Source organism: Stegodyphus dumicola, chromosome 3 (assembly GCF_044657685.1).
Source record: "Stegodyphus dumicola isolate Sdum_Otavi_A_Nest chromosome 3, ASM4465768v1".
Taxonomy (NCBI): Eukaryota; Metazoa; Arthropoda; class Arachnida; order Araneae; family Eresidae; genus Stegodyphus; species Stegodyphus dumicola.
Window position 1 is genome coordinate 29,251,256 of NC_140770.1, and position 72,089 is coordinate 29,323,344.

Genomic DNA, 72,089 nt, shown 5'->3' on the forward strand with positions numbered 1-72,089 from the left:
AACATTTCTCTGTCAGCCATGTGCATATATAGAGAAGTGGACGATTAGGAACACTGTTTATTCAACTGTCCCGTAACAGAAACTTTACGTAAAAAGATCTAACGAAAATTTAGATAGTTTCCTTACGTTACGCAATGAAAAGTAGATATTTGAAAAAGAAGATACAAATAATAACAATTATAATTAAAAATATAAATAATCTGAAAGGTTTCAGATTTTAAATTACGTCCAAAGGGGCGTTTTTTTAATGTTTTGTGTGTTACGTTTATTTATTAAATATCATGTTCTTGGCACTTAAACCATAAAATTCAGTTCAATAGTAATGTCGCAAAATAATTCTAAAATGAGCCTATCTTTAGAAATTTCCGATACACAGTTCCGCGCGCTGGAAATAAAAAGTTTTTTTTTTTTTTTTTTTTCCCCGTAGAGTGTTGCCATTGCTCGCTTTGAAATCCCTGAGTTTGTTAATCAAAAATTCGTTAAAGTTTTACAAAATATGAAATCGATAATAAACCAAATTCCAAATTTCAAATTTGGTCTTCCAGATGTCCATATTCGTAGAGGGATTACGTCATTCAAATTTCGAATGTTCTATGTACCGTTGTTTTATCACAATGCGCGAAATAAGCATACATTTATGCAGAGTTTTCATTATTTAATTTCTTCAAATATAATGCAGGACTCTAACATTTGGTGGCAACAGTTTGAAAAGTGAAACGGACATTTATAGTAATTCAACGCAAAATCGCAAAACGAAAACAAGACACCTTCAGAGACAAAGCCGCTTTCCACTAATAATAGGAAGATTAGGGACAAAAGGCACAGAGCTATGTGCACCCTGATAATATAAAGCATTTAATAAACTTTAACAGCAACTTATAAACATAAAGAATATCTGTATATAATTTATATGACAATGAACTTTCAACTAAGAAGAATTATAAAATGTTTAATGCCGTACTGAATATTAAAATTATAATTATTGAAACTATAGTTAACTGAAATGTAACCATATATGACAAATATAATTAATTGCCAGGAGAAACAAATACTTTTTAATGGATTTTAATAAAATAATTATTTAATAGCCATTAGCCTTGCACCACTATAAGGACCGGAAGTGGTGGCCATTTCATTATGGATGCACCTAACAGGTGGCCACTGTTGCCTTATATGAAAAGGATGGACAGTTAATAAAACCATGCCTTTTCCGAGATTCGAACTCGGGTGCATGGCTAAGGCCGTCAGTGTCACTAAAGGTACTATACCGCCTGGGCAGCATGCGAAACAAAGAACTAGTGTTATCTATGTAAATTATGTATTTCGGTACGGCAACTTGAGCAAACGGAAGACAGCCCACCTACCACTGGCGATGGCGTGGCTCACCATGGAGGTAGGATTAATTTTTTATACTTCAATAATTCTGTTACAAGTTTTAAATACAATACCCTTTTTCATCTGTTTCAAAAATACTCATAGAAAGTTAAGTCCGTGAAAAATCAGAAATCAGCTGCAATGTTTAAGATACTTATTTCACTATTAAAATAAAAGATGCTCTAATTTGAAACGAACCGAACAAAGCATTCATTTTAGAGTAACTATGATTTTTGATTTACATAAAATATACCTCAGAAGTTGAAAATCATCTATTTGAGAAGCTCTGTAAATACAAAATAAATAATATGTTATTTTAACATTAATAATACAACAAATTTTAATTTTTGTAATTGTTAATTGAATAAAATCGTTTGAATATTCCACCCTGTTCTATGTTTCATGCAAATTTCAGGTCTGTTATGCGCTTTGTTCATGGTGTGGCAGTTTTGAAAACCAGCAGTGCAATTTAAATCTTTATTTTTTAATTACATATTTAACTGTTATAATTTAAAATACTTTTAATTTATTACCGACACAAATGATAACTATGAGCATTGCAGCATTATTGTATAATTAATCAAAGATGTTTCTAATGTGCCAACCATTGTTAGTGGTTCACTACACACTTGCAAGAAAACAGTTGTAAGTAGTATGAAACGGGGGTTCAGCGCCAGGAGGCAGAGTAGGCCAGCATGGGGAGGCTAACAGCTAAGAAAGAGTGTTTATAGATTTTTCATTTAGCTGATAAGATGACGTTATACTTTGACAAAAGATTACCTTTTATTGATTTTTCCAGAAACAATTACCTTTATTAATCATTTGTAACCTTTGTATTTTTCTAGGCGTTCCAGCTTTTTTACTACATATACGATAGTTAATTCCTAGGTACGCTTAATGACACTTATCTTCGTATTTCATGATTAATTCAAAAAGCCTTAACTTTAGATGTAAATTCTCAATGTTTAACATCTATTTTAATTCCCTATATACTCACAATGTTACCTTATTTCTTAAAGCTTTCATAATACAGTCAAAAGTCTTTAATCCGAATGTCCATAATCCGGTTCTCAAAGCTACAAAATTTCTGCGCATGCACATAATACGTTAACGCATGCGCGTTTAATGTATAATGGATGGTATACGCTAAGCTAAAATTATCTATTTCAGTCAATGTTGCAGATTGCGTTGTTCCTTAATCTTCTAATTGGATCCGACTTATTATTTCTTGCAGACTGTTAGAGCAATTTTATAAAAGTAAGCTTGAACTTTCGATTATGTCAAAAAGGATTTCCGATTCTGAGCTACCTAAGCATCTACAAAGCGAAAGCATGTTTCGATGTCCATCAAACAAAAAGTGGAATTGCTGCAAAAAAATGGATAAAGGCATAGCCTTTGATTCTCTAACCATTCCGAAATATGTTTATCAATTTCATGCTGCTCTGCGGGGGGAAACCGATGCGCCGCGCAATGAACTGGAAGTTGATCTGTCAGCACTATCCTTATCTTCAGGCCAAATGTTTTTATTTTAATTGGCTTATAATTCCTTACTAAATGTAGTATTTCACCTCGATGTACTCCGTCTTTGATATGATTTATATCAAATTCCTCGTCATTATAAACATCACGATTACACATCAAATAGTTTTCTGCTTGCAATTTTCCAATTTCGACTATGCGTAATGCAAGCTTTACGCATGCACGCGTTGAAAGAAATGTTTAATAAAGTAAACAAATAAAGTTTTTTTTTTTGGAAAATTTTGATACCCTTTAGATCCTAATTGCTCTTTATTTCATAAATTACGGTTTAATATTTTTAATTTTATAATTTCTACATGGAATCTTACCAGATTAAAACTGATGATCTATAATCCGGAATCGCCGAAGTCCTGACGAGTCCGGATTAAAACTTTTAACCGTACCAGATTTACTTTCCGTAATCATAATTACATTACTCAGTTTTATTATTTATTTCACTTTACAAAGAATTTTTCCATGCCTTTTAACTCATTTGTCGCATTTTACAAGCATAATTATTCAGATTTGCGTTTTTATTTATTATATTATTTACACTATATACAAGACTTTTATTTGATTTCTTTGATACATTTTAATCTTCATAATTTCCAATATTGTCTTAATTTTAACATAATTCCTATATTTTCAGATAATATACATAACTTAATTTAATTTTAGATGTAAATTTTAACTTCTTTTCTACTTTTTAACATTTTCAGTTTCGAACATACTCTGAATTTTAGCTAATTTGCTATATTTTCAAACTATGTTCACGACTTGTTTTAACCTTCGTAATTTCAGATATGTTTTTCATTTTAGCTTAATTCCATCTTTATTTTTAACTTGTTTCGTATGTTTTGAACTTTCATAACTTTTAAAGTACTTTAATTTTGAACTTGTTTATTACATTTTCCTACAATACACATCAACTTTAGTTAACTTAAGATGTAATTTTTATACTTTTTCTCCCTTTCTAGTTTCCAACATACTCTAAATTTTAACTCTTTTTATTATAATTTTCGATTGTAATCATGCTTTAGATTTTATTATTTCAGCTAAATTTACCAGTGGACTGCTGGACACATGGCTTTTAACAGGGAGAAATTTCCCTCATGATAATAGTCAAAGCCATGTTTAGCTGTATTTCCATCAGCTTGTGTTAAACTCTTCCTGAGCATATCACTTCCTTTGGTTCTGTCTGGTTTGAGTTTTTTCTTGCAGAGGAAGGTCAGCACAGGAAATTTGAATCTTTCTTTCTATAGCTAAATTTTAAAATTTTTATGTTTATACTTATACAAGAGCATCATATCATGTGATTTCACTGTATTGTAACTCAACAGCTATGATAATTTCTAACAAATATGTAACCTAAAAGCAAAAGAGGTGTGCTATTTGTTTTTGTTACTAAAAGTCCACATGCTTTTCTAGTAAAAGCTTTCATAAGATAGTCGACATTATTTATAGCAGGCCAGCCAGCTTTCAAACTCCTTAGAACCTTTTTACAAGTAATGTTATGCTAAGCTATGAAAACCTTCACAAGACTATGCCATCATCTTTGTGAAGATCATTTTTAAAATTAAAATCATAATAATAAAGGTTCCAGTACCTACATGTAGCCAAAGTATGTGATTTCATTTTATATATTTTCAAGCACAAGGTGTTTGTGCTTGAAGGCAGTAAATCTGCATACATATCATTTGTAAATCTGTGCTACATGTTTCTTCCCCCCCTTTCTCTCTCTCTCTCTTTTTTTGGTGCATGTAGAGTAAAATATTTTCTGAGAAAATTCAACACTTATTAATTTATATTATCATTTTCAACTGATGTTTTACAATATAGTCAAAAATAAAAATAACCCACATCTGAGCAGCAGTAAATCTAACTTTTTATTTAGTAACTTTATCCATGCAATTATAATTGTAGATGTTTCAGCACTAAATTTAAAGATGTAAGAAGTTTATTATCACATGCATTTTTAAAGAAACAATGCTATTAAGAAAGATTCTTTAACTAGAAGTACTCTTGAGTTATGCAAAAACTTCTGTACAACATAATACAAGATAATTATTTAAGCAGTGATTTAAGTTTAAAATCCTTTGTATTTACAATATACAAATATTTCTCATAGCATTAAAAAGAACAAAACGGCACATACAATTCTTGATGAAATGGAAGACAAGTTCAAATAATTCGACAAAAAAAGCATCTGAAGGAAGTGCTACTGATACAATAAAAATGAAATGCAATGTTTCACAATTCTTTATCTTTGATTTTAGAAAAACAACAGTTTACAAGAAAAAGGTTATATAGTGATGTCTGATGTAAAAACTCATTACATTTGCATATATATCCAAACTCATCATGCAACTAATAGCTCCTTCATGCTTTTCTTACACAATATAACCCTGTAATTCCAATTACAGTTGAGAAAAAAAATTCATATCTATTAAGCACAAATATAATAGATATTGGTTTTTGACTTAATTTTTCACAAGTGCTCCATAAAAATTGCATATAATGTCAATATGCCTAAAAACAGTTTATTATCATCAGATTTTGAGTATTATATGTATTAACTGCTTTCTAATAAATACCTTATCATACATTTTAAGATCAGACTTGATGATATCACAAAGATACAAAACTACATACATTTTAAAACATTTTCACACATAATTTATAGCATGTTTTATGATTTTTTGCATTTCAGAGAAAATTCCAAAAGATAAGAGCATTGTACATATCACTCTGCAGTAGCATTATACATATTTTATATTTACTCTTTCAAATATATCATTGTTATGATGCAAAAATTTAAATACAGATTTCATACTATCATTTGGTCAAAACAAGCTGTACAATATAAAATTTTCCCTTTCTTAATTTTTTTAACACAAACACTTCTCAGTATTCTAATTAATTCAATAAATGTTACAAATAATTATTTTGTAACACTGATTGAACTACCTTATAGCTAATAATATATGATATTTAAATCTATGAATAAAATTATTCAACTCTAATCAAAATTTTAATTTCACAATATCTTTTGAAGCAGTAGAGATATCAAATATTAAATTATTATTTAAACAGAAGTTTTCAAGATTTATCGCAGATTTTTAAACTTTACTACGACTTACTTCTATATACATATTTTAGATATTAAGACTAAAATATTAATTCTTATATTTCTATTTCTTAGCTCAAATGAAATGATATGCTTTACATTATTGCTATTTTTTTGCAAAATGCACGCAAATCGCTTCTTTGTAACTCACTCACATAAAACTGGAATCTGTGTAGTGTTATAAAAGTTACATTTCAAAAGCTGATGCCCACAGCTTGCTGTTAACCACCACGATTTCTTTGTATTCATAATTAAATTTTCCAAGATTTGTCTCAAACTGAAAGGACAATTTTTAAATGATCAAAAAGCCATTAAATTAGCCCAAATACGCTTAAAATGTTTTTATGAATGAAAACAAACTTCTATGTTTAACAGAGTAGGAAAATTTCTTTTTCATTGAAGAACTGAAAAAATGTAAACAAAATACAGAACGGCTGTTTCATTACATAATAGTTAATGTAACCAATAATTATGACAGCAAAACAGTGCACTCAACATCATATATCTTATTTTTTAAAATCAATATAACACCCCTAATAAGAAAGTTATACGGAAATGCAACTTGGAAAGATCAGGTATTCAGAATAAAATGCTAATTTAAGAAGAGGGGAATAATAATAGTAATTATATATCTAGTCATTTCTATGAAATATAGCTGGATATTTCTTTTAACACATTTCCTGCTAATCACACACTGGCACATGATATGGTGATATTATCTAATAATCAATTATGCACCAGTGCATTGTAAAGTACACTTTTCCACGTCAGTCAGCTTCAGGTGAAGTTTAGGATACCCATCCTAGTAATGAACATATTAAAGACTAAAATTTTAATTTTTCAAACATGAATCCTGAAAAATCTATGCCTTATACTGTTATTATTAAAGGATACATCAAAAACTGATTATGAAATAAATCAGCAGCGTGCTTTATTATTTAATTTCTATTTATTAGATATTTCAAAATTTCCTTATGCTGTGTTTACCATCATCTTTATTGCTCCTTTATTTTTGACTTAAGCACATGCTGATAAGGCACATAGTATTAGCAACTACAAAAGAAATTTGTCATAAATATTTTTTTAAACGCTATTAATTGCAGTTTCTGCAGATGGCATTTATGCTTCCATTTAAGGTACGCTTTTGATACATCAGAAAAGACGGCTGAAGTAAAAACGATATATTTGCAGTATTACTAGATATTAATAAATCAACACAATATAAGAAGTAAATTAAAAAAAAAATATTCCTTCCTTACTTAAATGATAAATGAATTATTATACAGCATGCACACATAAAACATGAATGATTTTTAAGCACAAAGCATTACAGAATTAGCATTAAATCAAATAAATGCTTAATTTTATCAAAAGAATGAAATATGAGTTTTAATTATACAGTGATCATAAATTACAGCAAAAATATGAATTAGTTAAAATGAAAGTAATTTTTAAACTTTTTCTTTGGAAAAAATAAGTATTTAAATGTAAATAATATTCAATATATTTTCTTTGGAATAAATCACAGTTAGTAAAGATACATAAGATTCTAAACAAAATTATAATTTTCACCTGCAGATACAAAATATTTTGATCTATCAACTGAATATAATAGAAAATACATTTATCAAAACAAATATAATTAATAAAAACAAAATTTAAATTCTTATATATGTTTACAACAATGTTAAGGATATGTAAATACTGGCTACACATAAAATTATATATGCTGAAAACCTAATATAAAAACTTTTCAAAAGATACATGGATATAACAACAATTTTCACAAGTAGAAATTCAAAGCAACTTTATAAATTGACCCTTAGTCTAAAAGAAATAACATACAGTTATTATTTTTTTTAAATTTATAATCGATTAGAATTGCTACAGTACCTACAGCATAATACTTCAATTCTCCATTAATTTATTACTTCCCTTACCTGTATCTATTCACAATCTCTTAAAATCTTTTTATGTATAAAGTACTCATATATAAGTACTTTGTACATTTTCTTATAAGTAGTATCAAGTAAACTTGGTACCATTTTATGTATGCTTAGCAAATATCAGTATTTCTTTACTTTTTAATCTTTGGCAGTTTTAGTTTATTAATAATCATTTTTTTTTGTTTGTTATTGTTGTTGTAAATTTGAGTATGTTTTAGTGTATGAAAGAAACATTAAATTTATTACTTTGCTCTTTATACACCTACTGAAGATACAAAAGGCAATTACAAAATTCAATTCAACGATGGCATGATCGATACTTTCTCCTTTTTGACCAGGAATTTTCAAAGATTATATATAGTTTTTATCAGTAATTACGTTTGGGTCATGTTGAATTTGATAAATTATAGAAGAAAAAAAAAAAAAAAAAAAAAAAAAAAAAAAAATTAAAAGAAATAAACTGGCTTTGAAGTATATAATTTTAACAGATTTTAAAAATATATCATTAACTACAGTCTTATTATATTCTGTAACTACAAAAGCATCTGATAAAAAAATAAAATCCACGACTAATTTCTTTTCAATTAGACTGATTATTAGTAATGTAATAAAACTTAGAATTTACAAATGCTTGTATAAAATTATTTCAAGCAAAATTCACCTAATAAGCTGATATACAGATAGAGAAATAAAAAAAGTCAAAATTTTATAATAAAATTTATTTTGTATAAAGAGGGCTATGCATAACAATATAGACTCTTCAGTAGCATGTTCTTAAAAGAACATAATGACGTATACTATTTGAAATATATAAGCAAAATGTTACATTTAATAAACAGTATTTTATTTTTCAAATGATTTAAAACTGTCTACAAATGTATCATTATTTTATACTTCAAATGCTGAGATTGCACACTCTGGACAAGAAATAGGACAGTTCTGTGTCTCCCTTTCCACTGGGCTCACTGACAAAATTTAACCTGGGTTTTTCATGCCACAAAAGTGCAACTTAGGATCCATATGAGATTTAGGTATAGCATTGTTCTAACATAGGAGTTTACACAGAAAATCGGGCCTTTTCTGATTTGACATACCGATTTTTTTCCCCATATTTTGATTCTACGATTCAAATGATACGTAAATATTAAATTGTATGAAACTTGCTGAAAAATTTACCGAGAAATTTATCTTGGCTCACTTTTTTTACTTTGTACCAAGATTAATTCACTGGATGATATTCTTAATTTATGGCAACCTACTTTCCTTTCACTTTCAATTACATTTACAAAACTTGGCCACTTTGGCATTATTTGAGTTATAGAATCAAAACATGGAAAAATTACATATGTCATTTCAGAAAAAGTACCATTTTGTGTCAAAATATCTATGTTAGAACATTATATATAAATCTAATATATGTCCTAAGTGACACTATTGAGACATGAAAAACACTCAAGTTAAATTTCGTCAATCGGCCCAGTAGAACGGGAGATATAGAACTGACAGCTCCCCGTTTTTTTGCAAAGTGTACATCAGTCTTTTAGATTCTGCATTTACTTGCAAAATACTTTCTTTAAAACTATTCTCTTCTAATAAGAGAGCTAATCAGGCATTTTTTGCACACACAGAACATATGAATTTCTGATTTAAATACATTTATGTACAATTTTTGAAGTTACAAAGAAAGCAATGAGAAAATACTATTAATATAATAAAATGCAGTATGAAAATTACTGCCTTTTTAACCACTGGGGGGGGGGTAACAAAAATGAATGGAAATGCAGAACTGACAATGTAAATAATAATCTATCTATATTCTCATCATATCTAAAAATATTATAAAATTGCTTTCATGTGACTAATGTTTGCTAAAACAGCTAAATGTTAAAAAATGCAAATATCAAACAATTTCATACATTACATGTTAAACAGCTAAAAAGATATTACACAAAATATAATGAAATATAATTAAAATAACACATGAAAATATATACCATAGTGTAAAATGCAGATTACAGGGCTCTCTCAGGAAACACATAACAGATGTTTATCACAAAATTATTTACAAAACTGTCATTACAAACACTATTATTTTGAGCAGTGACACTGCAACAGATAAACCAGACACATAACACAAAATGATAGTTCTATTTAATAATCTACAGAAAAACATTTTATAATGAAAAGAAGTATATATAATTAATAAAATATCATATAATATTGCAGATAAGACAATAAAACAAAGAAGCATTACAAATCCAAAAAAGATCACAATGCAATTACTTGCTGTGTTCCTATAATTTAGCCAACATAACATCAGATACACCTATTTTTCAATACTTAAAACAATAATAATAATAATAATAATAATAATAAAAAAGTTGAAGAACTGGAAACTCTACAAATAAATAAAGTTTACTACAGTAATATCAGAGGCAGCATTCACAATTAACTAAAAATCATGACTAATCTATGATTAACTGCTAAAGAACGAACAAAAGAGGCACAATCCACATTATAATTAAGACAAAAATACCATTATTTACTAGTACAGTCAAATACTGAAAATATGCCAACCTGAAATCCGCATTACCTCTGAAAATATAAACATTCAGTTTATAGGTTCTGGAAACCGCAACATTGAGTATGAAATATTGAAGAAAAAATACTTACCAAATAATGACGTCATAATTACTGAATAATAATGAGTCATAATGGAAATACTAAATTATTGACATCTTGATAAAAGTTTTTCCCCCTCTAATCTGCATCGAAGTAAGAAAGCAGACGATTCACTCAACTCTTCTTTCAAGTTCACGATTCACGTTGTTGTATTTTCTGAGCTTTGTGATTTCACGAGATTATTTAGAACTGTCTTTTTTTTTTTTTTTTATCGAGATATTTTGTGAATAAATTAAGAATATTTTAAATTTCAGCCCTTTTTAATACAATTACAGATAAGAAACGCACTCATGATTTTACTGCTTGCAACGTTGAAAAACGTAAACACGTTGCATTGATGGTAATGCAAACTCTGCAAAAGATGGAGACAGGTGCTACTCCTCGGTTTAGAGCAGAATCGTATGGAATTGCAATACAATTGTGTATGATATACGGAAAAATAAAGAAAAGCTGTTGAAATTTTACAGCAACAGTGAGTCTAACACCGGTATCTGAAACCGGAAATTTTTGCACGAGGCGAAATCGGTAAACCTCGATGCTGTGTATATATATAATACAATGAATAATAAGTTATTGCTATAATGTATATAATAATTTAATTAAATGTATCTAAATTATATTTATCCAAATATCTTATTTATTTTGCACTTTTAGTCTGAATATTATGATTTATCTTTTCTGTCTTGAAATCCGCAAAACCTCTGGTCCCGAGCTTTGCGGGTTTCTGGAATTCTACTGTATTTTCAAGTAGTTATACTGTAAATGATGAAAGAAAAAATATCATTAGTAAAAAAGAAAACAAAGTCATATACCTTTAAAGAACAATACTTACAAAAACATTTGAAAAATGTCATTGAGTTCAATCTTGGATAAAAATATTGGTTAGACCTTTTTATTTCTTATTGTACAATGTATAAATCACATACTGCTGTGGAAAAGAAAAAAAAAAAAAAAAAAAATCTTCGGAAATACTATTACATTATCTGCTATCCTGCTGTTAACCGATGTACTTTTCTTTTCCTTTTTGTATTCTCCATAGATAGTTTTATATTATGTTGAAGGCCAGTGACAGTAATTTCTCCATTATTCTGCAATAAGCAAACTACTTGCAGAGGATTTATTTTGCCAGGAGTTAAATGTACAACAAAATGCAGACAAGATATTGGCTGCAGAGAAATGCTTAACTTTAAACAGCAGAAACAAGCTAAGCATCGAAATAAATAAATTAGTTTTTTACACAGATTTTCAGCAAAGATTTAGGCTGCATTAGGCTTTAGTTTTAAGCTTTACATATTCCAGAACTACCTCCCTTCTCAGTATAAAAGTTATTTTATTATAACATTCTTCACTAAAATATTATTTACTGGGAACATTTACAATTTTTTTAAAGCTTCTTTTTAGAAATGTTTTTATAACTATTCTTTCAGAAAGAAAATTTTCAATAATTACAACAAAATATTCCAAAAATCTAGTTTCAATTTATAAGACCTGTGGAAAATCAGTTTATGAGATAAGTAAACACTATTGAAAGAATACAATATTTTAGATAATAGCTTTAAAACTATAGGTAAAAAAAGGTAAAAAAGGATAACTAAAAAAGGTACTGCACATATTTCAGGCTTCTCTATCACACTTCATTGAGCTTCAATCAAGTGAACCCCATACCACCACAAAATACGAAGTATCACACCACATAAAAAAATTCTCATATGTGCAGTAAACAAGTCTGCATTTCCTCTGAATACAAACCTAACAATAGCTTTTGAATTAGAAATCTCAGAAATGTGAAGCAGTGGAGGAGGTATTCTTGAAAACATTTTGTTTTCTGGGGGTTTAAAATACACTTTTAATATCAAATGAAACATTCACTGTACTTTTAAGTAAAGCCATATAGTGCACTCATCATAATATTTATACTATCTGCATCCACTGAAAATCATGCAGACTTTCGGCACTTGGTTTTTGGTATACCGGTAAGGGAAATTTTCCAGTAAAAAATAAAAATAAATCTCTCAAAACAAATACTTTACATTTTCTTTGCAAACAGCAAAACCACTAGAGAACTTTTAAAAATCACAATGCTATTTTGCATGTGAAATTAAATTAATATATTAAAAAAATTACTTCATCATATTAGTTATTTTATGACACAACTCAAATAAAAATCCTTTATTTCCAATAACATCAAAATAATCTTAGTTATAAACAAGTTATTTATTTATGACAACAGACTTTTAGATAGCTATACTTGAGAGGAATAATTTATGAAGGAGATTTAACAGGTTGTATTCAAGCTACATATGAGGAAAACAGTAAAATAACTATGCAGTTATTTATATTACAGAAATTTGTTTCTTGCATCATCTCCTCTAGAATGGCGGGGAGCTGAGTTTCGAGAGAGGAACCCCAGGATTCCACAATTTCGTGGGAAGCTATTTTGACCATCTCATCTTTGTACGACTTTAATTAGGTGACATATTAATTAAAAACTCTGAAAACATTAATTTTTGCACTCATTTTTCTGAGTGGCAATAGTTTTGTATGTTGGAGATAAAAATTTGCTTTATTTTGAAAAGTGTTGCCACTGCTCTTCAAATTATAGAGTTTGTTAATAAAAAATTTGTACATTTTACAAAATATGAAATAAAAATAGGATTGCCAAATATTAAACATATTATTATTATATAGGGTTATATAATGACACTGACAAAAGCATGCAATTACATGTGATGTCATTATATGTCGATGATTTTTTGTTAATGTCAGCATTTTAAATAAATAGCTGCTATTGCCGATTTTTTGTTTCAGATTAAGATAACTGACACGATATGTTATTGCAATGTTAAATCTTTTACTAATATTCAGAAACAGTTGCTATATTGCATTAAATTTAAATCATGACATCATATGTATACATATTATCCTAAAGTGTCAAAAATTTTTGTTTCCTGGTTTGGCAACAAAAAATTATTTACGAATTAGTTGTAGCTTGGAAAGACTGAATTGATCTCATTCATATTGAAATATTTTTATACATTTCCTTTTCAGGAGCACATAGAGCTTATAAATTTTGCTTTGGCCGCAGCCCGTTAGTTTATTCATAAAATGAATCCTGATGAACATTATGACATACTTAGGTGATAGCAGAAAAGCAATGTATCAAATGTTTTTCAACAAAAATAACAATCATTTCTGACACATTTTCAGACAATATCAGAATACAAATATGCATTGACTTAAATATATAGAGACATGAATTTGGAATTTCCAGGAAAGGAAGACAGACCTGGAAATATTATGATTATTATTCTCTGATTTATAGGATATAACACAGCAAATAGTATTATTCAGATCTTCATAAAAGATGAACATCACAAGCGCATTTTAATATGAACTTAAACACTATATTACAGTAACATCTTAAAGATATTGGCAAATTCTAATATTGACAAAAACCAAGCAACACATAAGTCACAAAAATAAGTAAAAATGTCAACAACACATTTTATACAACAGACTTTAAATTTGAACATTACACTATAAAATTTTATATAAAGTAATCTAGATATACATATATATATATATATATTCATTTATTTTATGCATGTATGTATGTAATGCTAAAGTATCACAGATGATACCTTTGGCTAAATTACCAAATTCTGTATTCAGAGAGCTTTGCCTACTTTTAAAATCTTCATAAAAAAGGTAGTTTTACAACAATTACATAGTGCTGAGCAAGAAATAGTGCTTTAGTTGCATATATTTTATAGTCTGCAAGAAAACAGTACACACTGCACAAAAAAAGGGGGGACAGTTTTGTATTTCCTGATCTACTGGGCCGACTGACGAAATTTAATTTGCATTTTTCACATTTGGAAAATGTTACTTAGGATATATATTAGATTTATATAAAATATACTGTTCCAACATACATATTTTGATTCAAAATTGGACTTCTGAAATGATGTACCAATTTTTTTTCAATATTTCGATTCTACGACTCAAATTATGACTAAAATTTTGTAAAATTTGTTGAGAAACTTGCTGAGAAATTAAAAAACTTAGCTTGCAGCAATCTTTTCAATTTGCACCAGGAATAATTCATTTGGCGAAATTTTTAATTTTTGGTAACCAATTTTCCTTTCCCTTTCATGGTGCACGAGTGGGGAAGGTGTATCAATCATCCTTTCAAATAATTTTAACAAAGTGTGTAAACTACATTTGGCATTATTATCGTTTATAACAAATATGTCAAATTTCAAAATGTGTCAATATATAAATTCCCATATATCTTGAGAAATTTTGAATAAAAAAAACTCTAATTTTTGCAGGCATGCTTAGAAATACTTCTACCTTAATAGTAAAAATTTTACAGGTTATATATAATTAAAAAAAATACTAAAAAATACAAATTTCAAAAACAATTCAGAAAAAAGCTTTAATTTTATTTTTTTATTATTATTTATTTAAACTTAAATTTCATATTTGAACGAAGAAATATCAAGATAAGTTTAATAAAAGAAGAGGTATTAATAAATATATGCCAAATTCAATTAACATTGAGAAGAAAAAATTTCAAGAGGTAAATTTTTTAAAAACTACTTGTGCAACTTTTAGAAAACTTGGCACTTTGGCATAATTTGATTTCTAGAATCGAAATGTAGAAAAAAATAGATATGCCATTTCAAAAAGAAGAAGGCCCCGTTTTGCATCAAAATACATATGTTAGAACAATATTATTATGTAAATCTAATGTATATCTCACACTTTCGAGACACAAAAAATGCAAGTTAAATTTCATCAATCACCCCAGTAGAATGGGAGATATAGAACTACCCCCTTTTTTTTTTTGATGCAAGGCATACATTAACAGATTCATTTTTCACAGCACAGAATGCACTTGCATAGTACAGTTTGCTACATTTAACATTAAATAAAACAGAATTTTGAAAAATTATAATCAGTTACCTTCACAAACTCTCATATTTCTATATTAAAATTATGAAACAATGAAAAAGATTGTCATGAAAATAACATGACTATTTAATATACATACAGGGTAAAATTTACAACATATTACTTTTGCTTAACTTTCTAAATTAATAATTAAGAATGACTATGATGGACTATGAATGACTCTTTCATTCTATTCCATTATTTAAATCGTATAATATAAATTTAAAAAAAGTATATTTTATTTCTTATTTTTCATCTCAAATATTCCCCAACACAGACTGCATATTAAATAGTAAAACAGGAAATTTGAGCTGATAACAGAATTCTGCCATTTCATTACAGCATTCAACAACGTCTCAAATTATGTAACAGGAAGAAAGGGATTCTATATAAAAGTTACCTATTTAACCCTTAATCAGCAATATGGCTTCTTATGGACTATACAAAATAAAATACTATATATTTCGATCCATACGCTGAGCATTCATAAGAAAAATTTTCTACTTAAGTTTGGGGATCAGCTCACACATAAGTTCAGAATTATTTCTAAATCAAATTTCTTAATATTAGTACCTAATTGGTATATATTTCAGCAACTCAGCATTTTTTACCTGAAGTAAATGGTGAATGTCACTGCCCTCCATTTAACCATTACTGCCGTTGTTATCTGCCTTACGGTTAGTAGCATCTTCAGATTAGTCCTTAGTATTTGGTAAAAATGGTAACTTTAAGTGTAAAATTAGCAGAATATGGAGTCCTTTTTTTTTTTCAGGCATTAAGTCAGTCATTTAAGTTGAACAAATGAAGGGATATATTTTACTCATAAAAGTGAGAGTGCAACTGAGGGAAAAATATCTTATAAGAGCTCAAGAATGATTGCCACAACTGAAAATCAAATTAAAATTTACTATGTTCCAATCAAGTGTAGCTTAATGTAGTTATATTTGTAAACAACTATTTTGATAGTACTAAATGATGAGCAAAAAATGCTCTTCAAAAAAGCAAGACAATTCAATTAATTTAATATAACCAGAACATACAAATAGGTACTTTCACAGCATTGTAATTATGAAAACAGAAAAATTTACTTATAAACTGTCCACATCGTCTTTAAAGCAATCGTTTATGATTTGCTCAAAATGTTTATCAGAAATTATTTGACCAAACTTGAACCCCTAATCTTAATACTTAGAATGCATCTCTAGTTGAAAGAGAACATGCCAATGTTAAACTAAAAACTGAAGGGCAAGGGAATCTTAGCAAATGTTTTCATGGATTTTTTGTTTTGTGAGCAGCAAGGAAAATGGGGAAATATTCTGCAGAAAATTAGGGATTTCTGTCTGATAATTCTCAAAACTGACAGAGTTAATCAGAATCTATACCCAATTAATGTTGCTTTTTCTGCTTAATTTTAAATGGTTAATTAAAATTGAAACCAAGCTGTTTGGTGAATCAGTCCCTCACTTGACTACATTTCTCTGAAAAACAAATTTTGATAAAATTTTGTAAATGTAGTGAAACCTTACTAAAACTATCATTCAAGGATCCAAATGATTTTAGTCTTCTGTGTAGATGGACATGACTACAATATAATGTACCAAGTAACAGACCATCAAAGCGTAATTTGTATTTGTAAGCTCTTTTTTAATATGCATAAAAATGATTTTTTGAAATTTATATTATGAAGCTGGTTTAAGAAAAACTTCAAAATGCACAATATTTGAGAATATTTAGAACATAAATTTCTGCCCCTCTCTTTAACAAAGAATTAACCAGAGTGCTATCTCATTCTGAAGTCCATGGTAAAAACGAACACTTTTTTTCGGAGAAGGTGATTTTTATATTAAGACGTAAATAATTATTTTTTAATCCCCAAAAATAATTAATTTAATTAGATGATACAAAACTATTATAACATTCTGACCTTAAATTATATATAACAGTAAAACCAATGTGATCATTAAATATATATCTCCGTAAAATACACAGTTGTTTTTTTAAACAAATCTATATTTATCAAGATGTAGGTTTATTTTAGGATTTCTTGCACTTCACAGGGACTCTCATGAGCATTTTGCCTATGAAAAACATCATAGGATTGCTGTTTTAAGAGACTTCAGGGAAAAACTACTGAGGATGTCTTTTTCATTATTAACAATTAAAAGTTACATAAAAATACTTTTTTTTTTTTTTTTATGTTTCACATTACCATACTTCTTTTCTGTCTTGATTTAATATTTATTTTAATCTTTATACAAAATAGTGAGCAGTTTTCTACAAAAAAAAAAAAAAAAAATTATACTTAAAACATCTACCATGTATATCAGATACTGTATACAATAGTAAATCAAATATACTCTTCCCATATTCAATACTAATTTAATTTCTAATAATATTTATTAATATACAAAAATGCAAATCTAGAAAATTTCTATTTTTTCTTTTTTTAAAAAAAAGAATGAATTTCTTTGTGATTATTTTGATTTTCATGCTCCTGAACAATAAAAGCAGATCTTTACTTACTCAGCACTTGAATTATCACAGTAGAGCTTCTAAAGTTTGCCAGTTTTTTTCATTAGAGCCATATTTTATTAGTTTCATTTAAACATTAGCCTCATAAGAGATTCGAATTTTCTTAATCATTTTACAAAAGATAATTACAAAAAATTCATTTAAAATTAACATCTGAAATCATGAAGCATTAGAAAATACAACCATTTACGAATACACATTTTTTATTTCAAAAGCTTTAAAGGTAAGAAAACTGCCTTACATAAATATACTGAAATAAAATTTGGGTAACTATTATTCAAATATAGTTTATCTATACACATAGATTTTTCTTTTGACTCGGATGCAGCCAAACTTTAAAAGCAATACTGAATAGTTTTTTCTTCCCCTTCTATCAAACATAGTTCTTAGAAGCTTAAAAAACACAGTTGCTACATTAATATCTAAGGAAATTTAAAAGCACTGATATTGCTTGAGTAAATGGAGTGATACCACAGTCTTATTTGCATATGGTGCATATGAAACCCAGTTTACGATGGTTCAGTTTTCATGGGCGTTGGAGAAGCAGTTCCTGTTTGGCTACTGGCATCCACACCTTCATTTGACTGCACCACTGGGAAGAAACGTTCTAAAAGATTTTTTTAAAAAAGAATAAAAACTGAAATTTAGATTTTCGATCAATATCAGATCTTGTTTTATATGTAAATGATACTATAATAAACTTTTCTCTAATTGCACTGGATTAGTTTTTTAAATGAACGAGTAAAGTTTTATATATTCATAGCTTTTCTTTTACAGTTTTCCTTCCCTTTTAATAGTATGTTAGCATTAGAATCATAATTTTATTGCATTGTGATATTTATATGACTTTTCCAAGATATCATGAATACCAAAACTTCCTATAAAGTTGAATAAATCAGCAAGTTCCTCATTTTTTTAACTTTCTAATATTTTTACTCAAGTAAATTTTCATATTTAAATTAACTCTTTCACAGTACCTTCCAGTATTCAAACAAAAAGTAACTGTATTCTAAAAATCCAAGGAAGAACTTTGAAAATTGAACTATCTCCAAACTCTGTTTTCTGTCAAAAGTCATACTGTTACCTGTCAGCATCATTAAACAGCTTTGATGCCAAATAATTCTTTTTCAAACTTAAAAAAGGCTTAATTAGTGTGATATGTCAATGAATGTAAAATATACTGTGTTGGCTTAAAAAAAAAAAAAAAAGCCCTGGAATCATCAGTGTGAATATGATAAAGAAAATGGGTCTTCTAATGTTTTGCAGACTAATAAGAATTATTGAATATATTTTAAAACTTAGATACTTTCCAAAAGATTGGAAAATTGTAATCATTTCACCGCTTCAAAAATCTGGAAAACCATCAGACCACGTGACCTATTGGTCAATAAGATTGCTACCCATTCTATGCAAAATAACAGAGAAAGTTATATTGGACAGCATGAATGAATTTATATCACTGCAAGAAAAATCATTATCCCATCTCAATATGGATTTAGAAAAAAAATCATTCTACGACTCTACAACTTTACAGAGTGGTTGAACTCCATCTCCAGTGGCCTGCAAAATAACATCCATACTCCAGCAGCATTCTTAGATATAGCCAAAGCATTTGATCGTGTTCCGCTGGAAGGACTACTTTACAAGCTAATCATTCTGGGAATCCCAGAACATATCATCTCACTCATTAAATCCTATCTTGCTGATAGAACATTTGTCGTTCGCATTAATCAAACACATTCTGCTAAAAGAAATATTAAAGCTGGCATGCCTCAGGGATGCCTTCTTTCACCAACATTATTTAATATTTATGCAAACGACATACAACACTACTCTCGCCATGTATGCTGATGATACAGCGATTCTTACTTAAAGTGCTTCACTCAGCAATACAACAGCTACAAGAACACATACATGCTATTGAGTCCTGGCTTACAGCCTGGAAAATACAAATTAATGTCAATAAATCAGAAGCTGTATTATTTTCAAAGAAGATCTATGTCCACGGATGTGTCACCATGTTCGACGAAAGAATTCCCTGGGACAAGCATACCAAATACCTAGGTGTTATTTTGGATAGGAGACTCACTTTTTTACCCCACATTAAACACATAATTTCAAAGTTTTGAGGTAGTAGAAGTACACTTCCCCATTAATCACAGTGTTTTAAATATCGATCATAAATTACTCATTTATACGGCCGTATTGCGTCCCATTATAACTTATGCATGCCCTGTCTGGGGATATTTATGTAAAACTCAGCTAGATAGACTGATTTCAATAGAAAACAATACTTTAAGAATTATAGCAAAAGCCAAATGGTATGTTAGATATGAAGCAATTCGTAGAGAACTCAACGTCATTTATATTAATGAGTTCATGAAAAATATTTCAAAAAAATTCTTTAAAAATCTGCAGAAGTCTCAAAATCCTAGCATACCAAATTTGACGTACGATGTGAATTCAGTTGCAAACAGGAGAAGACCCAAAGCCATTCTTAGGAATGTGCCGTAAGTCTTAATTTATTTACTTAAAAAAAATCTTTAAAAATAACTAACTTAATGTTAATAATATTTACATATAAATTTCTAATTTAATTCATACACTCTAAATTCACAAAAATCACAGCTTGCATGTGACACCCCTTAACCTATCAGAATTTAGCAACTCCTCAACCATGCATTGGATATTCCAGCATCACATGACCATCCACAACTTCAGCCAGTTCTGCCTTCTCTTCGCCACAGCTCGGATGTCTCCAGTGAAGGGCGCTACGCCTCTCGTCGCCGAACGGTGCCTAGTACTTTCGATGCTACGATCTGATCCTCCGGCCACTGCCTTTCAATTGCTTATGTCATCCGTTCAGTCGATTTATTGCACAAATCTTCAACTTAATTGCTTATCATGGACTTGCCTTGAAAAAAGATTACTATAGTTGCCTACTTTAAGATATGCCTTTATGCATCATAAGAAATAAAAGTTTGAAAAGTGACATAAATTCGATGGGGATAGGACACTCGAGTCCAGACGCCCGTTGCAACAAACGCCTCATTCAAGGAAAACTTCTACTACTTTCTACTATGACACTGAGAGTTACTATTTTAAGACAGTGAGTGACTGCAGTTTTGTAAATCTCAAATTTCTTAATGGGGTGTAAATCTTTCTATGATGACTATCCACAGTTTCAGAAAATTTTGGTTGCTTGTGGAAACGACCATCTTAGAAAAGAAATAATCCATAGTTGCAATTATTGATTTACATAAAGAATTTATCCTGTTGCAGCCTGTTAAAGAAATCCCTCTTAGAGTCTATTAAAAATACTGAAGTGTATTATATATTTGTATATTAATAATTATATAATAATAAAACTACAAATTAATAACGACAAAAAGCATAAATGCTTTAATTTATACTTAATTTCTTAATTTTATCTAGTGAATAATATTTAAAAAAATATATATAAAGTATATAAATATATATATATATATAAAGTTTGTTTAGTAATTTCTAAAATACTTACAATGAAATCTGCTTAGTTAATTATTTTTTTTCTCTTAAAAGTGTTCGGAAGGGCATTTTATTATACTTGCACCTTTTTGCCAGATGTATATCTTGAATGCCCTTTTATCTTATTTCTAAATTTAATATTTCTACTTTTTGTTCTGCAAGCATCTTAATATAAGGTTAATCAGCCAAGAACTACTATTGAACATAGGTCAACATTCATCAATAGTGCTGCAACTTTGAAAGAAAAACAAGGGATTACAGTAATTCCTTGCTTTCAGCTGCATGGAAGAGAAAATAGAAAAAACTAAAATTAAGACATTTAAATGATTGCCAATGATCTCACTAAGCTTACAAGGAAGTTGTAATGGATGTATATTATCCCTCTGCACTCAAAGTACTCCTCACAGGCACTGCCAAAGTTTGGCTTGTACTCAAAGTGTGCCTCTCAGGCACGCCAGCAACATACTGCACTGAAGATCAAGCGATTGTAATTTACATCTAAATTTTAGGTGCATGTGATTTAATGTTTTGTTGATTTTGAGTATTTAATAATTTGTTTAGATGGGGGGGGAAAAAATTTATCAGGACCAAAAATGTGATGGAAGAAGCGTTGTTTCAAGAAACACAGTGATGATGAATTTACTGCAGATGAATATGAATGTGAATATGATGACAGCAACATTATTCCACTAGTGAAAAAGTATTTCAATATAAGTGATTCTATTGAAAGTGATGCTAACTGCTTTAAACAGTATCATACACTTGAAAATTGCAAATAATTTATAATTAAACTTTTCATTTACAAAATATTTACATTATGGTAATAATAAAGTAACATAAAAATATCTTGCTTTTTTAATTTTATATGGAAATTTTACTTTCAAATAAATCACATATTACATAGCCAGATACAGGGGGAGGGGGAAAAGAAGTCGGGTTTGAGCTGATGAAAGCTTTAGGGGAGAAAAGTCAGAGTGCAAAGAGTTAAAATTCACGATGCTGATGTTTATGCGTGTTCTCAGAATTACTGCTTGGTCTTATAAGATACTGCTATAATAAAGCTCACTGTAATTATAAAATGATTATATTCACCTTTTTAAAACTATATGCTGATTTCAATCACAGTATAGAGCTGAAAATTTTACAAGGACTTCGGAAGTTATTTCTTTGCATTGAAGATCACAGTTAATTATTATTATTATTATTATTTTTTTTTTTGGTGCACTATGAAATTTTTATCTTGACTTCTAAATGGATTGATTCACTTCTAATTTATAGTAGTTATTTCTTATTATAACAGAAGTAGCTAGTAAAAGAAAAAAGAGAGGGCAAGGGTAGGAAATTTAGAACTCAATGGCAATACATTTACCAGTTTTTTTAGAACTTATTTCGATATAGTACTTCTGTATTATCCGATCGACTGTGAAACTGTCGCCAAGCAGTGCGATTTAATACCAATTATGAATAAACATGATGGGCTCATAACATCTCCGCTTTCGCTGTTTGATGCAAGCCGAGAGACCGACCACACAAGTTGTATTGAGGATGGGTGTCTTCAAAACAATTTATCAACATTCAACAACAACAAAAAAGTGTCTATCAAATGCTATGATATGACGATATTTAAAGGAATAACTTACCTATAATATGAGGTGGATCTGAATCTGAAGTATTACAGTGCATGAGACCAGCCATAACATTATAATCAATGTTGTCATCCAAAGAAACAAACTGTCCACTCCATCGAGGGATGGGTGTCGTTCGAGGAGTGGTACGAGGTGTTCCCACAGGGGACGTGAACATCGATAGGCTGGTTGGGCTTATTACTCCACTTAATCCACTAACAGGGCTAATATTTGGGTATGAAAACAACTGTAACATAATGAGAATTTAAAAATATTTTTAATGCTAAAAAAGAAAACATGTTCAAAAATTTCCAAACTATACTTAAATAAAATGACAAACTCAAACAGATATTATTAAAATCCTTAGTATGTTTCCCTAATTTTGTCTGCACTTGTTGGCAATGATTTTTTCACTAATGCTTACTACCAGAAGCATTGTTAACAGGCACACATTGTAAATTTGACGACTGCTGAGCACCTGGCTACACATTTTAATTACGACCAAATTTTAACCGAAAAAGAATGTCTATGATAAACATTACTAAATAAATATAAAGTGAGCTGTGATACACAAAATCAGGCAAAGCAACAATCTTGTGTTTGGTGTCGATTTTAGTGAAGACTATTGATTTCGAAGACAAACAGGTACAGGTCCTTCTTCACCAAAAACAAAGAAATCTACAATGAAGGGAAAGACACAGTTGTATTTATACCCAAAAGGAGTAAAGCAAAAGAGAAAATAGTGCAGCACAATCTGTCGGCAGAAACAGTAATGAAAACTGAAAAATTAAGTCAATAGATCATTTCTACAGACTCACAGTCAAAACTGTGATCAAATTTCCAACTATGACTAGCTATCAAAAACTTGATAACTTTGCCTTTTGAGACAAAAGATTTGTGTTCCTTAATGCAAAACATCAATGCTCTTTTAGTTTGGCCAATATATCTCAAATCACACTAACAAGATATGCTTAAATTCCCCAAGAATTAAAAGTCAAGAAACTTTAAGAATCAAACTGTGGATTTTATTGGTAGGCGAGAAAATTGCTTGAAAATAGAACTTCTGGAGAATATGTATAATTTTGTAACTGATAGAAGGATGAAATGGAGGCATAACAAGGTTATTAATGTCATTTCTAACAAGAAAATGTCTTCTTTGAGGGCAAGATGAAAATTTTTTAAAGGTTTCACCAATGCCCACCGGAGGAAATTCTGGATCCATAGCAAATGATCTAAAATAACTGAGTTCGTTAGCAAGCAAAGATTTTGAGAAATAAATTTTGAATGTGTAAAATACATAATAAAAAGAAGCCATTTTCTGCTTTAACTTAGCATGAGAGACAAACACACAGAAAAAGGTTTACAGTAAACAGTAGTGCTAAAATCAGATTCACTGTGGATCATAAGAATTTCAAGGAAGGGAAGGCTATTCTCAGATTCAGTTTCAAAAGTGAACTGGATGGCTGGATTAATCGAATTTATTACAAATAAAATCTGAGATAATTCTTCTTTATTATCATCAAAAAGCATGAAAGTGTCATCTGTGGTGAATCTAGAGAAGAAAATAATTTCTGAAATAATTTGACCTCTAAATAGTGCATATAAATGTTATGAAGTGCAGGAGTAAGGGGATTTCCCATAACCCAATCAACTTGCTTCATGGCTTAGGAAAATTTTTTGAACGCATTCTGACTGGTCAGTCACTTTGAAAAACACAATCTTCTCAATAAAGAACAATATAGATTCCACTTACGCCATAGTACAGCCAACTAGATCCTTAATGTGAAGGAATATATTATGGAGCCTTACCAAGAAAAACATAATTGCTGGCTACTTCCTTGACTTTGAGAAGACCTTTTACAAAGTATGGCATGAAGGACTTCTCTTTAAGTTACATCAATCACTGCTAGCTGTTAACTTAACCAATCTTCTAAAATCTTAACCTCTAAAACAGGACCTCTGAAGTCTGCACTGGAAATACACTTTCTACCAAGAAAATCTGTAAAAGTGGCATTTCACAAGAAGTGTTGTAATATATATATAAATGATATGCCAGAGCCCTTAAAAGTAGTCAAATATACAGATGACAATAATAACTAAGTCTGGTAAGGCAAAATTTGCAGTCGACACACTTGAAACAGCAGTTAGCATCCTATCTCACTGGTGCAGCTGTTGGAAATCAAAACTAAACCCCAACAAATGCAACATAATACTCTTTACATGTCATGGAAAATACACTCAAGTTGATATCAATATCAAAATAAATGATCTATCGCTTCCAGTTACAAATTATGTAAAACAACTGGTAATCAACTTTGATCCACAGCTTCTCTTCAAAGAACAGTCAGATTATGCCCTCAGAAAGACTAAAACAGCCAAAATTGCATTATGAAGAATTCATTGCAAGATGATCAAAACTTCACATCAGAATCAAAAGAAAAAGATAAAAATATATTTACGGGCGCCCCTTCGTGATAACTGGCGTTACATGGGCTCCAAATTCGTGCAATTCTTTGACTTGAAATTTTGGCTTTATGTAGTGGCGAAATCGCTGAAAATTGGACAAACTAGACATAGCGTCCCTTTGTCCATGTATAAATCGATTTATATTCAATTAATAAGTCAAAGGAGCAGACAATCAAAAATAAAATCTCAATAAACCATATTTTAAATCAAACAATGAAATAACATGAAAAAAAGAAATTCATCTTGGCACTAGACAAAGGAAATATCCACTTACCTTATATACAAATTTCCGTGCCTTCAGTCAAACAAAATTCCTTAACAGAAAACAAAAACTTCCTAAAATTAGCTGATCTAGAATCTGTATAGTGGCATAGCCACATAAATTCACAAAAATAAGAGTAAAAAATATCCTCTGTAGTGCCAGTATCATCCTACACTCAACCATACGCATTTCCTTCCTACAAACAGGACACTTATAATGGCTAGTAAGTAAACCTTCCATCTACAGCCCAGTCAATTAATGCTTTTTTCCTCTTTTGTTCCAAATCGTACAGAAACTTCAAATTAATCTTACTACATTCAGCCATTTTACTGTGTAAACCACAAAATAACAACATACTTCTTATCCAAAATCCAGCACACAAAACAAGCCTTTCGAAATCTTTTCCATCACTCAAATTGACCGCAATCACGCAACCAATTATGTCACAATAGGGTTTCCATAGCATTCTACTACTCAGGTTACCATAAATAAAACAACAATTTAGCGATAATCCAAGGAGCACTATTAAATCTACTCTAACCAAGAAAAATTTACCCTACTATTATTCGCCCCACATTGCTTTATGCAATACCAACTCTGGAAGACAGTCTGCAAAACCTATAGGAAAAAACTTGATGCATTCCAGAATAAACGACTCTGAGAAATTACAGATGTACTCTAGTTCATAAGAAATCAGCAAATACATAAATAATTAAATAGAATAAACTCAAGCAGTGTTTTTTATTTTCTCAAGTGTAAATATTTTGTCTTTCTTTTATTCTTAGTTATTTTTCACCTGGCAAAGAAGGATATGGACTTAGCATTTTGTGATACCCGGCAAAGCAGGATCTTTATATGTGTTAACTGTCAATATGCTTGTATACTCATATGGCAAGCAGGATATAAATTAAAATTATGAGATTATAAACTGTGGCTTATTAGAACTTTTCTCTGAAACATACATTTTCAAGCAGCAGTCGCTGGGGTCTATACTTAAGTGGGTACACACATGACAAAAGCTGGCCAATCCACAATCTACTAAATGTGCTTAATTGTATTTTCATAAATACTGCATTCAGTTCCCCATATTCTCCCTGTGGTGTGCTTACATACTTTTATTATTAACAGGATTAGATACTTTGTATTATGTGTGATAAAGCTTATAGACTTTGAATTGTTAGAACTATGTTACTTTATCTCTGAAACCTTAATCTTCAAGAAGCAGTAGCCGGGGTCTGATCTTGGGTGGGTGACCACTCACATGACAGGTCGGCGAATCCACAATCTACCTTTGTGTTTCTTTGTATAATCATGTTAACTGCATTGTTCCCCTTATTGTCAGATGTACTGCTCGAACAGCTTATGTAAAATTAATGAAACTTCCAGATATGCACATCAAGGTATATGAACTGCATTTCACCACATTGGTAAACTGTTTTTACGCTTGTATTTTAAAATTTAATGATAGCACCTCCATAAATCCAAGATACATGGTAAGAGCTCATTCTTCTAAATGCAATATGTACCAACAAGTTCCGAAGAGTGAAGGGATACCCATAGTTAATCCTTCAATCTGGTGATAATATTCACATTTTGGAAAACAAAGTGTGTCTGACTTGTAGTGACTTCAGTAAAAGAAATTAACTTTTCAATTTCAATATGTGCAAAATGGATTTTTAAAAACTTAGTTTTAAGACATTTTAGTGCTCTTTTGACAGGAAAATTAGTAAACAAAGATTTAACATCAAAATAATTTTTAGTGTGAATATTGTTAGAAAGTAAAGGAGACAAAATATATAGGTAAAACGAGAGACTTTTTTCAATTAAAATGGGAGGATACGAGAAGATTTAAAATCTGTTTTAACTTTCATGAGGTCAGAACTTGAAGCATCCTTAGGGATCGAGCAGGGTGGATCTTCATTTACCCCTGGTTTCATGACTACATCAATGTATGTGTGTTTGCCCATTACAACAGGGACAGGGAAAAAAAGGACTGAGCACCAGAACTTTGCATATGCTTACACAGGTATTGCAACAATTACCAATGGACTGGCAGGATAAAAAGGCACCTTTTCTAAAATATGTGACAGATATTATTGACCAAGAAACAGATAATAAATACGGATGAAACACCATTAGTTTTTGACTCTCCTGCAAGCAGAATTGTTGATGAAACTGGTGCAAAAACTGTATCTGTTCTTACGATGGGGCATGAAAGAACATCATTTACATGTGTGTTAGCTTGTGCCGCAAACGGTGACAAGCTAAAGCAGATGATCATTTTTAAACAAAAAACTATTCTGAAGGGAGATTTCTCTAATGACGTAATTATTTGTGCAAACAAGAATTGGATGTGTGAAACAATCATCCATGAGTGGCTACAAAAAGTTTGGCAGTGTCGTAAGGGATCTTTTTTCTACCAAAAGGGTTATTGATAATGGATTCCATGCATGCTCACTTACTTGAGTCAGTGAAAACCAGATGTCAAAAGTTGTCTACAACCGCAGCAATAATTCCTGTGGTTTGACAAAAATCTTACAACCATTAGATTTGTCAGGTAATAAATCCTTCAAAGCTGAAGTCTAAAAGTGGTGGGAATGTTGGATGAGTGAAGGATTCCATACGTATACCAAAAGCGATAAAATGCGTAGAGCATCTTATGAAGAAGTTGCAATCCTTACATAAAGAGACTGTAAACCAAGAGGATGAATGTGACAATCTGGAAGACTTAGATCAGGATTTACTAAATCTTTTTAATTCAGATAGTGAAGAATCAGATTTTGATGGCTTCATGTGATGTATAGTTTGCTGTAATTCCTTTTGTATTCCTTTCATCATCCAAATTTAATATTTCGTTGTTGGAACATTTTTTATAATATAGTCTGAGTATTACAAATATGGACTTCTTTAGTGGGTAAACATAAGTATATTCGTGAACATAAATATATTTTCAACATTTCTTACCTTTAATTTATTTTTGAGTTATGGTTTTATTTCATGCATTTTTCTTAACTGATATGTCATATATCAGGATATATCAGTTAAGAAAAGATTAACTGATATGTCATTATTATTAAAATTAGGTTGAGATTTTACATCTATACGGCCCACGACGATGTCATGTGCAATTTAATCTATTGCAGCGTTTCTGTGTAATTTTAATTTTTTCCCGCTATTTTTCTCGAGTGTGGCATTTACGCCAATGCGGCCTTTCTTCCGGAAATTATGGTAGTATAATTCATATTCAATTTTAGACAAGCATTTGCATGTATTTCTTATAATGTAAGCACAAAGTGACAATCTGAATTCATACATAATTTTCGAAATGTGAATGGAAGATTTACGATTTTCTTGAACTTGTATAAATTTGGGAATGGTATTTTGATGTTTGCAATTAAACAAAAAAATGGAGATGGTTCAAGAATTTCATGTGCTTAAGGCAGAATTTACAAACTGTTTCCTGTCTACTGACATAAAGGAAACAATTTGTAAGTAACAAATGGGGCAATAAGCACGGAAAAATGGCAAATACAATTTTCAATATATAATATAGGCAAAGTGCAAATTGGAAGAAATAATATAAAGAAAAACATCAAGGAAAAAAAAAAATTAAAGAAAGCAATACACTACTCCCACCCCTAAAAAAAAAAAACCCCACTATTGATACAACAAAAAATTAACAAAGCAATTTGCACATGAAAAATGTGACAAAATGATCAAAAAAGATATATAAACAAAAAGAGAAACTCAGCAGCTTCAGAAAATGAGAGAATTCAGTAGCCACGTGGAATGGCAAAGCAAAAAACAAAAAGTTGCAAGTGGGCAAATGATCAAAACTAGAATAACATTCTCGACAATGCCACTTGATAGTAAAAATAACGAGAAACAAACCAAAGTAAAATATAAAATTATGCAAAGCAACAATCTTGTGTTTGGTGTATATTTCAAACAAGATTATATCAATTTCGAGCACAAACAGGTACTGATGGCTCTTGATCAGGAGCAAACAAATCTGCAGGGAAAGGAAAGCCACAGTTGTATTTATATCAAAAGAAGCAAAACAAACAAGAAGTTATTACCATTCATTGGCAGAAAATCGAAAAATTAAGTTGATAGAATTTTAAAAGTGGAGCTGGATACTAATTACAGTCTTTAACTAAGCTCCATGAATGTGAAAAGCTTCAAGAAAATCCAATTCACAAATGGAAAAAGATTTTTGGATAATTTTTGCTGACCCAAAGTTAAAATTGTGATTAAATATCCAGCTATGATTAGCTATTTTAATAATTTCGCTTTTTCGGACAAAAGATTCGTGCTCCTTGAGGTGAAATTTTAACCTTTCTTTTAGTTTAGCTGATACATCTCAAATCACAACCAACAAGGTATGCTAAAAATTCGCTAATTTAAAATTTGATTAAGATTTGAAGTAATTTTGAGATTTGACGAAAATTTTTTTATTGTTGCATTTTATTTTTATGAATTGACACTTTAATACTAGGCATATATTCATATCTAAATACTATATCATGAAAGGAAAATTTATATTTATCATGGAACATCAATTTTTTAATGGAGCAGCTATGCTTTTTCCCTACGTCTTTATAAGCCTATCAGATAAGAAATCAGTTTCTGTATGATTCAATATGTATATTTCTATCACACATCAACATGGAACATATATATATATATATTACACAAAATAAAATATGAACAGATATTGCACAAAACACTTATTCCAAACTTAATGGTCTTAAAAATATTTACATGAGCATTTATTTTCATTTCACATATGGAAATTCTAGAATATGTACCTGTGCTTGTGGGTGTATATGTGCAAATGTGTGCTCTGATCTGACTAGAGTAGTAAACGGACTATTCATAATTGACCTACTCAAAGGTGGTGTATCTGCATTACTGACCGTTGGTCCTAAAATAAAAATAAAATATTAAAAAATGCTTATAATTTGTAATAATTTAACCCTTAAGTTATTATGTATATTCAGTTATTAAATAGTATTACACATACAATATTTTAAAAATATTAATATGAATGTAAAGGAAAAAATGGAATAAAACATTAAAAAATAATGAGTTTATATTGATTTGAAAAAAAAAAAAAAAATTACATTAAGTAAAAATCAATTTTCCACCTTTTCTTTTAAGAAATAACAATCTTGCTTTTTAGCCACAAAGTAAAAAATATCATACATTAAAAACAACAGTTAATACAATATAAAAGAATAATAAAATGGAGAAATATAAAATACTTGACATTAGCAATTCAGTTTTAATGGTAACAGTCACATCATTTAAATCAGCTAAAAAATAATGGCTGAATGACTAAAATACTACCTACAGAAGTTTTAATAGTTAAAAACTGCATAAAATATCATTTAAATTCAATATATTAATTACTTTTCAAAAGCAACATCTGCCACTTTAATTTCAAGAATTAGAAATTCAAGACAATTAACAGGAATTTACCATGATTAAAGTACATGAACATTCATATGCTGAGTTATGATGTACTAGTTTTGGTAGTGATGTAGAATCCAAGCAGTTTTTATTTCAGTTGCATGATACTAAAACTTTAAAAAAAGATAATGCAAATCTTAGAAAATCAATTATATTGACTAATTGGAGGGTGTATCATATCATATAATGCATATTTTATGAAGTGACTATACTGCTTTAGTGTACTCAAAAAAGGGGGAAGGCGTTCTATTTCTCTTATTTTAACTGACTATTCAAGAAAATTCAAATTGCATTTTTCATACTTCAAAATAATTTTTTGTATTTCACATAAGTCGAACTTTCTAATCATTTTCACACGATGAAATGAAGTATAACAATGATGCAGTCATCATTAATTTTATATGAAAATAAGTCCTGAGTATTTTGAAAGCCTTATAAAATGGAAGCAAGAATAATTAAATAAAAAAATGAACATAAATAAAGTATATAGCCAAGGCTGGAATAACCTATATTGAGGTCTCAGACATTTTGTTTTGTCTGGTCCCCCACAAGAAGTAGCCCCGCCCCCAAAAAAATTAGAAAATGAAATAAATAAGTGAATAAATAAATGTTACTGGGTTAATTAAAAAACTAATGCTTGCTAATTTTCATTAAAATATTTTTCAACATAAAACAGAACCTTTTAGTTTCTATTTCAAGAAAAATTAAAATACATAATCTTTTCGTCTCCTGAACATCTAATGTCATGTTGGAAGATCCACTCTGGAAGTTGATTCAAAGAACCGATTCACTTTACTGATTGAATAAACTCCGATTCCAGAAAAGAGATGTAACTGTTTCACAGTTCATGGACAGCTCTCATCGAAAGTGTGTCAGAATAGTAATGTGCTATTTGTTCATGAACTAATTCATTTTACTGAATGAACAAACGTCTAACTGGCACAGAAAGAGCGGAAGGAATTGCTCTTTCTCTGTCAATCAGAAGTGCCACAACTTCGCATTTTGAGGAAGAAAAGTATGTTTACCCTTCCATTAAAAGTGACTTTAATTTTCATCATTTCACAACTTTCTGAAAAATGTTTATTCCAAAATTTTATAGTTCTGTGTACAAAGAAGGTTTTAAGGATTTTCAAAAACTACAGTTGAAAGAAATCAGTTAAAAGTTTGATTGATTCAATTAATGCTCAAAGAGTTAGAGTTCCGCTGAGTGAATTTCTCTAATACTACAACTTGCTCAATTATTTTAGCCCACTTCGGTAACTGGTCCCGATCCCACCATTCATTCGATACTTTCTATTCTCTGCTCCACCCCCCAACCACTCATGATTCACCCAGTGCTCTGTATCTTTTTCATCAAGATTACTGTTATTGTTAGTAAGTGGTGAGTCATAAACAATAACCAGTTCATTTCAAAGAGAGAACAATTCTGATTAGAACCCATATATGAGCAGTTCTGCCCATCTCTAGTGTCATAAAGCTCAACTGAAAGAAAGGAGCAAAGGCTGGATTTCATTTTCAGAATTCATTACAACATACATTTCACATTTTTTCTAACATGAGTCGATATAAAATAGTAATTACTCCTATTTTTACAGAATTTACAACATATATTTATATAAAATAGGTCAAAATACATAATATATTAAATTAACTACTAGATTCCTAATACGTGCTACATACCAGAAGATGAGCTAGGAGGAGATAATGGCTGATCTGATACATCATCAGTAACTGGGCTGCTACAGTGGGGATCATCATCATTCTGCAAGGCATGACATCTGGGGTCATCATCATGCAGTGGATTGCAGCGTGAATCTTCATCTTGGATGGGATGACATCTAGGATCATCATCTTGCATAGAATGACATCTAGGATCCTCATCTTGAATTGAATGGCAATGTGGATCATCATCTTGCATAGCATCATTTGACTTAGGTGACTGAGGTGATGGGGGTGTAGGCACAGAATTTAAATCTGTAATAAAAATAATAAATAAAAAAATCTGATGTGGACACCACAACTTTCTTGACATCTTTTAAAATTATACATATTTTTTTATGCACTTTAAACTCATTTCCTTGAATTATTCCAACTTAATAAACCAATCCCTCGAAACAATGTTGAAAATGAAAAAAAATTCCAAATTGTGAAATTAAATTCTGGTCAATTTTTATTGTATGGGACTCGAATGTTTTCTATTTTTATTTTTTCATAACCAGCATAAAACTTTAACAAATAAAAGTATAGAAACTCAGAAACTGCATAAAAAGAAAGTGCACAACTAGTTATAACAATCTTATATACAAAAATTTAAACATTCCATAGGTAATCATTTTTGAGCTATGCAAGATACATATGTACATACAGACATCCTCCCCCCCCATTAAAAAAAACACACCTTCTGAATACATTTCACAATTCATTTTGGAACAAGCAGTCTTTTGTTCTGCCCATACATACAGACATCACACAAAAAAATTTTTCAAATGGATATTTCTGTAGAAATATGATACCTCAAATTTTTTGTGATTACAATACTTCCTTTACTTTGTACAAGGAAGTAAAAAAGATACAAAATGATAAAGAACTTCAAACACACTGAAGAAGAGAAGTACAGTTTTATTCAATTTTACCTGGAGCTGAAAAAAATGATAAAAGAACCGCATATTTTGAATTAAAATATTTTAAAAACGTATGATTCTAAATAAAAACTTAATTCAAGGTAATGCATACAGAACTGGAAGTAAATTGCATGCAACACATATTTACCTGAGGCTTTAATAATTGCAACAGGTCTAGCAACAGGTGCTGGAGGAGGAGGAGGCAGCATAGAACTTGCATAAAAATGAGCCATTTTTGTTGGACTACGAACCTCTGATTCCGTACTAGACTAAAGAAGAATTGAAATTATTATTTTATACCATAATATGGATACAGTTAAACCCAACAGGAAACCATGTTTGGTTTTTTATTTTTTTAAACCAATTTTCTATCACTTTATGTTATTTTATTTCACTACAGTGAACTTCCAACTGTATAAAAATTGGATGTAATTACTTTGCAATTTTTGACAGAAATACTTCGTATTTTTCGATTTATTTTCAAAATTTCTGGAATTTTTAAATTAAAATTACAAACCCATAAATTTATCCTGTTTAGGCTATAGCTATCTGACAAGCACTGTTTAAGGCTAATGCTTATTCATAATTATTAAATGTACATTTTAGATTAAAATGCACCAATTCCCATTTTTGTCACTATCTGAGTAACTCTAACACATCAATTTTCCTTCACAAGTTTCTAGAGTCTCACATGCAATTCTTTGATGGTAATGTGCATACTCCAGTCTTATCTTCAACTGATACCTAAATGAGCCTTGCCTGAACATGGCTTCTCACCTCTTGATAAGATCAAAAGAAAGTGCAGTATGATCAATGATTACAACAGTATGTTCATGAATATCTACCAGTGTTACACTCTTAGGCATTTTTTTAAATATTAAAGGCAAGTACCTTTCAAAGACTAAGGGGGGGGGGGAATCAGCACCTTCTGCATTTGTTTCTTTAAAAGAATGATAAATTCATTCTACTGCTTTTTTCTCTCTACAGGTATTATACCACAGCATTTCATCAATGCCCTTCAGAAATAAATAATCAATGAGCTTTATTTCTTATACCTTGAAAGAAGAACAAGTGATCTGCATAACTGATGTTTAAAAAACAACAATGAATAATTAATGGCTTTTCAAATATGAGCATGTATCTCTCAATGCAAAATATATATTCCATGAGCTACCAATTTTGCTTAAGAGTTAAATATTTATGATTTAATATTTCAGAATACAGAGATGATTTGGAACACATTTCTATATTTTTAAAAACATACACAAAATGATTAACAGTTTTATATAATAGGTTCCACTTAAAGTGACACATTTGTCCATGGCTATTTTCATAACATTAAATGATGAGAAATATATCACTCAAATTAGCAATAGAATTTAACTAATTTAATATAACTACAAGTAAACATATAAATACTTACCTTGATAGCATTTTCATACACACGAAAAAGATGTTACGTGTGGATTGTTTGCAAATGTTCATTCTAATGTATGTGGAAATTTTTTGTCTCATGCTATACCTCTAATTTTAACATTTAGAAGTATCCCTTATATCACTATTTATAAAGAATTCACTGATTTCATGTTTATGTTCTTCAGAAATTTAATTCTGTAGTGAATTCAGATTTATTTCAGAAAGCTACTGGCAGATATTTTCAGCCATCTTCTTTTATCTGAAGAAGAGAGATCTGTATCTGATCACTCGCAAAATCAATAGGGTTATTCAAGATCTGTCCAAGACTAAACAAAAGATTACTTTATTGCCTAATTTTGAACAGTTTAAAAGAAAAACCAACCAGTTTGGTGACTTAATCCCTCACTTTGTTGTGACATTTTTTGGTAACTTAACAATTTAAAAAAAATATTTTAACATTATTTGGAGAAGTTATTTCAGTTTGAAAAATTCCTCCTATAATATTTTGATAACATTAACCAATCTGTTGATCACAATATGCGATTATCTATGTTTTCGTATACAAATGGGTGAGACTACGGTAATTTGATAACGTATCTGAATGATAATATTAACCACAATTACATTAAGTGGCACCTATGGTAATATGCAATTATTTAGGTTAAAAGCATATGCAATCAGAAACAATACACATAACTAATTTCCTCTTACTTGTGAACTTGTACTAGAATTGTGAGCTTCTTGACAAACAAGGTTTACAAAGTCTGAAAGTGTATCTCCATTTTCTTGGTATTTTCCAGGTGTTACTAAATAGTAAGGGCCTGAAGTTTGCAAAGGCACAACTAAGGTGGTTGTGGGTGGACTTAAATTTGTTGCTTGGCTCAAAGCTGTAGAATATACATGTATTTATATACACAGAATCAGACAGACAGTAAAACTTTTATTAAAGTTATACATATGCAATATATAAAAGATTATTTTTAGGGAAATGTGAAATATAGAAAAGAAAAACAATCAACAAAATATAGATAAAATTTATAAAATATACAAAGATTGAAATAGTAAATTAATATATCACCCCTTCAAAACTTTTACATATAATCATCTGCATTAGTTGGAAATAGTAATATAAGAAACAAATGCAGATTGCATCCCAAAACAAAAAACTACTAGCACAACCAAATTATAAAAGAAAGGAAAAAAAAAATTTATACATGAAATTTTAAAAATAAACTATGCTTCTAATACCATTTTCCTTCTAGAAATCCTCATGCCACTACTATTTTGATACCAAAAATACTAAAAATTAATCAAGTTAACCATTTGGAGTCACTAACCACATTTTAATTTTTAATAACAACAAGAACTAATTTAATGTTTTTGGCTATTTTATCATACTAATAGAATTTGCTATAAGAATAACATGGAAGCTTAAGTAACTCCTGAATCTAGTTTTATGATTCAAACATAAAATATAAAAAGCAAATTCTTGCAAAAAGTCAACAAATTACCAATGATAAAAATAAACCTCATCACAAAAAATATGAGAAATGTTATACATAAAGAGAAAAATAAACCTCATATGCAATTCTTTAATCAAAGACTAGAATTTTGAAAAATGAACAAACCCGATGATAAAATTTAGTGAAATTCCAGTAGCACAGATTGTAAGCAATATAGTACTAACTTTACTGATACAGGATAAAAAGTAATTGATACTGTTTTAATCTCGAATATTTACAGTCAAACATTAAAAAAAAATTTACAGTCTAATCTAAATTTAATCAATGTCTAACTCTAATCCAAATTTACAGCATTCATAGTGGCACAGAATATTAAGTTGTATGGTACCATGACATAGAATAAAAAATAATAGACATTGTTTCAATAGCTATTCAAAATCAGCCTTACAAATAATTATTAGTTTCAGCACTTCCGGTTTCAGGAAGACATGGTTAAAAAATATGTGACAAGAAGTATTTTTATGGCATAGTGCTCTGAATGCTAGACTGATTCAAATAAACAAATTTTCTCTTTGGGGCTTTTTAAGAATCTCAAGGTGTTATCATTGATTCACATTTCCTCCCTGAGGTAACAATTCCATCTAAAAAATCCTCAAACAGTTGATCAAGAAAATCAACAACTTTCATTTTGGATTTCTCACCCTTTCTTAATTTGGACATGCCAACTGCTTGCACATGACTTCTGACTTTGACACCTTGTTTTTACATTATTAGAAAATCCAAGATTTATCACTTTCTTGAGAAAATATCTGCCCCTTTGGATGCATTTCAGATGATCTGAACAATTCTTTATTTTGCTCAAATTGAGTTTTTTTTTTTTTTTAAACCACAGTTGGCATCTTGTTTCCATAATATATTAGGAAACCCACAATTTATTATTATTTTTTTTTTTAGAAAATTTCTGCTATTTTGGATGCATTTCAGACGATCCAAATATGCATTTTTCAGTTCTTTCTTTTGCTCTAATCTTTCTTTGGGGGGCAGGAACTAGTATATTACACACGTGTCCAATTCTTGGGGTAAAATTTCACTCTTGGAAAAATGATTCAATTTAAAACTCGCTGCTTATCATTTTCCAAGCCTGTTAATAATCTTTCTCTCTCGAGCAAGTCGAAGGATCAAAGGAAGAGGATTCAGAGTTGCAAATGGTCAACTGTAGAGTAAAGGAAAAGGATGCAATAATGCAAATGACAATGGCATTCAAGTGCAGATCAAAAGAGGATGCAATAATTTAAATGGAACAGCACTCAACTATGGATGAAAGGAATATCATACTATAAAGGAATGAGTCACGGTATATAATCTGGCAAATATACCTGAACGTACAGAAGCTTTACAAATGATACTGTGCTATGGCAACAGCAAAATTTGGAGGAGACAAGTAATGATTTGACCATCATTTAAATCAAAGGCTGATTTCTCTGGTTTAAACTTTAATCCCTGCAGACTTTGGATCTAAACCTTTTTAAGCCTTTAACAAGATATTATAATAAATAATGTGCTGCTTGAATAATAGCAATGTTTGGAATGGGCCTCCAAATACTGACATTTTTTCATTTCAAAGCAGCACAAGTTTTGATTAAAAAAAAAAAAAGGAACATGACAGCTTACTTCCTTACGAGATGCAAAGTCAGAAACTTAATTTATGACCTTTCAAATATTATGACCTCAGACTATCTTCCAAATGAGCTGGAGAATAAGTTAGAAAGCAAACATATGTTTAATACAACATACAGAGGATAACAGGTGCAATAACAGAAAAGGTGGTTTAATCTCCTATTAAATCTGTTACTGCAGCCTTAGAAATTATGAGTGTCAAGTAGTTCGATAATTTTAGTTACATACAAAACACACAAATTTAATGGAAATTAGAAAAAATCATAAAAATATCCTGAGTAAAATGGGAAAAAAAAAAAAAGAATTCATTTTTGCTTTTTAATGTTACATCCATTTATACAGAAGTGAAGACTGACAATATGATCTGTAAAAAATTACACAGTAAACTATTCCAGTTTAAATTTGTTCTGATCACACTCATTTTAAAGGAAGTCTTTATGGAATGAATGTTGTTTGGGTGTTATGAACTTGTAAATGCCAAATGAGTGGAAGATGAATGCTATCTGAAAATTTCTAATGGTCTAAGATATTTTGATATTTTGAAGATCTTCAAAATTTGCTATCAAACTTTCAAAAACTTAACACTTAAAAATTTTAAAAAATGAAAAAACTATAAAATTTTACAAACTGCAATTAATCTTCATATGCCGATTGCAATTTAATAACTAAAACTATTTCAAGCTAAACAATTAATGACTAGTATAAGTCATCATAAGCTAAATGATGAGTTTATTAGTTCAAAAATTAGTCTCCTGGGAGTTTAAAAGATAGAACATAAAATCACAAACATATTTTAACATACTTAAACGCAGGAATGCCGAATTATATGAAAATAAAACTTGCTATGATATTATTTCATCTAAATTTATCACTATATAAAAACTCATTACTTACTTAAAAAAAAGGGGGGGTATTCATGAAATAGTCTGTATTTATTTTATTGGATCACCTGCACATAAAATATGGAACATTCTCCTCACATGGTAATACTATTTTATTGGAACATGAAATCCATGAAATAATTAATAAAAACCATCATGAGGTTTCTTGACAGGAGGGTTAAAAAAATCAACATAAACAGTCACTCAGAATGCAATAAATATCATTACCCAAATAAATGTTTTAAAAGAATTCAGAATTCTTCATAGTTAATTGCATACAATGCCAAATAATAATTACCATAAAATAACAAAAAATCTAGGCTTGTCTAATAGAAGATTTTAGTAAAATATCCCAACATTAGTATTTTCAGTTCATAAAACAAGACTGCCATAAAAGAAAAAATATGCAGATATACAAACACAAAAACACAGCACATGGAAAAAGATGTAATTACCATCCCTGCTCCTTGGAGAGACCACAGACTGTGACGAAGGAGAGATGTTTGGCGAAGTAGAGAGAATGACTTCTACTGGAGCAGGTGATAAAGGTGCAGCAGCATTAACAGGAATAAAGCTACTTGAACCTTCTGTTTTTATGACTCCAGTGCGGCCTGCTAAAGCACCTTGCAAAACAGCAGCATTCCTTACTATATTGAAAGAGACATTTTCAAGAAAGTTCAAATTTTTTTCCCAAGATTTAGAAAAGTATAAATAATTTATAACAATAAAAAAATCCAAGTGTAATATGATTTATTTTAAGGTAAAAAGTAATATATATATATATATATGTATAAATCGACTGATTAAAAAAAAGATCCTACTGAAATAATATAAAATTGAATTATTAAACAGCTAAATATGGACACTTGACAACTTTTCAAGATTAATTTAGAAATCAAACAACAAAAATCAGTGTTGTTGTTTGAGTTCTAAATTAATATTTCTTCGGCATGTTATTGCATCTTAACTTTTCAACATTTTATTAAATGTTAAAAATTTTTCTCCTAATTTCATTAAACAGTTAGTTTACTTACAAAACTATCACAACCCTTACACAATTTTTAGAAGAGGCTCAGTGTGAATAATGCAATTAATAATAATTTTGGAGAACTTAATAATAAAAGCAGTCAACAGATATTTAATTTCATATTTTCCCAGAAGAAACATATTAGCATAAGCCTGGGAACTTAGATGCATCTTAAAAATTTAGTTATCTGTAATATACATAGTTTACAAAATTTTACACTTAAAAATGTTGTAATAGGAAAGCAGAGCATTTGTTTTTTGATAGAACAATCTTTTCCTCACAATAGATTACTTTTACATGGCAAAAATTCCATTTATAGGAATAACAGAGATCAAGGAATTTGTATAAATTTTCAATTCTCTTTATTCCTTCACCAATAAAAGTTGAAATTTTATAACAATCTAAAATAATTTCAAGTAACAGAAGAAAGTTGAATCATTCCACATAAACTGAGTAGTAGTTCTTGAAAATTATCAATTTAAAAATGCAAATATAATAGACATGTATTAAAACACTGCTTTTAAATAAACATACCGTGTTCTACATCACCACTCCAGGATGCAGGACTATTATTAAGACTTGAAGGGCTATGCACATAATAAGAGCCATCGGCAGCACTTTTCTCAAGCTCATCTTCATTTGATGACAATCGACGAACCCTTTTATTAAGAGGCTCACAAGGGGGACTAGATGGATTTTCATGATTTGGCGATGACGCATGATTATTTTCAGCAGGTATAGTGCCAACAACTCTAGGAATACCAATAAGTTCAGTCTGATTCCCATCAGTGGTATAATAAAAAGGAGAACAAACACGAATTACATGTTGTTGAATATTCTGTTTCCCATTAGTAGTTTCTACTTGTGCATCTTGTTGTTGCTGAATACCATTAGGAGATTGGAGAATAGAACCTAAAGAACAACAGAGTACTGAAAACAACTTAATAAGCATATCCTCATAATTAAAAATATAATTATACACACAAGCAATAAAAAGAACATGAATATTTTTAATCCCTTTAAATACTTAAAAATTTATTTACAGTCACTGAGAAACATTACCCATTACAACTGCCCTGTTTTATAACTAAGAATATTTGAAACTTATTTCAGTTTTAAAATGTTTAATCAAGAGTTGAAAATATTTAATACCAAATCAAGATTGCAGATTCTTATACATTATTATTTTTATCTGTTTTTCAAAAATACTTGTATTACACAAAATACAAACCTTACACGTGTAACATTATTTTTATATTAAAAAAATAAATAAATAAATAAATAAAACAATTTATAAACACAGTTTAGTAACTAAGTCAGAAATTTTACATTACAAAAGCACTAAAAGAAGGCAGTGAATTAAGCAAATACTTAAATTCACCTTTTGAAAGTTTGTAAAGTTCTGTTGAAGTGAAAACACCAGTAGTGATGATGGTTGTGCTTTCTAAAAAATATGTAAATATAAAATGTACAAGATAAACTTAAAAACTAACATGACAGTAAAAATTAACAATAAAATACATTATACAAATATTTACCTTGATCTTCAAGTTTCTGATCACATAATTCTTCTCTTAATCCACTTAAAGCTTCTGCAACAAAAATATTCATATTTTCACAATTTGAAGAGCTTAATTTAAATATATCTCTAAAGTTAGAAGTGCAAAATTAGGCAAATAAATAAACAAATTAAATTAAAATAAAATTAAAAAAACTTAATACTAAGCATATGATTCATACACACTTGGTTGATGAATAATAAAAAATGTCAAATTACACATCACTATTTTTAATTACATGTGTTAATTTAGTGACCTCAAACTTTAACTGCATGCATGCCGTATGCAGGACTTAAAAGCAGCTGGGGGAGGCAGATTTTCCTTCTTCTTTTTCTTTTAATAAAATTTCAAATAACTAGCTAAATTTTAACTTAATTTCCAATTTCATTTACTAAATATTTAATAAAATTTACAATAATAATAATGCAAAGGAAAAAAATTCAAAGTTACTGTGCTTATTTTTTTACCTGTAACAAATTTCTGTTGGACACATTTCATAAATTCAAAAGTTAAATATTAAATTATTAAAATTTTTGGACTGACATTTATAATATTAATCATTAAATAACTTACTTTTAACATAAAATAACCAAATTTTCAGAGAAATATTTCCCAGTGGAACAAAACTTGAGAATAAATAACTATAACCACTTCTCTTTCCTTTATGTAGTGAATTTTTTATCGACATATGCAGGAAAGATACATATAACTGCATATAATCATACATTTCTCTATTTTTTACTACAGTCTGACACTTGATGGCATTTTGGGTTTGATAAATTTTGTAGCTTTAAAAAAAATTACTAATCTTCATCAAAGACTGTAGATACTCATCGGCCAATTAAGCACTTTTATTAGACTTGTTTTTCAACTGCCAAGGAAACTGTTCATGTATATAGATGTACTCCTATTGAACTTCACTACTGATATTCACTATTAAATATTTATCTTTTAGTTACCAGATCAGTATGAATAAAAGTTAATCAGATCTGTATCCTTAAATATTTGAATAAGATTTATATCAGACTGTAAATTTATTTATTTCCTTTCAGAGATTTTCTGGCACATTATTCATGTCTGCTTTTATTGGTAATGAAAGTAATTTAAATCAGACTCTAAATTATTAAATTCCTTAAATCTGCCTTCAAATTTTTGTTGTAATAATGCTTATTTTTCTAGCACATTCTTGAAATTTTTCATTTGGAATAGGGCAGGATTTAAAAACACAGAAAATGTGCAGATTTTTTTTAAAGTTGTGTTTCCTAATACTTGCAATTTACTTTTAAAAGCTTTAATGAAAGCCTACGAGTCAGTGATAAGTTTATCTTTTCTTTGCAGCTGTTCAATGACAATATTTAAACGGCCGATTACATCAACAAGAAATGCTAAATCCATGTATCATTATGTAGCTCTTTGATCTTTTTTTTTTTTTTTTTTTTTTTTCAAATTAACAAGAAATGCTAAATCTATTATCATAGCATAATTATATATAGCTCAACAGTGGTTTTATGTTTTGTGCCCTGAAAATTTTGATTGTTTTAAAATAGCTCCTAATTAACCTCCTGAACTAACCTCATCTTGTAATAAAAAAATCATTCCACAGTTACACAGTCACTTTCAGTTTCTTTAAGCAATACAACAAATTCTCGATTTAGAGCTTGTTCAAGGACACAGTTTACTCCTTTAATTATGTTTCCTCAGTCCAACATCTAAAATTTTTCTTTATGATTCGATCCATAAAGTCAATGTAAGGTGAATTCTTTTGGAATGAATACTCTCTTATTGCATATAAAATATATAATTTTACTGTACACAACATCACAGAAGTACATAATTTCCCATTTATCTTTAAAAAAAAAAAAAAAAAAAAAAAAAAAAGAAAAACCCTCTTTTTTTGTCTCTTTTCCTTTACTTTTTTATTAAAGATGTGGCTTGCAGTTTAATCTCTTCATTAAAATGCCATTTTTACGAGGTAACCAAAAAGTCCTTGCCATTTCTGATATAACATTGGAAGAGTGAACCCCAACATAAAAATAGTTGCCAAACCTGGCGATGAAGTGGTTAGGATGGTAGTCCGAACACTGACCAAGAGTATAAAAGTGCGTTGCATCGGTACTTCACACGTAATTCACACAACGACTGATTGAAATGGACTCATCAAAGGTACTCACAAGGAGTTGTTTGCTGTATGATTTTTAAGTGGGCCTGTTAGCAACAGAATCAAGTCTGTGAATTTGCCAGGCCTTTGGGGATGATGCTGTTAATGAACGAACTGCTAGGCAATGGTTCAAGAAGTTAGAGTCAGGGGATACATCTTTTAGTGATGCACCACGCAGCGGTCAGCCACAAATGCTGGACAATGAGGCTCTTAGAGCAGCCATAGAAAGTGACAGTTGCCAAACATGTGATTAGCTTGCTGCACATTTCCAGGTATCTGATGAAACAATCAGATTCCATTTACACTGCATAAGAAAGGCATACAAGCTGAGCAAGTGGGTACCCCACTCACTGTCCGATGCAAACAAAAAACACCATGTTGCTGCCTGTTCGTCATAGCTTACTCGGCACCGCAATGCATCCATACCAGCGATGAGAGGTGGGTCCAGTATGACATACTCAGGCGTTCCAGACATTGGTTGTTACCACATGACCATGTGCCTCACACTGTGAGACATTCTCTCCACCCATGCAAGACTATGCTTTGTATCTAGTGGACTAGTCACCAAGTAGTGCACTATGAGCTCCTGCCAGTGAGCCAAATCATCACGGTAGGCCTGTACTCGCAGCAGTGGAACATGTGAATCAAGCACTGATGCATAAAGAGGCAGCATTAGTCCATCGTATGAGTGTATTCCTCCATTACAATGTGAGGGCGCATGTGGCTCGGGAGGCCAGGGACACCATCCAGTGACCGAGCTGGGAAACACTACCCCATCCACCATATTCCCCAGACCTCGTGCTAACAAATACCACCTTTTCCATTCCCTGGACAACCATCTTCGTGGAATCCTTCAACTACCAGCCAGACGTCGAAAAGGTCCTCATGGACATCTTTGCGTCCAAGATTCCTGAGTTTTACCGCAATGACATTGCACAGCTGGTCACTCATTGGCAAAAGGCATTGGATGCCGATGGTGATTACTTTGACGATTAGTGGTAATTATTATTTGTTTTATGACTTTTTCCTTCTGACTGTCCAAAACGGCAAGAACTTCTTGGGTTACCTTCTTCATCTTGTAGAATTAAAGTTGTAAGACAATTACTACTTGTAATGGTTTACAACTTTAATTTAACAATTTTCATATGAAAGCTACACTCAAACATTTAGCTAAATTTCAAATAACTGGTATTGATGTAACGTAGATTTAACGACAAATACAAATTTCACAAGCCATACATTAGTTTGTCTGCATGTATTTAGCAATATGAATAGCATATATGTACACACCATTAGCTTACCAGCTAGTGAGTAAGTCAAGGAAAGTAGAAGTACTAACTCACTTGGGGGAAGGGAGAAGTACACACCAGAATATATAAAATTTTTGCCAACTGCTGGCTGGCAAAAAAATTCATATACTGTACTGAAGGCCCACCTCAGCTTAGTTATATGGCTCGCATACAAGAATACAGTCAACATGGGTTTTGCTCAAGTCATTTCACCATTACTAATTTACCTATTCCAACTCTTTACCAAAATTCAAAAAATAAATACATACATTTAACTAGATTTAGATGATTTTTTAATGTGTTTTATAAATTAAACAAAAAGTGTAGAAAATGTTAATAAATGCCAAAACTCAAATAAAAATAGTTTATATTCATAAATTAAAACTACACTCTATAACAAAAAAAATTGATGCACCAAGAAGGAATCATCCGATTGCTTTGGAATTTCGCATGCATAAATGTTCTGACCAAATATGCAAATGATTAAAATTTGGTATCCAATGAATGAATAGTGCGATCTCCAGTGCATCGGAACTACACATCCAGCAGATTTATATAAGGAGCTATTCTTGAACTGTTGTTAAAAATTTCTGTTGCATTGTGATTTAGGATACCTTTCAAGGACTGAAAAAAATGCCTGGCAGCAGGATTTGAGCTCATTATGAGAACTGTCAGAGCTTGAAAGAAGTCGTATCATTGGATTGAAAGAGGTAGGTTGGGCGAATCGGAGAATCACTCGTCATATGAGTCGAAGTGATGTGGCAATTAGAAGATACTAACAAGAATGGGTGGCTAATGGCAGATTTCAGCATCATAATGGTAGTGGTCGACCTACGGCCACAACAGATCAGGAGGATAAGAGTGATTGTCAGATCAGCTGTCCCACTGCCTGATTCATTGTTATCAACTATCAGATGTGCGACCCACACACGAGTGTTCACCATGACCATTCGCAGACGGCTGATTCAGCGAAATCTACGCTTGTAATGACCGTTACGCCACTCTCACCTGCACACTGTTGAGCTAGATTACAGTGGTCGTTGGCTCGATCAAGTCGAAATGATGCTGACTGGGGACACATAGTCTTTAATAACGAATCCCGCTTCCAACTGTGTCATGACGATTATCAAAGACATGTCTGGAGACGCCTGGAGCAGCATGCTGATCCTGCTTTCACTATTGCACGCCACACAGACCCTCAACCAGGAGTTATGGTCTGGGATGCCACTTCGCTTGACCCCTTTTGTCGTCATTAGAGGCACACACTTACAGCAGAGCGGCACTTCGATGACATTCTGAGACCTGTTTTGCTACCGCTCCGATGCATTGGACAGTGCTGTGTTACTACCGTTCCTTCCTTTGTTACCCTGGCCTATTTTTCAGCAAGATAATGCCCGAACACATACAGCACGTGCTGCTTGTCAAACACTCCTTGCTCAGCCAGATTGCCAGATCTCTCTCCATCATGCATGTCTGGAATATGATAGGAGGGCGACTGCATCTACCAGGGAATATTGATGACCTAGCCTAACAATTGGAAGAAATTTGGCAAGAAATACCGCAGGAGACTATCTGGGAGCTTTATCAGTCTATGCCATGGCAGCTGGCAGCTTGCATCCAGGCTAGAGGTGGGTTAACACCTTATTGAGCTTGTTATTTTGTAACTATGTAACTCTGAAATAAATCATTCAATTGTTCTGAAATTTTAATTATTTTCTATTCTGTACGTAATCTTCCTATCCACCAATTTTTGTCTCCATCGGACAATTCCTTCTTGGTGCATCGATTTTTTTATTTTATTTTTTTTTTTTATTATAGAGTGCAAATACCTTAACACCTAAATAAAAGGCTGACTGCATCCCCCTGAAACTATGAAATCCCCTCCCCAGTGGGGAATTCTCTCCTCGTCTACAATTTTTTTCATTTAACTGAGATTGCAAATCTATTCACTCTATTTCTTTTCATTCAACAGCAACCTTTCAGATAAAAACAATCTATATGTTTCTAATGTTATTTATATTTTAAATTGTCATTTCTTGAGATGCAATGATTAATGCACTTTTTCTCTTAGCTTCTTCTGTGGGTCTGTCAGAGTGCTGTTATATATGCATTACATATGAACTTCTGGCTATGTGACAGCACTAGCATCAAACTTAGCTGAAATGTAATAACTGCTGAAATGTTTGCTAGTGCTTTTACATTATCTTAAAAAAATGATATTGCACTCTACTGCCAAATTAATTTATGCTATATGAAAATATGTATTAAAACAAATATATAACTAAAATGTATTGGCAAGCCACATAAAATTACTAAGGCCACATGCCATCACTTTAACTGAGCCACACTGTCAATGAACAAAATTTATAATGACTTAAATTTATAATGACAGCAAAATAAGAAGAAATAAATCTTACCTTGTGATAGGATGAAGTTGGCCAGATAAAGATCCAGCTCACGGACGGAGACATTGATGTGGTATGGGTTGACACATAATGCAGGGTGGAGGCACTCATGAGATTTCTCTAAACGCTCTCCGTCAGTGCTTTCTAATGGAATTGCTTTGAACAAAATTACCATTACTAAATCCAGGCGCCATACCTATTAAATAAAAAGTTGGAAAGATTTATTTCATGAAGCCTTTCAAGAATTATGCTACAACCCCATCCCCCCCCAAAAAAAAAGAAAAGAGAGAAGCCTTAGGTTTTAACACTGCATCAGAAGATTTGTCAAGGCTTTTTATGCTTAATGAGCATTTCAGGTTATTGAACTGCTTTTGCACTTCTGTTATACACTTTTTTTTTTTTTTTTTTTTTTTTGCCTTTTTAGCTTTATCATTAAGCATCTTTTCCTTCATACTTAGAGAAAATCTGAGAGCAAAATTACAAATATTTAAAAATAGCATATCTTTAATAATTTCAGATAGAATGTTAGAGTCTGCCATATATACATTTTTTTAAATATTTGCTATATTATTTCTTTGCCAACTACCCACTCAAATGGTCAGCTGCCTAAAATAGTAATAAAAAAGTCTAGAATGGTTTTTATGAGTCCAGCTAGTGTCATATCATAAAAATATTTAATATTTTTAACTAGACATCTCACAATTTAAATGCAATTTTATTTAAATCAATCAGATTATTCAATCTTTCTTTAAATATAGCACAGGGCGATAATATTTGGTAGCACCAGTTTGAAAAATGAATCGGCATTTAAAGTGAATCAACGCAAAATGCCAAAATGAATTTAATAGCCCAGCGGCATTAGTTAGTCCCATATTCAATCCTAACTAATGTTCTTTGAGCTAAAAAAAAAAAAAAAGCTTAATATTTTTTTGTTGGTTTATTCAACATTTTTTTTTTTTTTTTTTTTCAATGTAAGCTGTTTAATTTGCTCTGCTTTTATTGGGAATGCAATAGATCAGGAGACTACAAAAGAAAGGAATGTGATGTGAAATTACCAGATAAAAACGATCTAAATTCAGACTCAGCATTCAAACAGCGAATTTCAAAATGTTCACTGTTTCATAAGGGAGGAAAATTATTAATTACGGAAATTTTTTTTCTCACTTCTTAATATTTTACTAGTGATAAATTCATTTAAATTTTTAGAACATGAATAATGATTCTTAATAAAACTAAAACATCATTTTGGGTAATGCATTTTTTCAAGTTCTCTATAAAAAATATTTAAAGATGGCAATAAATGCGGAAAAATTTATGAAGGAAGAGTGATATCAATAATAATGCAAGGCAACAAAGGCAAGGCAGTTAGTTACCTGTCGCCTAGAAAAGACATTGGAAGAGAAGCAAATGCCTATATGCAACTGTTGAAAAACTGTTGTACAATACAAAGTCTTTAATTCGGACTCGTCGGGGCACTTCAGCTATTCCGGATTAGGGGTTTTTCCGGATTATAGATCATCAATTTAAATCTGGTAAGATGGCATGCAGAAATTTTAAAATTAAAAATATTAAACCGTAATTTATGAAATAAAGACTAATAATTATGATCTAAAGGGTATCAACATTTACAAAAAAAAAAAAAAAAAAATGTATATATATATAAACAAATTTAAATTTGTTTAAATTTAAATTTCATTCCTTGCAGCAATGGTGCAAAGATTATTTAACTAAATTTGTATTTAAATTAAATTTAATTAAATTCAATTTATTCTTATGAAACATATATATATATATATATATATATATATTTGTTTACTTTATTAGACATTTCTTTCAATGTAAGTTGTTTTATTTTATGTGCTAATACTTTCTCTTTAATTCTATAAACAGACATAATTTCTTGTTCAGTTACAAAGTTCCGCTGTTCAAGTCCTGTAATTGCTGTGCCGAGAATACCGACTAACTTGTCAATCGAAATTTTTTCGTTTTCACTATTCATTCTGTCACTTTCTTCATGCCTTTATCCATTTTTTGCAGCAATTCCACTTTTTGTTTGATGGACATTGAAACATGCTTTCACTTTGTAGATCCTTTGGCAGTTCCAGAATCCGAAACTCTTTTTGACATAATCGAAAGTTCAAGCTTACTTTTTATAAAATTGCTCTAACAGTCTGCAAAAAATAATAAGCCGGATCCGATTAGAAGATTAAGGAACTACGCAATCTGCAACATTAACTGAAATAGATAATTAGATAATTTTAGCCTACCTTATACCGTTTGTTATACATTAAATGTGCATGGGTAAACGTATTATGTGAATGCGTAAATGTTACGCATGCGCAGAAAGTTTGTAGCTTTGAGGTTTGGATTATAGATCATTCCGGATTATGAACGTTCGGATTAAAGACTTTGCACTGTAATTATTTTTGTTGCATTTTAGATTACACTACGAGCCCAATACAAGCAAAGAAAGACAGCTCAGACAGAACAAATTTCAGACCTCTGTGACAAAACAAATTTCAGACCTCTATCAGAATAGTGTTATTATACATACACACAAAACTGAACATTATGCATCATTCATTTAATCGACTGATCAATTTTAAGATGTTTCATTATAATAACTTGACTTTTAAAATAAGAATTTCTAAAAATCTCCTCCAATTGACAGTAAGGGAACATTTTGAAGAAAAGTGAGCAATTTTTCAGAAACCAAAAACTTTGTATCTGTACTTATATCTAGACACCATGTTTCAAGATCATTACTATAAATGAAAAGATGCATTATCAATAGAAATGTTAAGGTTTCTGTCTATGAAATTCATTTTGACTAAATACAATATGATGCAACAACGTATGTCAGTAAGTAGCATATCTTTGTTTTGTTTATTTGATAGATTATAGCAAAGCACGAGAGAATCATCTCCTTAAGGAGGAAAATGCCTTCACGGAAGACTTTTTAAGGGTTTGTATTCATATTACACATGGTGAAAAATACGAGGGTTGGAACTTTAATAGTGGCAACTATTTATTTAGAAGGAATTCAAAAGTGATTCATGTCACCATGTTTTACAGTCCTTCAATATAATCGCCAGCATTGTGTACAACCCATTTCCAACGATGTAGAAGTCGCATAATACCTGTAGCAGCACCTGTTTTGTTGATAGTTTGAATGGACCGGTCTACTGCCGCAAGAATCTCCGGAACAGTTTGGAAGTGAATGCCTTGAAGTGGTTCCTTCATCTTAGGAATTAAGTCATAGTCACAAGGGCTTAGATCTGGGGAGTATGGTGGATGGTAAAGCACTTCCCAGCCCCATCGCTTGAACAAATCAGTCACAGTTTGCGCTGCATGCGTCCAAGCATTGTCATGCAAAATGAGAGGAGCATTCTGCAGAAAGTGTCGCTGTTTTTTTCTCAAAGCTGGTCGGAGATTGTGCTCCAAAAATGAGCAGTAATACTGCGCAGTGACGGTCTGCTGTGGGGGAACAGTACGCGTTAGGATGACACCATCACAGTCGTACATGAGAATCACCATAACTTTCACATTGCTGGGGTTCTGACGAAATTTCGAACGTAGTGGTGAACCGTGATGACGCCATTCGTTTGATTGGTGTTTCATTTCTGGCTGGTACGATCGGGCTCAAATCTCATCCAGCGTAATGATACGGCGTAAAAAAGCATCTCCTTTGCGCTCAAAGCGCTCCACGTGGGTTCGGGCAGCATCGTATCGTAGCCATTTCTGCATTTCCGTCAATTGATGTGGAACCGTGAAGCAATTTTTCTCATGGACAGGCGTTCCTTCAGAATGTGCTGCACAGTCGTATGTGCTAATCCTGTTTGTCCGGCCAGCTGACGAATCACTTGGAGACGATCCCTGTCCATTAGTGCGGCAACAGCTTGCACGTCTGCATCGCTGACACGCAGACAACCTGGCCGCACCATGTCTGCCACATTTTGGCTCCTTCATTGAATGCTTTCACCCATCTTGCTACGGTTCTGTAGGGCAATGCAGATTCCCTGCAAGCCTCTTGAAGCCCTTGATGACACTGTAGTGCTGTACAATACAAGGATCCATTCTTCGCGTCACTCCGCATGCGCGTGACGTAGGCAGGACGAGTCTTTATCCTGAGAGGTAAGGTAGGTATGTAGTTCACGTACGGTATTAACGATATTCTTTAGTTTTATTGCGTAGCGTTTTTTCAGCTGTGTTGCCACTATTAAAGTTCCAACTCGTATGAAATTGAGCATGTAGCCAGCTTGTTAACAGAGATTCAAACCTGACTTGCATGTTCCCTGGATGGTGCAATATATCATTTACAAAACAAATGCTATTCCTTGCATTGGAGATATTCACTAACTGCATCCAGCAAACAATCCTACATATTAAATCCAACGTAAATTATACAAATCATTGCAATGTGACTAGTCAGTCATATGAGTCAGAAACAGTAATTAATTATTAAATATTCTCCATTTGTATAAAGCAAATAAAATTTAATTAAGAAATTTTAAACGCAAAGAAATAAAAATAAAAATAATTATTATTGCTGTAAACTGTTTTCTACTCTTAATTCCTTTTAAATCTAGTCACTTGTTTTTTCTCAAAATTACACTGTTTAAATTTCTTTTTTTAATAATTCACAACATTTGGTTTTACTTTTGGTTTTGAATTTTACTTTTACCCTTGCTTACATGGATGACGAAACACGAACTGAGTAATTGAAGAGTTAGGTTTGGGGACAACTTCCCCTTGAAAAGTCTGCCTGCTCAAGAATTATTCACTTATGCATTTTTTTTAATAATAATTTTTTTTTTTTTTTGGTAATTATGTACTTTTTTATGGTTTTAGATATGTGCAATTTATTTACATATGTTCTTAGAATTTAAATGAAATTATAAATTAGTTCGCAGCAATAATACTTATTTTTATTTCTTCGCAATTAAAATTTCTTAACTGAATTTTATTTGCTTTATATGAATACAGAATATTTGTTAAATTCAAATTTCATTCCTTGCAGCAATGGTGCAAGAGAATTATTTAATTTAATTGCATATATTAGTAAAAAATGTATAATTTTCTTTCCGAGATGTTTTAGATAACTGTATATTAAAAGACAAATGATTAGAAATATTTTACTTTGTCAGCTTGTCTCAGACAATCAATGCGCCTCATTTTCCCTTTCTGATCAGGGTTGCTAAGAACACATCCTGTTGTTTTTTTTCCAGTAATGCCTAAAACAAAGCTTTCGCGACATTCTTGGGTGATATCCTTTCTTAACTTTCCCAAAAGTCTGGATGCCCATTTCTGCTTTATTTCCACACGTTCATTCTAAAAATTATTAACAAATTAAATTTAGTAATTGTGTAATTTTTTCATCAAAATGCATAAAAAATGTAATAAAAAATTAAGGAAATACTCTAATGATTACAATGTTACAATTGTAGTTTAGTAAAAAAATGATGAAAATTAGAATGAGAATTTCAATAAAAATGTTGTTCAATTAAGCACTGAAATATTTTGCAAATGGCATGTTACTTAAAAAGAGGTAAAAGCAAAAACATTATTTCAAAAACTTCAGCAAATGTCACTTATAATCTCTTTTACCTGTAGTTCTTCACGACATACTCTCTCCTCTTCAATATTCATACGCTTGTCATGTTTTTTGAAATACTTTCGCTTCACAGCCTGAAGATTGAACCATGTGTAAGAGAATGATCTCACATGAGGCAACAAAGCCTCGATGAATGGATGAAATTCATCCTATTAGAAATAATTCACTTTAAAACAACCTTAAAAACATAAAAAATTATAAATCCAGCATATGCAAACTAAAAGGGGGAAAAATTAACTTCAGATATATTACAATAAATGCAGAAATATTAATACTGCTTAAAACCTTCATACTTGTGTCAAGCAGGTTATTCCCAGAATAGAAGGGAGAGGAACATATTAACATTCTAAAATATCCAAAAATGAAGTTTTTTGACCCATAAATACCATTGGTAAAATCTATTTTTTGCATATGAAAAAAAATTTCTGTTAAATTTATCCTCGTCAACAGACTCAACACTTCACAGCAGAATTAGCTGTAATCTGTAATCATTGACAGGTACAATGTCAACATAAGTTACCATTGTTTTTGTTATTCAATTACTAATATATATTTATAAAAATGTTTAGACATTGCTGAATGAGTCATTTTGTAAACTGCAGTATTCTGATACCTTAACCTATGATATCATTACAATACAGTAACATGACTACAAATAACTGATTCACATTACACTAGAGTTGACATATTTTGAAAAAAATCCCCCAAATATATCAAAAAACACTAAATTCTTCTCCATTACCATACCAATCAAGCATTTAAATTATGTATAAGTTTGTTAGTTTCGCTTCTGTTAGACATTTTGCCCCAAAAAGTGACTGCTTCAATTTACTAGTGGCCCACATGCAACCAACTGCATAAGAAGTTATTTATCTTCTCAAACACAAAGGAAATTATGTTGTTCATAAATGCAATTAATTTGTACGCAACATTACAGAAAGTTGATAAATATTTCCTGTTGCAAATATTAATGACCGTCTATAAACACGCATTATTTCAGAACAAATAAAGATCATAATTGTTTAATCAAAATTACATCACACTTACACATTTAACTTCTGTTAATGTATGATAAAATCTTACTTACCAGAGGCATAAAATCTGTAATTATTTTCCAGGAACAAAAACTGAATTCTGTTCAACAAATGGAATGCAAGCCTTTGCAAAAATAAAATTTATTAAAAATTATGCTTTTATATAAAATATTTTAAAAACATTCTTTTTAATATATTTTTAAAAGAAGCTTAAAAATGCAACAATTAGGCTATAAATTAGGGATAATTAGTATAAATGTTATTAATGACTCTAATACTGGAAGTTAACAAATATGAAGAAAATATTTGCAATAAACATCGCATTTAATATTATGGCATCAGGATAGAAATCTATAATCCATTAAAAGGGGTTCTGTTACCACAACTAAATAGCAGTTTCTAACAATTTAGATACAAAAAGTTTACAAAAAATCAGCATATTAAACTAAGAAGTTGCAATTATTAGTTATATATGAAACTTTCACGAAAACTAAAAAATTACGAGCATTATATTGCAAAAATTACTATATAACCCTACGTAATGCAAAAAATAAATACCAGTAAGCGATAACGAATGTCTTCACATGACAGACAGAATGAGAAACGGAAATACTGACAAGCATTTAAACACCGCTCCTACATATTGCCAAGGACATTTAAATGTTTCTTGATTTATAGAACAGGAAAATAATACATTAACTCGTCTTGCAAAAGTTCTGATGAACTTATAACCACATTTTAAGCCTATAACTGATTTCCATTAAAGAAACAAAAACTTACCATTTTTATTTTTATGTGATGTAACTTTTACTGAAAATGAAAGAAAAAACACCATGGGAAAAATCAAATTTTATAACTTATCCAATACACTTTAAAAGAATCTATAGAAAATGCAACATTTTATTACCGTTACTATTTAGTGCGTATTGCAGTGTTTTGATCATGTTACATCTGTTGTTATTAATGCGCATGACTGATATTGTAAACAAGAGTGTAAACAATAGAAATGCCATTCACACCTATCAACAGAGTGTGAGTCAACGTTTGTCCTCTTGCCGCAGTAGTGTGCTGGGATCGTTTATTTTTGATAACTGTAAATTAAATTTTATGTTTAATTGGCTTATTTCTTTTAAAAATAAAAATATCTATATTTCTTGTTATATGCGAAGAAGAATTGTCATAATGTTTCTATATATACATTTTTGTTTAATTTCATAATAAAAGTTTTGCAATTATTATTATTATTATATCACATATGGTTGCGTTTCTCTTTCCCGAAATTGTGATAAATTCTTATGATTATTGCCTGAAATTCATCTTCCGAATTATCGTACTTATATATTCTGACTACAAAAACACATCGCGTAGCGCTTTCGAATACCATGCCCGAGATATAATTCGCATAAATAGCTTCTTAAATATTCGTAATGCCAATTCCAGACATAACCCTGGCCACATGTACGAAAATAACATCTTCTGTTAACATCAAAAACAGAAAAACCGCCTTACCTAACCGAATAAATAGCAAAACTTTGAAGTATCGTTCTCCGAATACCATCACCAACATTGACAAAATCTTAAATTCCTGCTTGCAGCTCAGTTACTTCCCTCAAAGATGGAAAACTGCCACAATAACATTTTCCAGAACCCAACAAAAATCATACTCTTCCGCAGAACTATACGCCCAACAGCTTACTGAGCTCCTTACTTACTTTCAAAGACTGATGAAAGAGTCATCCTAAATCTGCTACTTTATCACTGCAATATTACCAAAAACGTTCCTCCTGAACAATTTGGATTCTGAGCAAGTCACAATACCACACACCAACTTCTCAGAGTTATAAAAACAGCAACAGAGAAGTTCAAGAGCAAATTACTCAGCGGCGCTGTCTTTTTAAACATCGCTAAAGGATTTGTCAGAGTGTGTTCCAACCTTTTGCTGTATAAGTTCATTTAACTCAAACTGCATGATTATATAATTATCAGTTCCTTTATTCAAGACCGTTAAATTTGTGTACAAATAAACTCGAAACTTTCTATTATTCACAATATCAGTGGAGTTCCCACAAGGCTTCTAGGCTCTATTCTTTTTAACATCTACATTCAGTACATCTCGTGTTATCCCAAAATCCAACTGGCGCTTTTTGCTGATGATACCTCTATACTTATGCAAGTTATGAACTTCAAAATAATATGGAGTACAGATCTTGAGAACAACTCAACGCTCACGAATTTGAAAGAGTTGAAATTCTTGAAAGTAGCGAAACGGAACTCATTTAGGCGAGTTGTAAAGAATTCGACTCGTATTCAGATCCAGGTTTGTGTCCCGCTCGTGGGATGCAGCACTTTTCAGTGTTAAGAGATGGCGACACGAGCAAGTAACTGTCGAGGCTTCACGAACCACATGATCGCTACATTGTGGACCCGGAGAACTACAGAAGCCTCTCTCTCCTGAGGACATATGACGAACCACGTCAGACCCTCCAACCTCCAAACTAACGGCGACACATATGCCAACAGAACGGGGGTTCTTAATCATCTCCACCAGCCATCAGTGGATCCAACTGCGCACGCCCATTCATCGCAGTCACCGCCCATCAAGCACAACACTGAATCAGATCAAACCACTGGGCTCGCGGTCACGCTCACAAACTGAACGTCTTCTCATATCGCATCATAGATGCTTGGAATGGCAGGGTGTAGCGATCTCGAGAACAACTCAACGCTCTTAAATTTGAAAAAGTTGAAATTCTTGAACCTAGCGCGATGTAGCTCTTTTGGGCTGGTGGTAAAGAACTCGACTCGTAACAGACCCAGGTTTGGGTCTCGCTCATGCGATGCAGCACTTCTCACTAGTATTAATAGATGGAACCACGTGATCGCTACAACGGGAACAACTTCAGAGTAATCCGGTCCTCCCTGAACAATGGTATATCTTGGTAAACACGTAGAAGTCTCCTGTCATCAGCTTTCAAAAGGAAATTCAAATAAACCTGTGCTCGATCCCTGAATATTTGACCTATCAGTTGCTTAGGAAAGCAGGACTACTTACCTTGGAATTGTTCTACATTCCACAGTTACCTTAAGCTATAGCATATAAAAAGTTACAGAAGACTACAATTATATTTTCTTGCAATACTCGTCGTCCCCATCGACGCCACAGCGAACTTTCTAACAAATTAGTACTTAGATCTGGTTTACCTTATGGGAGAACAGATATGAGTACTGATTATTCTCGATATGGACCATGCGACGAAAACTCGCGTACACAAAACACTTGTCATTCAGAACAAGATGTTTCGAAAAATTACAAATGCCCCTTAATACATCATATGAAATGACTGTCATAAAGAGTTGAAAATCGAATACATAAATGATTACATCAGGAATAATGCAATCAAATTTTATCTTTTTGTCATACATTATCAAAACTCCCTCATTTCTATTCCAAAGAATGCACTCTTTTCTATAGAGAGGTATGCAAACCTGGCTAACACCATTCTTTTGCCACAAATTTCCATCAGTAATAAAATCATCCTATACTATCATTTCCACATTTTCACATATACTGCCCCAGCAATTCTCCGCGTTTCTCTCATTTATAATTAGGGATCATATCCCGACTCATTTGTACACTCATATCTACATTTCATTTAATGTGAACCACAAGATTTGATTCTTCTTTCTACACTCTCCCAGTGTACTCCTACTACTCTGTCACCAGCTGTCCAGCATTGATGCAAACGTGTCCTCGCCTTTATACAGATTAAAAGTAAAAAATAAACTTTTATAATAAACGGAGCAAAAGAAGCTTGCACCTCTGACATGTCATTAATCACATAATCCACTCCAGTCTAATCGTAATAAGCATGTTTCGGACTGTGATTCAGATACTGAAGCTATTTACGCTAGATTACTGCAAGCGAAGTACAAACAGACACATTTTAAAAATTGGATAATGCTTAGCAGTTAGTGTTTACTCTAGAGTTTTCTGAAAAAGAGGATTGGTATACAGAAGAAATAAGCAATTATTTTGCTAAAATGCTCAGCAATATGGGAAAAGCTGTTTACATTTATAACCAATTATCTACGCAATATTATTGCTTGACGCTCGGAAATACAATAAATTTTGAAGACAACTGACTTGTGGGGTTCGAATGTAAGTTGTTACTAAAGTCTGTTAAAATCAGTGCTGGTGCTAAGCTCTTCTGGCTCCCGCTGGATCTGGGGTGTTAAAATCAAATTTATTTGAAAAGATTTTTGTAAATAAATGGGCAAAAGAATGCAAGCTCCAGCGATTGGCTTTATTCCTCTAATTGGATTCAGAATGAAATTACAGAAAGGATCACATAACTAAATATAAAACTATACATACATATATTATTCTATAGATACATGACGGGCGCCAGATTATATAGATACTGACGGGCGCAGTGCAACCGCAATGGACGACAGAATTTAAAGGCTGAGAAATTATTAGAACCAGGAACAAACCAGGAGAGAGAATTTATGAGCAGCAGATAGGGCGGATTAAAAACTTTTATGGGCCCTAAGAATATCATCGGTTTGAAAGAGGCGCTCAACAGAATCAAAATAATAATAATAAAATGAGAAAATTTCCAACATAAACCCAGCATTATTTGAATGAGAATATATTGGGAGGTGATGCCGCTGAATCATTGAGGGTTTTTCATCATAGAACTGCCATAAGTTTAGCCGATGCAAAATATTTTGTAAGCATTAATTCAAATTAAAACAAAGATACATCTCTTGCCTAGCTAAGAGGCAAAACTGCTTGAAATCTTAGATATTTTCAGTAGCAACACAATGAAAAAGATCAATCTCCTTATTTAAAACTGACTAAATTTAGAATTTACATTTTTGACACGCCTCCTGAACAACTGAATTTACTTTACATCAGCATTTTAAATTCTCATAATAGCTTCTTTTATTAAATTATAATGGCTCTTCCAGAAGCTACAAATATCTATCTTCTCCTTAAAAATTTCGAGACGATTTGCTTTGCAAACCTTTTAAGTGCTGGTTTTAGCTCAGCACTTCTATTACAGGCTAACATTAAAAATTCCGACAACTTTAAGACAATCGGAGTGCTGAATTTTTGAAAAAGGCCGGTTTTTTTATTGTTATATTAGTCGTATATATTTAATAAAAACCAACTACCTGCTCTTTCAAGAAAGAAAATCAAATATTAAATGTGGAGCAAATGAAATATAATTTTCACCATCAGAATAAAACAGTTCAACCAAATTTTAGTTCTGCTGAATAAAATAATTCTACGAGGTTTTAATTAGGCTTAGTAAAATAATTATTCAGAATTTTAGTTTTAAAATATTGTGAGAATTTTAATCTAAGTAAAATAATGTCTCAGAAATTTAACCAATACTGTATAATTGAAAGGAATCTAAACAGCAGGTAGACTGTGAGGATGATAACCTTCTTGAATCACAGTAATGATAGCTTCAGCAACAGAATGCTTCAATTTGTGAAGGAAATGCTCGTATTAACCATTGTATAACAACAGTCTTCCCTATTTAGCGTACACTTATTACAATTCATTGTCAAATTGCTGTGATACATTAAAGACTTTTTCTTTACATGTAAATAACCATTTGTGTTCAGTACTTTTAATTACTAATTTTAAATCTCTGTAGTACAATGTCAATTAGTTTAAGTTTAACTAAAAATTAATCCTTCTCTTAATAATAAAAATACAAAAATTACTCAAGTTGAGAGTCTCTTGATAATCACTCTGGGGAAAGTCCAGACCTTCGCATGATGCCCTACTCATCTATCTCTGTCTAGAAGCACGAATGATCTGGAAGAAATGAAGAGAACTGCTTTGCTGTTCCAATGGAAAACCAGCTGTTTATTTGCAAACTGAGATTTCAGCTCCTGGACAACCAAGGCTTTGCTTTAATAGTGAAAACGATATGTTGCTATTTTAATTATGAAAAAGAACGGACTTCGTTCACTGACCGTTGCAATTTTCCCCTTACTCCCCCCCCGTCCAGATGTTCGAAAATTTTGTCATTTTTTAGGCCTTACCCGAAAATTCCAAAGGCTTGAGAAACCTAGTAACGTAAAAACCTAAACGTATGACAAAAACTTTTCAAAGTATATAAGGTATTTCTCCCACTTTCCTAACGTGCCTTCGTGGTGTAGTGGTTCTGCACGCTGGGCCGGTATTCCAGAGGTCCGTGGTTCGATTCCCGGCGAAGGCGGCTGCTAATTTTTCATCTTTCCTGCTTCCAAAAAATACCTAATGTCTTTACAAAGTCATCTGAAAGAAATATCCCTAAGTTAAAGTTGTTACGGGATTAACATTATTGACTTTTCTGTCTCCTTACCGCACGCAGAAAGTTTTAAGTAAGCAAATAATTTACTACGGAAAAGAAGAAATGGGTTGAATATTTCTGAACGAGGTGATCAAACCACTTTCAAATTAGGGAAACGTTTTTGTTTTCAAACCACTTTCAAATTAGGGAAACGTTTTTAGGTTTTGAAAGAGTAACGAAGATAAATTGTTGCTGATTTCAGCCATTCCCCTGAAGAACTCCGATCTCAGGGTAATTCACTTTTGTTATATGATTTATTAAATGAATATGTATGTTTAAATTTAGCCACTCGACCAAAACGTTATTCAACGTCGATTTCTATTGCACTAATTGTTTGTTTGTAACCTGGTTCTAGAAAATGGATTATTTAGTTCTAGTTTTAATAATGTGACAAATATCCTTCTAGTTTTGATTTTATCTTTTATTGAAATAACTGGCAATGTGTTTGCAAACCTAATATTTAGTTAAAGTAATTTAGATATTTTTATTCACTAATATCACCAGTCTTGCCATTGTCATGGATGATCCTTTGCACAGATCATTGAATAAGCTTTTTTTTTTTTTGGCTTTTTTTAGTTTCTAAATTACAATTAAGGTATTACAAGGCCAGAACAAAAGTGAAACACGCCAAAATGAATCATAAAATTACAATTAAGGTATTACAAGGCCAGAACAAAAGTGAAACACGCCAAAATGAATCATAAAATTACAATTAAGGTATTACAAGGCCAGAACAAAAGTGAAACACGCCAAAATGAATCATAAAATTACAATTAAGGTATTACAAGGCCAGAACAAAAGTGAAACACGCCAAAATGAATCATAAAATTACAATTAAGGTATTACAAGGCCAGAACAAAAGTGAAACACGCCAAAATGAATCATAAAATTACAATTAAGGTATTACAAGGCCAGAACAAAAGTGAAACACGCCAAAATGAATCATAAAATTTGCCAAGCAATAACCTTGTGCCTGGCGTAAATTTAGTTAAAAACTCAATCGATTTCGAGGGCAAACATATACATGTCCCTCTTCATCAGAAATAAAGAATTCTTATAATTCGCAACGAATCTGATTCCAGCACTATAGTTTACTGTAAACCTTTTTCATTTTGTTTACCGCCCCATGCTAAGTCATGTCACCCTGTTGAGCCAAAAATGGCTTCTTTTTGCTATTAAATATTTCGTACTGTCAAAATTTGTTCATCTGCACCTTTGCTTGCTAATGAACTCAATTATTTGAGGTCAGTTGCCATTGACCGGGTATTTTTCTCCCGGATCATTAATAAAGCTTTTAAAAAATGTCATCTTGCCATTAAAGAAGTCATTTCGCTATTAGAAATAACATTAATCTTGTCGTGCTTCCATTTCATCCTTCTGTCAGTTACAAAATTGCACGGATTCTCCAGAAGTTCAGTTTTCAAGTCATTTTCTCGCCTATCAATAAAATCTATGGTTCGATTTTTAAGGATGCCCTTTCTGACTTTAATTCTCAGAGAATTTATAACATAACGTGTCAGCGCCGTTTGAAATATATCGGCTAAACTAAAAGAACGTTAAAGTTTGTATCAAAGAACACGAATCTTATGTCCGAAAAGGCGAAATTAACGTCTTCGATAGCCAATTATAGTTGGAAATTTAATCACAGTTTTGATTATGGGTCTGCAAAAATTATTCAAAAAGCTTCTTCAGCTACTGAACTGGATTTCTTGAAACTTTTCACATGCAAGAGATTTATCTTGTTTAGTTAATGACTTTAAGTCCAGTAACATTCGCAAGGATTTATCTTGCTTAGTGAATGAATTATAGTCTAAGCTATTTCTTCCTAATGCTTTTAAAACTTTATTAACTTATTTTTCTCAATTTCTTTACTATTTTTGCAAGCTGATGGCGCTACCTTCTCGTTCGCTTTACTGCCGCAGGGTATAAATACGACCATTGTGCATGTTTCTTTCCAGTCTTCAGATTTCTTTGCTCCTGATGAAGAGGGACCTGTATTGCTGTCCTTGAAATCGATTCAGTACTTGACTAAATCTACATCAAACGCAAGGTTGTTGCTTTGCTAATTTTGTATTACAAGATACTAAGTATATGGACTAGATATCGATTCAGTCCTTGAAATCGATTCAGTACTTGACTAAATCTACATCAAACGCAAGGTTGTTGCTTTGCTAATTTTGTATTACAAGATACTAAGTATATGGACTAGATATCGATTCAGTCCTTGAAATCGATTCAGTACTTGACTAAATCTACATCAAACGCAAGGTTGTTGCTTTGCTAATTTTGTATTACAAGATACTAAGTATATGGACTAGATATCGATTCAGTCCTTGAAATCGATTCAGTACTTGACTAAATCTACATCAAACGCAAGGTTGTTCCTTTGCTAATTTTGTATTACAAGATACTAAGTATATGGACTAGATATCCCAAACTGCCCTTTTTTTAAGGGAGTTTACTGTCTCTCAATAAAAAATAAAAATACTTACAGTTGTAAGATTTCATTATTTTTATTTATTATAATTATTTTATTTCATATTATTCATTTTATTAGCACATTTATGCCTAAAATCTATCCTATACCTCTACTGTTTCGTCTACTCCGCCAGAGTATGTTGTAAAACCTATTACACGTGCCAGATGTCTTATTCAAAACACATGGGCACGCTAAGTTTTGGAATTTAAAAGTTATAAAGTATTTCTCCCTCTTTCCTAGCGTGCCTTCGTAGTGTAGTGGTTCTGCATGCTGGGCTGGTATTCCAGATGTCCGTGGTTCGATTTCCGGCTAAGGCGGTTGCTAATTTTTCCTCTTTCCTGCTTCCAAAAAATACCTAATGTCTCTACAGTGGCGCCGGAACTACAAGGGTTTTGGATGAAGATTCTCCACACCCAGGATTTGGCGATTGGGTTCCCTAAAAACCCCAGTCGCCCTTTAAAAAAAGGAGTATATAAGGTATTTCTCCCCCTTTTCTAGCGTGGATTCGTGGTGTAGTGGTTCTGCACGCTGGCCCGGTATTCCAGAGGTTTGCGGTTCGATTCCCGGCGAAGGCGATTGCTAATTTTTCATCTTGCCTGCTTCCAAAAAATACCTAATTTCTCTACAAAGTCATCCGAAAGAAATATCCCAAAGTTTTAAAGTTGTTAAGGGATTAACATTATTGAACTTTTTCTTTTTTCTTACCCCACCGAATAAAGTTTTAATTAAGTAAATAATTTACTACGGGAAAGAAGAAATGGGTTGAATATTTCTGAACGAGGTGATTTAAGGAAAAAGGTTAAACAATTTTATGGCAAATATTAAAAAGAGTTTGAAGTTATACAAAAGCTCAGCCATAATACCGATTAAATTCGAACTGTTGGGATATTAGAATTTGTGATTTTGTTTCTTAAATCTTGCGTATGTTCTTAAAAATTAAAATAAATAAATAAATAAATAAAATAAATTCTGAAAGATTTTACATTCTATATGACGCCCAAATGGGCGTTTTTTCCATTTACAGACACCTACACGTTTGGAGAGCATTCGGACTAGCGCCACACTGGGCTAAAAAAATATTTAAAATCAACAACAATCCGTATGATTAGAATTTCCGACAGACAATCTCGCGCGCTGGACATGAAATTGTTTTATTAATTGTTTTAACTGTTGCCACTGTTCGCTTTGAAATTCTTGATTTTTTTAACCAAAAATTCGTTTGAAAAATATGAAATAGAGTATAAAACAAATTTCAAATTCGGGCTTTCAGGGGCCCACGTTCGGGTGGAAGACTATGCTATTCAGAATTTGATGACACTTAGTACCGCTGTTTTCCCACAATGCAAGAAACATACATACATTCATGTATATTCCTCATTACTTAATTTCTTTAACTATAATGCAGGGCTATAATATTTGGTGGCAACAATTTATAAATGAATAGTGATACAGACGTTTATAGTGATTCGACGCAAAATGCCGTTTCGAGACTAATAGCCCTTCTGGACTAACGCCCGTTTGGGTTGATAATAAAATCTAATAAATCATTTTTTTCGAAACTTTTATCGCTGTTCTTAACCTAATTGTTATCTTTAAGTCATGTTTGCCCAATTATTTATTTTACGATTCTGTTTCATACTATTTAGTATTATACAGAAAAATGTGAGGAGTCGATGAAGAAAACTATTCTTTTAAAAAGAGGTCTATGCAAGGAAAAAGTTGGATATATATAATATAGAAGTATTCGCAGCAAGACCAACATTTATGTCGCCAAGAGTCTTTTTTCTTCAATGGGCAGGTCATTTTCACACTCTTATACGTAATTCTCTAAAGTTTATGTATGTATTGTTACGAATTTTGAATAATGTAACATGAAAAGTCTGCAGAAATGCGAAGCTTCAAGGGAAAAATAAGATTACAGGGTCATGTCTACGTAACATTGACGTAAATGGCTATCTTGTTAGACTGGCGAGATATCGCCAAACTGACAGTGGTTACGGTAACTAATTTTTTTCGCCACATTTGGTGAGAATTCGCCTAAAGTCTCCAAACTTGGCGACCATTTGGCAATGTTTTCGTTGGCAACCTTTCCTTATATAACTGTAATTGGTACTGTAATCGAATAACTGTGATTGATATTTAAATGTAACTGTAACCGTATCAGTCTGTTATATGTAACTTTAACCGTATTTACCATCTTGTAATTTAGAGAAATGGAAGGTACTGAAAATTACTCGGCGGTCGGGTGAAAACTATAGCCGACCGGAAAAAGCATCAGTTCTAAAGTTTTAGTTCAGAATCAACTTCGGACTGTAGAAAAAAATCTCCGTGCGAGCTACGCTGTTTAGATGCGCTTTGCACTGCGCTGTGTTTAACATTCTTAGTAGTCTGAAATGGTAACTACTGATTGTGCTCTGTCATATGTAGAAGAGCTGAGAGAGAGTGGAAAGTTCTAGAACACTTTTTGGTGAAATATATTTTAACAAGCTATCATTGGTACTGTGTGCATTCAATCCAATATGAATCCATGCGCATTTGACAATTTTTGGTGTCAGAAGTGGGACTGAATGCCAGTACTAGAGTCATGGACGAGCAACTAACGCAGCTGGTGACAGCCTTCGCTGCATTCCAAGCAAAGATGAAAGCGAGACAAGAAAAGATGGAAAGGGCCATCAAGTCCGTTAAAGAAAGATGAAAGCTTGGGAAGTAGATATGGAAGCTGTTCAAGAAAAGATGGAAGAGTCGTCAAATGAGTTCAATAAAAGATTCAAGCAGGTCAAGAGGAAATGAAAAGAAAAATTACTGCGATAGTGGAAAACAAATTCCAGGCTATGAAAGGTAGAAATAGCAGCGACTGAAAGGACAGTTAGAAAAACTGAAAAGAGACTTTTTTCTGCCGAAGAACGAATTCAAGAAAGCTGCCGGACAACAAATCGGTAACAGACTTTTCTGTTGCTGTCTCCAAGGAGGTTGACAGTTTAAAAAATTCATAGCGATATCTGTACACATTTTTAACGCCTTTAAAAACAAAAACAATGTCTTTTCGTCCCTCTGCAAAACTATCCACGTATGATGGGAAAACCTCCTGGCAAGTGTAAAAAACTGAGTATTCTATAGTGGTGGAAGCAAATGGATGAGATTCAAAAACTAAGGCCTGCCATCTCCTCGCTTCTTTTACAGCACACGCAGTGGATATCCTCCCGATTCTGCTCGAAAACACCAGCGGCTAGGCTTCGAAGCTCTATCTGGCGCGTTTCAGCCACGCTGTGGTGAGAAGTGTTTAAAAAGCTATAGCAAGTTTCAGATAATATCTCGCCAACAGAAGCCTATAGACATGCTCCAACGGATGTTGAAAAGTTCAACGGATGTTGAGTGTTTCATCTCAACAACAACAAAAAAAAAAAAAAAAAAAAAAAAAAAAAAAAAATCCTGTTCCTGCAGTACTTCATCGATGGTATCCGGGATCCTGAGATACAGAAAGCCCTGCAAATGGCGGATGTAAAGGATTCAAAAAGCGCTTTAGTGTCTGGTATTTTATTTTCGTATCTGCCCTTGGAGAAGAGCTTTCTTAAGGTTATTTTTGTTATATTCAATATTTTTTAACTTGAAATTTATGAGAGAATATTCTTCTGGTGGCAACTGATGTCACGTGTTTAAAATAATTTCGCCTTGAGCATTTGCTAGGTTGACTGCTGCTTTCGAATAAAAAATGTTTGACATGTGAAATTCGAATGACTTTCGAATGAAAATGTATCATGACTGGTAATATAAAAGCAATTGAAGATTTACCGAAACACACTCGCGGTTTAGTCCATTGACGATCATCGCGACAGCAGTTAAATTTTCAGGAAAGGAGAATAAAATGCGTTATAATAAATAAAAACTGACAGTTAATAGTTTAACTATGTTTTGAAGCAATTTAATTTGTAGACAAGTTTATTTGGCTATATAAAATAACACAATACTCTAAACAAGAAGGTACTATTAAAAAAAAGGAAAAAGAAAAATTCTGAAAGGATTTAGATTGCAACTTCGCATCGGAGAGTTTGTTAAGATTTTTTTCTGTTGCCGCTGAGCTCGCGGTTTATCTGCCTGCTCTTGGACGCACTCCTCCTGACACAACTACTTTTACCTTTTTATAACCATTATTAGTTTGTCGTTTTTACTTTTATTTAACAAAAGAAATGCAAAACCATACTTGTGCCACCAGATAGGTCATGAGGGTTGCAGAAGTAAGGAAATACCTCAGCAATACATAACAGCTGTAATACGTATGAATAAGACAACACAATAGTATAGAACACCTAGATCTGGAGAGAATAACGACTATATTGTTCCGGATTTTGTATTTAGTTAGCAATTTTTAGTAGAATTGTAATTAAAATCATTTTACTACCCCGTGTAAGGCAGCGCGTGACGAGTTTTAAGAGAAGCTACGTCGAAAAAGTAAAAAGACTGGAGCACGCGTATTTAATAATAGATATCTGGTAATTTACGAGTATATTTAACCTGAATAAATGTAACTGATTACTGCGTTAGCTGTGACCGTAATTCTAAACTTTTGCTTTACAGAAATCTTGAGAAAAAGGAAACTACCAGAACCTTCTAGTTCAAGATTAAAAAGTTTCAAAACGCTGGAGAGAAACATCTCAGTTCAGTTGTTTACATAACTGTTTTGTTGACTATTTGCAGTGAGATCGGATTAGCTTTCGCTGAGCTTTGGATTGCGTTTTATTTGATGTTTTAGTAGTTTAAAATGTAACTACTGCGTGATATTGTACGCATATCTAAGACGAAAAATCCAGCATTGTGTTTTATTTCTTGCGATAAGAATAAATTTTGGCGCTCACCTGGCCCAGGCGCCCTTGTGCGGTGAACAATTTTGCCACCCACAACGCGGCGGCCCTGCATTTTAAAAGAGTATTATTGATTTTTAAAATGTATTAAAAATTTTAGCTTATATTTTTTCCTTTTACTTGTTTCACATGATTTCTTCCTTACTATATGATACAGCATTTTACCAATCAACAATTAATTATCTATTTTATTAATAGTTTTTGTAATAAGTAGGAACTTGATTATGCCGATCCATTGTCGGTGCCTATTTGGCTATCGACCCCCGATCGACTCTGATGATCATTGGCGCCCTTTAAATTTTATCGACTCACTGGGAACTCTTGTTTTATATCGTAGAAGTAATGCATTTAATATTTGTATATGTTCAACGTTACGTTCAATTGCAGATTATTGCAATTTGCAAACTATAAAGGATTTACTTTACTTTATCCGACACACAAGATAAAGAAAATTTATAATTTGCGTCGACAATGTAAACTTGCCCTTTAAGGCAGCTTACATGTTTACCACGTGTTTAAAACGAGTAAATTTAAATAACTTGCGCATAAAGATAGATGCTGTTTATTCTCCCAAACAATCAACTTATCCTTCCATGCAAGGCGTAGGAAACCCATCGAAGTTTCTGCCAGCTAATGAGTCATCCGAAGGAGTCACAGATTTTGGAGAGAGAGTAAGAGCAATGCTGCAACGAAAACATTGCTGGCAGTAGCCTCTTCTTAACTGGCGAGACAGCGGTGAGCCAAAGGAAGCTCAAATGACAAGAGGGATGATAACCTGTAGCTTCACATCGAGTGCATTACTTAATTTTAAATGTCTCCCCTTGCATTTGTCACTCAAAATGTGTCGTGCCCAAATGCATCAACTGCAGAATACAGAGGCGCCATCTAAGAAGGAACGCTTCCTGGTTTCTGATAAGATCGTTTAAAAATAAAATAATTACAGTCATCCAATAAAACATTGGCATCACCTGTTAAATCTGTCCCACACGTTAAATATATATTGAAATGATCGCATCGGGAAGAGCTAGCTTAAAAACTGCGAGGACTAATATGAATTCAATTATTGGTTGTTTGCATGGATTAAAAAAAAAGTGTGTTATAAGCAGCAAAAAGAGATTAAAATCCTGAGTCTGTAAAAATCCAGTTGCTTAATTTTTTTATTTAATCTCTTAACATTTGATGAGCTACATATCTATATCTATATCTATCTGTCTGTCTATCTAAATATATATATATAGAGAGAGAAAAAATAAATGAAAAATTGTCTCATATGAAACGTGAAGTTAAATTAGATAGAAAATGTGGATAATCAATATAAGTTATTAGATAGTAAATATAAACTTATTGTGAAATTTAAAATTCGAATTTGTAAATTTTAAAACTGAATCTTTAATAAAGTGTAAAAATTAAGACTAAAATAAAGACTAAAAACAACAAAATTTTTACTGATTCCATAGAAAGCTTTCGATTTATCAAACGGAATTGCAACCTCTCCATACAACAAACGAGTTTCGTCATTTCGTATTTCTAAACAAAATCCTATTCAATTTTATGAAATCCGAATTTGATTCTTAAAAAATCTGATGTGTACACCACATGACTTTCTTGTACGGAATATTAAATTATACTAATTTTTTCTTGCATTTCATTTAAACTTATTATACTTATAAATCTACTTCGCCGACAGCGCATAAAGCGCAATAGAATAAATGCATTCTTGAAAATTCACTCTATTTGTTTACCACAGCGACACTCTGACGCTAAGTTTACTTAACAGTATTATATTTCGTTCATATTATAACTCAAAATACACAAAATTTATATCATTTAAAGAATTATATAATCGTTGCCACATGTTCTATTCAAATACTATAATAAAACTAGAACGATGCGTAAAAGAAATTAAGCAAACAAAACCAAAAAAGAAACAGTTTTTCACAGACGATTGAGTATTTCTCATTCAATTAATTCAGTTCTCACTTCGCGACAAGGCAAAAATACATTAAAAATTTAAAATATCTGTATTCAAAATTACGAAGTAAATCTTAAACACTTATTTCCTCGAAAAAATTCCAGAAAGGATTAAGCATGATTTAATTCACAATAATAAATGAAGGCGTTATCTTTGTTGTTGCGAAGCTAAGTTTCTCTAGATTGGCAACAAATCCACTATACTGCAGCTGCAAATGTAAACAAGCAATGGCCGCCATAAAAAAAAAATGATTAGGCTTAGCGGCACTTAAACAACTTTAAAATTGTTGATAATTCTAAAAATATTGCATAAAGATTTACTAAAGGCATAAAAACCTTAACCGGAAGATATTCCAACATAATTCAATCATTTTTAAAGCAAAAAATGTACAATTTACAAACATATAAGAGCAAAGAAACTGAGATCACTGAGCAGAGTAACAGAGTGGATATATATATATAAAAATATATGTATATACGTTTGGTGCGGCCGATTGCAACCAAAATACGAGGTGCACATCTACGTGTTATAGCAGTCCTATATACAAAATGTCAACGTTCTGAGGCTACTCGTTTTTGAGTTATGCGAGATACGTACGTACGTTCGTACAGGCGCCACGAAAAATTCTCTTCAGAATTCATTTTAAAGCAGTTTTATAATTTTTTTGGAGGAAAAGAGTCTTTTATTCTGTCCTTACGTACAGATATCACGCAAAAACATCGTTAAATTGCATTCGATAGCGGTCAAAATGGATATTTTCGTTGAAATATGCTGCCTGAAACTTTTCGCGATTACAATACTTCCTTTTTACTTCGTACAAGGAAGTAATAGTCGATTTGTTGCCAATCTAGAGAAAGTAACCTTCGCAATAACAAAGATAACGCCTTCTTTTATTATTGCGAATTAAATCGTGCTTAATGCATTCTGGAATTTATTCGAGGAAATAAGTGTTTAAGATTTACTTCATAATTTTCAATACAGACATTTTGAGTTTTTATGTATTTCATGTATTTTGCCTTGTCACGAAGTAAGAAATGAATTGATTGAATGAGAATTACTGAAATCGTCTGTGAAAAACTTTTTCTTTTCTTTTTAGTCCAAAGGGATTTGAATCCCGAAGGACTATTAGTTTCGTTTTGGCATTTTGCGTCGAACTCATAAATGTCGGTTCACTTTTCAAACTGTTGCCACAAAATGTTAGAGTCCTGCATTATATTTGAAGAAATTAAATAATGAAAAATCTGCATAAATGTATGTATATTTCTCGTATTGTGATAAAACAACGGTACATAGAGTCATCGAATTTTGAATAACGTAATTCTCCAACGAATATGAGCATGTGGAAGACCAAATTTGAAATTTGAAATTTGTTTTATGATCGATTTCCTATTTTTTAAAACTTTGACGAATTTTTGATTAACAAACTCAAGGATTTCAAAGCGAGCAATGGCAACGTTGTGCAGAGAAAACATTTTTATCTCCAGCGCGTGAGTCTCTGTATCGGAAATTCTAAAGATATGCTCGTTTTAAAACTATTTTGCGATATTGCTGTTGCACTGGATCTTATGGTTTAAGTGCGAGGAACATGATATTTAATAAAGAAAGGTAACACACAAAATGTTAAAAAACGCCCCTTTGGACGTAATTTAAAATCTGAAACATTTCAGATTTTTTTTTTTTTTTGTTGTTCTTTCTTAATTTTTTTTATATATCGTTTTAGATTTACTATAGTATTTGAATAGAACATGTAGCAACGATTAGATAATTCTTAAGACGATATAAATTTTGTGCATTCTGAGTTAAAAAATG

The 72,089-nt window shown here is 31.4% G+C and overlaps 1 protein-coding gene across 4 annotated transcripts; it reads right to left on the minus strand.

Moving 5' to 3' along the window:
• Window positions 1–4,753: 4,753 nt before the first annotated feature.
• On the minus strand, window positions 4,754–55,603 carry LOC118193019 (nuclear factor 1 X-type-like). 4 transcript variants are annotated; one of them, XM_035364053.2, is made up of 16 exons: window positions 55,525–55,567; window positions 55,398–55,427; window positions 54,671–54,741; window positions 53,577–53,732; window positions 53,109–53,300; window positions 47,982–48,165; window positions 42,097–42,150; window positions 41,940–42,002; window positions 41,093–41,488; window positions 39,987–40,178; window positions 36,222–36,397; window positions 34,243–34,363; window positions 33,154–33,447; window positions 30,810–30,925; window positions 23,286–23,517; window positions 4,754–18,745 (listed from the first exon to the last, which is right to left on the minus strand). In XM_035364053.2, exons 3-16 carry the CDS (start codon window positions 54,677–54,679, stop codon window positions 18,648–18,650), a joined length of 2,283 nt encoding a protein of 760 aa, XP_035219944.2. In that variant the 5' UTR covers window positions 54,680–54,741; window positions 55,398–55,427; window positions 55,525–55,567; the 3' UTR covers window positions 4,754–18,647. The 4 variants fall into 4 exon arrangements, with proteins under 4 accessions (XP_035219944.2, XP_035219945.2, XP_035219946.2 ...); XM_035364054.2 differs by lacking the exon at window positions 55,398–55,427 and having other exon boundaries at window positions 55,525–55,603; XM_035364055.2 differs by having other exon boundaries at window positions 41,093–41,470; window positions 55,398–55,590.
• Window positions 55,604–72,089: the final 16,486 nt, after the last annotated feature.

Coding starts and splice junctions, on each gene's coding strand:
- LOC118193019 (XM_035364054.2), bottom strand. Junction 42,151..47,981: donor CAACTTCATCCTATCACAAG/GTAAGATTTATT, acceptor TTTTTGTTGCAG/AAGCTTTAAGTGGATTAAGA. Junction 36,398..39,986: donor CTCTCCAAGGAGCAGGGATG/GTAATTACATCT, acceptor TATATTCTACAG/CTTTGAGCCAAGCAACAAAT.